This window comes from Cibotium barometz, chromosome 31 (genome assembly GCF_041138505.1).
Source record: "Cibotium barometz isolate CiBa-2024 chromosome 31, ASM4113850v1, whole genome shotgun sequence".
Classification (NCBI taxonomy): domain Eukaryota; kingdom Viridiplantae; phylum Streptophyta; class Polypodiopsida; order Cyatheales; family Cibotiaceae; genus Cibotium; species Cibotium barometz.
In genome coordinates, this window is record NC_141076.1 from 31814526 (window position 1) to 31886614 (window position 72089).

A 72089-nucleotide genomic window follows, 5' to 3' on the forward strand; every position below is an offset into this window, starting at 1 on the left:
TCTTGCTGAGATTCACTCTTATCTTGGTATTCAAGTTCAAGGCTATCGCCAGAAAGATATCTTATTTCGTTGTCAATCAAAATTCATTGACGATATTATTGAAAGTATACATCTACGACTCATGACGAAGCATTAGCCCCACATAAACCTTATGCTAATCTCATTGGCTGTTTACAATTTTTTGGCTTAAACACGAGACTAAATATTCTCTTTGGGACTGATTTCATACCATTACGGACGCTTGTAGCTTTGGACACCATTGCTTGATATCTTGAATCCTTGATGTAAGATAATGGTGATAGCTCTTGTTAACCCTAGGAATGGGCTAACACCCCCCCTTCCTAATGGAGATCGCGTCCTCGTCATGATCGCATTGAAGACCTTTGTGTGAGGAGAATGGAGAAGCTTTGTCGATGGCTTTGATGTTGATTGATGCTCAATGATCTATGATCCTCCAGAAGGAATAAGAAAAGCTACTTAGTGAGTGAAAAGGTTAGTAGTTTATTAGGAACTCCTAACCGGGGGGACGAGGGGTGGAATTTTTTGCAAGTGATTACATTTTTATATTTGTGTGAGCATGCTTTTCTGAGATTTTTTGCTCTCTTTTTTTGACAATCGTAAACAAGGTTACATGTGATTTGTGTTAGTGGGAACGCTAAGAGATGTTAATAATGGAAGAGAAGAGAAAGAAAGATCCAAAGGAACATAGACATAATCATCAGAACGAGATGATAATTCTCAATTCCTCATTTGATTCATTATCATTTGAAAAAATTGACCTTCGAAGATGTCCCTTTGTGTGGCAAGATTCTTATAAATGTTAGAGTAGAACTTGTTCCTGCATGTTTCTTCCCATGTGCTTTTTATGTTTTTATGTATATTTAAGTGCTCTTATGAAGAAAATATACATGAATTACAAGAATTGAGTCAAATAGACTCTTATTGAACTGCTATGTGTTGAAGTAGTCACTTGTTGACGAGGTTGAAAGAATTAAGTTGACTTGCGAGGCTAATATAAATATCTTCACTAAAAATTGAAGATTATTGATTTGTGAAGATGGTAGGGTTGTTTGGAGAGATCTGTAATTTGAAAAAAAAAATCAGGCGATGGGTTGTACCATTGCCCAAGCTTTCGCTCACCATCGCCCCCCATCCAGAGACGTACTTCTTAGCATTTAATATACTATCCCCATTAAACTCATTTTGTTCATTAATATATACACAATTAAAGCTTTAATTTTCTAACAAAAACTCATGTATACACTTCCATCTTATAATCATGGAACCATCTATGATCTTCGTGTTTCAACTTGGTTATCCTTAGCTTTTGCTCCTCTTTTTTATTCTTACGAGAGATTACGATTAATGAGGATTCGCTAGGCTATTTAAGTGGTGCAAAAGCAACCCATAATAAGTAAAAGTGACTTTTAGAATTATTGCATGGCCATTGCTTAGAATCCTATGTTCCATACTCACATGAAACACATTAATTAGTTAACCAAGCCCTAACGAGCTTGATTAATTAATTAAAACCTAAGCTAAGCCTAAGCTACCCAAACAACGAACGAGCAAGCACCGAGCGACAACCAATGAGAAGATCAAGTGGCATGATGCAAAACATCTACTCGGATACATGTATAAGTACATGGACAAGTCTGCATATTAGCGACCCATCCTAGCAATTAGCCATATGCTAACCATCCAAGAAACTTAATCACACCTTTAAAATAACCATGGTGCAAAATAAAGCATCTGATATAAATGAGTGGAGATCCCTGATGCCCCTTGAATATAAGTGATTCTTCACATTGCTGCATGTCTGCAGAAAATACTAATTCTCTAAGAAAACGCACATGCTGTTTTCAGTGTGTACAAGCACTTCGTTTGGTTTAGGACTTCTTGTTGTTAAACAGATAAACAATACACCCACAATAATTATGTACCATTGCATGTACTTCCCTGTCCAAGAAAATCTCAAACAGCAACTGTGTATGTCTAAGCTGCCTGCTCACTTTCAGGATAATTTAATGACTGGCTGTCGGTTACATGAGAATAAATTCCAGGAAGAATTGATCAATCAAACAGTCCCATCCTGATAATCTGGTAACAACACTTTTCCATGCATCCCATTGCTCTTGAGAAAAAACTTGGATGCTTTCTGGCTCCTCCTCAGCAACTCATTGTAAATGTAAATCCTCCAGAAGAATCCATTCTCTCCCTTATTGCACAGTATTGAGAGAGAGAGAGAGAGAGGGATCACCTCAGTATCCCGTGCCCTTTGTTTGTAGAAGCGCAGAGACAGTGGAAAGAACAGGATTCTCTGAGCAAGTCTTCGCTGGATGGCTACCAAGAGAACGCCCACTATTCCAAGGGGAACCGCTTCCAAGCAGTCTCTGGCCTATCCGCAGAATGGAAGGGTTGATCATGCGCAGCGGCATTTCATAGCTTGCCCGGTAATATCGAACCCCTCCCTGACATGGAAAAATTTAAGTCTAAGCAAACAGGACAGAATATTGATGCAGTTTACAAGAAAATTTCAAGCAAGCAGCCATATCATGTATTACCTCCTGACGGTCTGTTTCTGCATCCAGAATATCTGTGAAATGTTCATCGTTAGGACCTGCATCTTCCTTGTCTTCCGTATCTTCAGCCAGAGCTCCCTTGGACCCCTCTTCAATGACAGCTTTCACTGAGTCCAGCTTCAGTTCAGATACTGAGTTATCTTTGTTTTGCTCAGACATGGTTTCTTCTTTAACATCTTTCCTTTCCTGTGCAAGAGTATTGTCTTGTGTCTTCATAGCACCATCACTTCCAGCACCACCCCCGAATGCTGCATCCATGTCTCCTTCGTCAACCTTAACTTTCTTTAGATGCACATTATTTTCTTCACGTGCAAAAGCACTTGCTCTCTCCCGTGTACCTTCTTTTGCTTTTAAATTCTCTCTTCTTTCCTTGGTCACTTGACCAGATCTCACTCCGGATCCTGCCCCAGCAGCAGTTTTGGGCCCATCACTGTTTGCCTGTCCATGATGACAACGTCAGTCACAATGCAGTTATTTGAACGCTAAGCAAGCAAGTAACTGAAAGCTAAGCAAGCAAGTAAATACTGTAACACCTCTACATTTTGATTTCAACCTCCATTATACCTCTGTTTTTAATCTAACAAGTATCCTTTCTTGAGTGATAGGAGTGGCACCAGCAGCTTCAGCTGTAGGGTTTCCAAGTTTTCCCTCCCGAGCAAGTTTCCGCCGAACACCCGTGCACACTACACATGAACAGTCAGCCTTATGATGTCCCGTCCTGCAAAGTATGACAGCTGCTGTCATGATTCATGTCTTTGAGATAGCAGCAACATTTGGATTAAAAAATCAACGTATCCAAGAACAATCACTCCTTTTACAACTGACCCTGAAACACGGCGTGACTTTCCAGGTGTGGCATAAGAATCAGCATCTTTTTTACGTTGAGATTTATCAGCATTAGCATGCTTCACTGCTGAATTTCCTGGACCCCCTGATTTCTGTTCAGCTTCCTTTTCAGGCACTGCACAAACATGTAGATGTGTTAGCACATAAAAATCGATCAATTACATATATACAAAGTGACCTTTAGTAGGCAACAGCCTGATTCTGCACCTGACCTACTAGGCAACCCATAGGGGATAACACCAGGGCTCTCACTGTGCTTCACAGTGTCAACCTTCAACAAGTGGCTGATCTGTTCATGATATTCAACCAGGAAACAACCACAATGACCCAACCCAAGGAAGACGGTGACCTAGCTTCCCATGGCCCCCCCACAGCTCCTTACCCCATTATGGGAGGCAGCCAAAAGCTGCAAGACTTCCTCCGGTTGATCCATACTCTCAAGGAAAAGCAATAGATCTCTACCATAGAAGTTCTTGTCCTTCTCTTCTAAAGAACCCCTTGTAGCAGCAAATCCCACTTCAGTAACCTCCGTACTTCAGATGGGTATCCACAGCCTCTGAGGGCCTACAACTTAAACCACCAAGAAGTTTCCCATAGCCTTCCCCACAAACAAGAAAAGATAAGGTGGCAATGACCGCCCAACCACACGGAGGAGCAAACCATTTGGTCTCTGGCCCCTGGATCGCAAGTACCAAGCTGAGACACCGCCGATACAGCTCACCATTGCACCTTCCAACTTCTAAGAAAGCCCAATCCACCCTATCATAAGGCTTCTTGAAAATTAAGAAAAGTACAGCAAGCTCCTAACCCAGGCCTCTGTTACTGCTGTCACAGGCATTGATCACAATTCTCCTACCCGGCACAAAAATGAAAGTATGAGCTCAGAGAGGGAGGTGAAGGCTGCACCTCCTAGATTAGGGTTTGTTGCTAGACTATGGGGGGTAGAACTCCATTGTGGAGTCTGCAAAAAGAAGAGAGAAACAATGCTCAAGTGTTTGCACGACTCAATGAAGATTAGATTGCTTGATATGATTTGAAGTACACCAAGTACATGCTTTTATAGGTTGCAAACCTTATCTTTTGACTCAAACAAATCACACTCACATATGGGGACATGACACATGACACATGGCACACACTTATCTTCTCCAGATAAGAGGGTGTTCACACACATATCGGCACACTTACACATACATGGGGTGTTCACACCATAGTAACATAAAAACCCGTTTTGCCCTCTCGAAACGGCACGAAATGTTTCGAAACAAAACGAAACCTGCCCATCGAAACGGTGTTTCGCCCAAATGTAAAGTGAGGTTAAAAACAAGGGCAGAAGGTTTTTTTTTGCAAATGCAATTTTTACCATCGTTTCCGTTCTTGTTTGCTGCCTATTTGCCACTTCACGCATTCGACGCTTCTTCTCGGCCGCAACCTGTTGCTCCACCTCTTCTCCTCGTCCACTCCTCCTTTTCACTCCTTCACTTCTCCTCCATGCGTCCTCTTCCTCTTCCCTTTTCCTCTTTCTCTCTTCTCCTCGACGGTCCACCCCTCCTCTTTCCTCCTCTTTCTCTCCTTTTCTTGTCTTCCAAGTTTCTCTCCTTTTCTTCTCACCTCCCTCTTCCCTTCCAACTTGTTTCTTTCCTCCTCTCTTCCTCTCCTTTTCTTGCCCAAATTTTGAAAAAACCAAAAAACCTACTCCCAAAATCATGAATTTCATACCCACTAGTCCCAAAAAATGTATCTTCATCTTTTTGTTGGCTACGTTATAAATTTGGTATGTGTATATAAGAAGTGTCATTTCGAAACCTTTGCATTTCGTCCAAAACAGACGAAACGAAACGAAACGAAACCTTCGAAACGACGAAACGTTTCATGTTACTATGGTTCACACCTATACAAACACATAGATGGTTACACACATACCGACAAGTAACACGAGACTCCGAAATACCCAACAGCAGGGTCGAAGTCGTTGTCCCAAAATTTTCCAGTCTATTACTGTAGTCTCAAGCATTGATCACAATTCTCCTATCCGGCATAAAATGAAAGTATGCGCTCAGAGAGGAAGGGTGAAAGTCACCTTCCCAGAATTTTCCAATGTCAAAATGTCTTGCCAACACCCCCTTTCTTTAAATCTCTACAGCATCTCTCCCATGTGCATGATCTTATTTAACCTCTCGGTGGTGCTAAGAACTATCTTCTGTGGGGCACATTCCGCAAGAAAGTGCTTTCACCAACGAAAGCGCGGTAGGGCATGTCACCATTTGGTCCCTTCACCAGTCTTGATCAGTGTTTCACACACTGAATAGAGCCAAGGTGAGAATGGGGATTTTCCACAGAAGGAAGCTGAAGCATTCTTTAGCAAGGTTTGGTCCGAAAGATGGCTACAGAGCATGAGCAACATGGGAAATAAGTCAATGTGTTCACACATCATTAATGAGGGGCTGGACATATTATTATTTTGGGCATGAACAGGTGGACAAAAGGAGGCACCTAGAGTAAACTTGGGCAACAAGCTCGGAAAAGCATAAAAGTTGACATTTTGGGCCAACCCAGCTAATTTTGGCAAAAAGGAAAAGCACAAGCCAAAAAGGGCACCTGGTCAACTTTATAAAAAGCTGGAAGGGGCTTCTCTTTGGATCTGCCCACATCCCCTAGTCGGAAGTAGCTTTTTCTCTCTCCTTCAGTGCTGGCCATACAGCAAGCACAACTTGTTGTTCTGTCCGTTCAGCTCTATGAAAAGTCGCTGATGCTTTGTGGAGGATCTAGTGCAAGTCTGCACCACACTTTGGTTTCTTGTCAAAGCTTTTAGTTGAATAAAAAAGTTCCTATGGGGGGCCGGCCGTTCCAGCTTAGTGCGGTGTCATTTTTTATTGTGGTTTCTTCTGCTGTGTTTCAAAGCTCTGTTTGGTATTTGAAGAGTCTGTCTATCCTTCTGAGTCTGTTGGATCACTTACAATGGTATCAGAGCGCACCTTTTCTAGACTGTTTGGAAAAAGGCAAAGATTTTGGCAAAGACTCGGAAGATTTCTCCGGAATTTCTTATGGGCCGGAAGTGATGGGAGGCCAGCCAAGGCCAAGGTGGCATGGAGAGTGATTATTCAGCCTCGTCGCAGAGGGGGGCTAGGCCTCATTGACCCGGCTATTCAGAGCCGCGCCCTGCTAGGCAAGTTGATTGTTAGAGGCCTCCATCCCGGTAGTGAGCCCTGGAAGGATTTTTTGTTGGCCCGAATTTCAGCCTACACTCCGAGTCTTGGGGGCCCTTGGCCGCAGAGTACCCAATGGATCTTCACAGAGATGCGAGCCCATGGTTTTAGCTTGGCTTTTGAGGACAGATTTGCAGCCAGCTTACTTCGTGCTTGGGAGCACCTTAGGCCCGCCCTCAGACAGATAGCTCTAGTTGCATCAAAGGAGCGGCTACGGCAGCCTTTGGTCTGGAATCCCTTGCTCCATTTACCCAGTGGCCTCATGCTAGGGGCCCGACCGCACATTTCTTGGGGCACCTTGAGCATGGGACCAACCAGGTCTCTTGGAGATTGGATCACCCACACGCAGTTACCCCCTGAGGTGCAGGAGAGAGGCCTGACAGGGATCCGGGGCAGAGATAGGCTCAGCATTGACATCGACTCAGCTATCCCTCAAGAGCGGCTGACTCCCCCAAGCCCGACTCCCCCAGTGTGGCTAGGTGTGTTTACCCGGCACGATATCCTAGTGGCGGTCCATGGAGTAGATGAGGACAGTGGTCTACTCACTTTCTCTATTGGATCCCATTGCAGACTAGAGAGATCTGAGCTTTCCTTTGGAAGGTTTTAGCAACTGCACCTTGCAGAGGGTAAGGGTGATTGGTTTTCGGGCACGAGAATGGCATATTGATCCAGCACCGGCCAAGGTGGCCAGGGAGAGATTATGGCGGCTATGGATATGGGAGTGCCGCCCTCTCACGCGCCTGCAGTGGGATCCGGGAGAGTGGACTTAGCATGATCCAGCGGATCGGGAGGAGACTTTGGATGCCCCCTTCTTTGCATATACTCCACGGCTAGGCCGCAGGATCCATATGCCCGAGATAGATGGCACACTGGCAACAACAACACATTGGCACTCTCAAGGCCTCTCACAACGTTTCCTTTCAGATTTTTGGAAGAGATTGGGGAACAGCTTTCGGCACACAAGAGTTTAGCGGTCGGTACTTCGCTGGGAGTTGGTGGTCGACCAACAACATGCCCGCGGTGCAGCCACCCCCAAGAGACTCAAAGACATTGCCTTTGGGATTGCCTGAAGGCTCAGCACATTTGGCACAGGATTCCCGCATCTTTGCTATGGATAGGGCATCGACCCGGATCATCACATGGGGCACTGTCGCTTGGGCCACAGAGGCTAGAGTGGTCAGGGCTTATGAGGAGGATGGGGGAGGGCTAGGCCTTCAGATCTCTCACCATCGTATTGCAGCAGTACCAGTCACAAGCCCACGGCGACTGGCGACCAGGCTCATGCCAGAGATGGGAGACTTGCAATAGCATAGCAGTCTGGCATATTTGGCGTGCTAGATGCAACGAGGCCATCGAGGGTACCCACACTTTGCCGGCCGAGACCATTAGGAGCATATGGCTTGATATCATTCACACCCTCCACGGTCAGTGGGAGAAGTTACAGGGAGATTCAGACCGCATGCAGAAGCACCGAGAAGCTTTCTTGCGACTTTGGAGGCCTGGCCCTTTTCCTTACACAGAGGAGGAGACCCCATTTGGCACTACAGACCACCTGTGTGATTGTTCTCACCCCCTCCCCCTATATGAGATAGCCTTCTCCCTCACAAAGCAGCCAGCTTGAGGAGAAACGTCTCTTCCCCTCATGATCATTTCACTCCCGCCCTTAAATGAGGTGAGTTTGTATGTAGCCCGTGGTGGTTGTATCTAGCCCTTTGTGACTGTTTTTCTTTAACTAAAAAAAAGACTTGGAATATTTCTACACTATGGACAGAACAGCTTTGTTGGGATACGACATCAAAACACTGTTCGAGCACATGGCTACAGGGTTCCAGAAGACCCTAGATGCTCAAAAGGAGTTTGCTGCTGGACAAGCTTTTGGGCCACACGGGAGTTCTTGTTGAGCAAATACCAACGCTACCCGTATGTGGAAAGATTATTATCTCGGAAGGTAGCTTGTGATTGATCGATTATGGATATTTTCGGAGATATAGCACAGATATACGCCGAAAATCCCGTAGACTTAGCTTTCAGGTATCTCTGGGAGAATAGTGAATTCCTCCTCTCGAGCAATACAGGAAACACACACCTGAGGATTTGGATGAGCATTCATGCTATGTGAAGAAGAGGCCCCGCTTGCCTTCTGTGACATTTCCTGAAGAACAACTAAAGACTAAAGATCCTCACCCAGCTCCTCCTCCTCCTCCTCCTCCTCCTCGGTTTGAGGGAAGGATAGCACTTGGTAGGAAACCCCGAGCTAGTGTGAAACAACATGCGTGGCAGCCTACGTGTACAGGTTGTGGAGCAGTAGGTCATATGATAGTTTTCTTCCCTCAACCAAAGATCACACACTATGACGATGTCGAGGCTTCGCCTAAATTATAGATTAGCAGATTTCAGCCTCACATCAAGGCGTAAATTTTTGTATAAAGGATGCTATTTTTTGCATACACTTCAATGGTGTATTTTTGCCAGTATCCTTTTTCTCAACTAAGTATTTTTTGGCTTTGTATATGCAATTCTTTCGAGATATATATATATATATATATATATATATATATATATATATATATATATATATATATATATATATATATTCAATTTTCGGTTGAATATATGTTTTTACTTTTCCATGTTTGTGCAAGAAGAATCATCTCTCTATTGCAAGATAGATACTTTGAGCAATTCAAATATATCTCTCTTTTCTTGGCTGCAAAGCCGCTAAACTAATTTATGTATTCTACGTGATACGGAGTCATTGATTTATCTCCAATGAGATTTCTTTGGCGCTTTTGTCATTATGAATGTGTATACACATGACAGTGACTTCTCGAATCAAGTTTCTCGCTCCCTGTTCTATGGGATGCACTAGATATTTTATGAATCGAGGATTTTTCTATGGATTTCAATTATCGGCCAAAATGCCTATAAAACTATCTATCACAGACATGCTTATGGAGAACCACGATCTCTGTGCCTCTGAATCATTCTTATCTTATGTTATATTGCACTCATGGACGAGTTGGTGACTCTAGTGAGTGAGAATTTGAACTCATGGAAGAGTTGGTGAATCTGTCCAGTGAGTAGTGACTCTTATGAGTCAAAAGAGTTGGTGACTCTGTTTAGTCAGAGGAATTGGTGACTTTGATTACTAACTATATAAATTCATGGAAGAGTTGGTGACTCTGTCCAGTGAGTACTTCATGAATTCATGGAAGAGTTGGTGACTCTGTCCAATGAGTATTTCATGAACTCATGGAAGGGTTGGTGACCCTAGTGAGTAAAGTCTTGAGGAAAGTGATTTAGTTATGAAAACCCAAGAGGACCTTGAACCAAAACCCAAGTAAGTGAGAGTCTCAGATACTGTACACCTAGTACCTTGACGCCTACTACTAAGATTTGCAAACCTGTAGATGTGCCGAGTTTCATCATGGAAGAGACTAAGGCCTCCACCTCTCATAGTTTGATCCCTAATTGGTTCAAGGGACAATTACCATACAAAAACCCTGAGCCCATCTCGAAAATGGATTTTCCAGTCTCACCAGCACCTACTTCTTCTCGAAAGGAGGTCATGAATGCACCACTAAATATTCCCAAATTATTAGAGGTCATGGCCTGCAAACCAATACAACTATAGCCACCTGATTGAGTGGAGATCCTGAATTGTTTGAAGTGATGAGAGCTCTCCTGAATGGGGAACTCAATGTCAGATTACCAATATTTCTTTTGCAAGTACTTAAAGCTACTTATGGATTTATGAATATTTGGGACACAGTTGGCTCTTGTGCGTGTGTCAAGTTATTATCAGAGTTCTTGACTCAGGCTATGGCTAAAGTATGTTTCTTGATCCAGTTGGCTCTTGTGCCTGTATCTAACTTTGGTTACATTGGATCTGGACTTATGGCTTTAATGCCCGAATTATGAAACATTACACATTGGCAATGGATCTGCTATACTTGAAGAATATTTCAGTGGTATCAGGCTTATACTATAACTATTTGGCCTTCCTAGCTCTATTTCACATGATGAAACCCATGCCCGGATACCACACAGATGGAAGAAGACATGGGGACAAGGCCCATAAGGTTTGACTAAGAAAAAGCACAATTCTTAGTCAAAAAACAAGAAAAAGTGAAAAATCAAACAAGGTTGACCATGAGCCAAGGGCACCATTGGAAAGAGGAGACTGAGCCGGACCAAAAAGCTAAAAGGCGCTTTCTCAAAAAGCAGCTCTAAGGCCTTAAAGCCAAAAAAGCAAAGCACCAAAAGTAGAGTAATATTTTACCAGGCTTAGTTCGTACGAAAGGTACGATACGGTACGGTACGATAAAATACGGTACTAATTGGTACCTAAAATTTTTTGAGGTACGGTACGATATTAGTACGTTTTTAAAAAAAAATACTTCCTAAACTTAAAAATTGTAGATAAGAAGCTACAAAATAGTAGAACCATGAACATAATGTCATCATGCCATTAGAGTACAAAATTGGTACAAAAGGATAGGCCAAAAACTCATGGCATGGACGACCACCAACATGCGTACATACATGATACTACATACTACAATACATCATCAATGGGCTAGAAGGAGATAGATGCCCAATGCCTAGAGAGCTATAACATATCAAAAGTCTACATCATCACCAACATCTGCATGATCATCAACATGATCACTACTTCTAGAGTGTCCGGGAGACGAAAAGGAGGTTTGTCCTCTCTGATCAACATAGCAGCCCAACTCCTCTAGAAAGGCATTGTGCTCATCAACTGGCACAGCTCGAAGCATATATGCATCCCGATCTTGTCGAAGCTCCCTATCAGTGCAAACTACTGGAGACTTGTAGGCTGGATGTACCAATGCTGCAAACCCGTGGATTGGTTTGTGCATCCACCTCCATCTCTTCTGTGCAATCTCCATGATTTGTGCTCGCTCGTCAAATGTAATGTCTGTGCAAGCCTCCAACTCCACAAGGGCAGCTCTAAAGAAGTGGACAAGAAGGCCCATGGTGGACCCCTCGCAATCTGTCATCTGCAAGAGCCTATAGAATGGAGTCATAGCAATGACAATTGCTCGGACTCTAGTCCAAAATCTCTCCTCTAGGCAAAAGCGTTGCATGGCTTTGGCCTCTTCAGTGACGTGCTCATCCCATTCGTTCCACATGGTGGAAACAACTGTCTAGCGAAGGGCGGGCCTCACATCGTATAGACGCTCCAAAACCAGCCACATGTAGGCAAAGCGGGTGGCCGATGGCTTCTTCAAGTCAAGCCTGCTATGCTCACGAAACATAGCAAGCACCTTCACCTTTAGCATGAAGAAGTTGACAATAGATGTAGCTTGTTGCACAATCCTCTTCACCCACCCGAGCTTCGCCACATCCTCCATGAGTAAGTCAACGCAATGACTCGCACATGGAGTCCACACAATGGTGGGGAATTCCGCCTCAAGCAAGCGGCCCATGCGTCGACAATTTGATGCATTGTCGGTGATGACTTGCACCACGTTTTGAGTCCCAACCTACATGGTAGATAAATCATATGAGTTGAGGGCTTTCCACAAATGACAAAATCAGCCACACTTAAGTAAAATAATGCTTACCTCTATGATCGCTTGCCTAATATGGCGGTAGATGAAACTCCCGGTAGTCTTTCTCCCCCTTCTTCCGGAGTCAACCGCACGCAACAAGTAGTATGTGCCAAGCGGGCAAGACACAAGGATGTTGATAATGCCACGCTTCCTTTGATCACTCCATCCATCTGTGAGAATAGAACATCCATACTTCGTCCATGAGGCTCGAATCGGGTCAAGGGCTCGATCAATTCTTTCCTTCTCTTCATCAATCTTCCTCGTGCGCATAGCCATGTAAGAGACCCCCGTCCACCCCTCACATGGGCTCACATTCGCAATCGCCGTCACCATCTTCTTCCATTGCTCCTTTTGGAGTACATAAGGCAAGATTGCATTCAATAATGGTGCGAGCAATCTCTATCTCCCAAGGCGTTGCCGCTCCTTAAGGAATGCAACCGAACCTCTCACACTACCCGTGACTTGGTGGAGAGAGGGTTGCACCCCTTCACGCTCCACCACCCTTTGCCTTTTGCCCGATGCGGAGGCGGACCGTGAATCCGTGGAAGTGGCAGTGGAGGATACACCAATGAAAGAGCCGGTGGCCACTTCATCATGTGCCAATGGTGGTGCTAGTGGTGGTGCCGGTGCGTGTGTTGATGATGCTTCTCTACTTGAATTTGAGCCGCCGCTCATCTTCCACGAAATGTCATCGGCAATGCTTTGCGGAATCTCCTTGCATGGGGCAACTTGTCCCCCAATCTTTGAAAGGTGCTAGAGAAGCCTTGTTGCACCACTAGTGTATGACTTGCCGCAATATCAGCATGTCCAATGATGGGAGTTGGACTTCTTGGTGTCCTTCTCCACATTGAGGCAATGCAAATCAAAAGCCTCATGCTTCTCCCGAGGCATGATGGATAAGAGAAGGGCTAAAGCGTGGAGTAGAGGAGAGAGCGTAGAGAAGATGAAGTATGGGAAGAGCTTGGAGGAAGAGAACTTGGAGTAGAGGCTCAAGTGGGATGGAAGGAGCTTGGAGGAGGGTGGAGGAGAGGCTTGGTCCTTGAGGCTTGGAGTAGATGGAGGGTGGTGGAGGAGAGGCTTGGAGTAGATGGAGGAGAGGCTTGGTCCTTGAGGCTTTTATAGAAGGACTCAGGAGAGGTGCCCATTTTGAAAGGAAAACAGCCCAAAAAACGGGCAGAAAACGGTCAGAAAAAACGGGCAAAAAAACGGCTATTTCCAACGGGCAGAAACAGGGCAAAATCATACCCGGCCGTACAAATACGTGTGGTACCGTACGGAACGAATCGTACGTACGATCTGATCCTTACGACGTACGAAACTAAGCCTGTATTTTACTAATAAAAGTAAAAAGAACAAAAGCAAAGGAAAAAAGGAAAAAGGCAAAGCAAAAGCATGAAGCCTTTTTGGCAAAAAGCAGGGTCTCTTACACGTATAAAAAGGGTTGAACCTCTCTTGTCATCATCATCTTTATTGAAGGGTGTGTGGAGCTCAACATCCTCACCGATCAAGGCATGGTAACTATAAGAGAAGCAAGGTGCGCATCATCGTCTTCATCAACGAATGCTTGCAGTTTTTCGTTACTACCCGTCTATTGTACAACACTCATGTCAGGTTCAGCTAGCCCTGTCGTCTTCCACCAATGCTGCCTATACTTGCGCCAGCCTGTGTGGCTACCTACTTCAGCCAGCGTTGATTTCTGGACTGCCTAGCTGCGCTCATCAGCACCACCCAATTGGCGCTGCCTCCTGAACCACTACCACCGCCGCCTGAACCTGGCCAGTACTGCCACCTTACGTCGTTGTAGGGCTGCACTTGCTGCGCAGCCACCTGCACCACCTGAACCCTCATTGCCGACTTCTGTTTTGTATTGCTGCCTGGTTGCGACTACCAGTGCTGCCCCATGACTGGCTGTGCCATCTGAATTGCCAGCTACCCCCACTAGAACCTTGTCGCCTGCCTATTTTGTTTGCTGCCACCTTCTGCGTAGAGCCACCAACACCACCCCTCTATGCTGCTACTGCCACTGACATCATCAAACTCCTCCCAAAACCATACACCTATTGTGGGCCAAACTGAATTGTTGTCTATTGTGGCCAATTGTTGCCCAAACTGTACCATTCATCTACGGTACTGTTTCACGGAACTTCGATCATACTCATTTGTGAGGCCTCTTTTGTGGGTTGTCTTCTACTACAGGATTGGGCTTCAAACCCACGGTTGAGTATCATATACTTCACCATCTACACACATCTCCTATGAACCTCATGTACGAAGTTTGAAACTTGGACTTGAAGTTTGGACATGAAGCATGGAACTTGAACATGGAACTTGGATATGTAGCTTGGACATGAAGTTTGGGCATGAATCATGGAACTTGAACATGGAACTTAGACTTGGACTTGGATCTGGCCTTGGACTTGGACTTGGACTTGGACTTGGACTTGGGTCTAGATTTGGACTTGGACTTGGACTTGGATTTGGATTCATTGGACTTGGATTCATTGGATTTGGATATTAGATTTGGTACTAGCCCAGTGAGAGATACTTGTGGGTCATCCCCATGGTGTGCTCGGCATGCGACATCGACATCGACATCGACATCGACATTGACATCAACTTGGATATCCTACATCGACATATCTGTTTGTTTTGTATTCATTGATTGAATTGATCATGGCCAATGTGCTCGTGGATTGTTCTTAAATAAATTCCTGAAAGGGAGCGGGGCCTGGTCCCCCGCTCAGCGTGGTGTACTGTGCAAGATCCCCATTCCCTTTTCTCTCTCCCCTCTCTCTCTTTATATCTTTATCTCTTGGACACGTGGTTGAGTCTGTCACTGCGCGCCTCACTAGGCTTTCATATACAGTTGCGGACAACTGTTTTATAAGATGGAGGGGATGCCACCATTTGGTCCCTTCATCAGTCTTGATCAGTGTTTCACACACTGAACATAGCCAAGGTGAGAACGAGGATTTTCCACAGAAGAAAGCTAAAGCATTCACTAGCAAGGCTTGGCCTGAAAGATGGCTACAGAGCATGAGCATTATTCATCAAAAAGACTCGTAATGTTTTGTGAGTGTGTTCACACATCATTAATGACGAGCTGGACATATTATTATTTTGGTCATGAACATGTGGACAGAAGGAGGTGCCTAGGGTAAACTTGGGCTACAATCTCGGAAAAGCATAAAAGTTGATATTTTGGGCCAACCCAACTACTTTTGGCTAGAAAGGAAAAGCAGAAGCCAAAAAGGGACTTTATAAAAAGCTAGAAGGGGAAGCACTTCTCTTTGGATCATCATCAAGCGCCCACATCCCCTGGTCGGCAGCAGCTTTTTCTCTCTCTCCTTCAGTGCTGACCATACAGCAGGCACAGCTCGTGGTTCTGGCCGTACAGCTGACTGCTGGTGTTCCTTTGCACTGACCGTACACAGCAGGCAGTCGGCCAGTTTTTAGTTCTTCTGTGCGGTGGTCATAGACAGGCCGTACAGCACCTTCTCTCATCTCTGTTCAGTTGCTGGTCGCCAGCCGTGTACAGCTTCTCCTAACCAGCTCCATCTTCTGGCCGGCTGCTGGCCGTACAAACAACAGTACTCGCTTTCAGCAGCTCAGCATCCATACAGTCGTCTAGTGCCCACACGTGTGGTTTCAGCCAGTGCTCTTCTCTCTCACAGATTTTGCCATATAGCGATTGAAGGATGACTTTTGGGACTGTTTGTGACAGCCTTGGGCTGGTTTGAGGCCTGTCTTCTGCAAGGAGGGACAAGCTAAAATATTATATACGCTATGTGAAAAGTTGTTGATGCTTTGTGGAAAATACGGTGCAAGTCTGCACCCGCACTCTAGTATCCTGTAAAACCTTCTAGTTGAATAAAGAAGTTCCTACGGGGGGCCGGCTGTTCTGGCTCAGTGCGGTGTCGTTATTTTATTGTGGTTTCTTCCGTTGTGTTTCAAAGCTCTGTCTGGTATTTGAAGACTGTCTCTATCCTTCTGAGTCTACTGGATCGGTTACAGGGCAAGCCCCTCCGCCAGCTCTCATGTCTTCAGAAGAGAGCCTCCCGTGAATAGACTAGGAGGACCTCCGCATTCAAATGATATCACCTACCAAATTCTCTCTTGCACCTTCGCTTATATCATACACGAAAGTGCCATCTAATGTAAGAGATGGACTACACTAGCAAAAGGTCAAGGCATCACAATACAGAAAGAGTGCTATCTAATATACTGAGAATATGAAAGACAAAGACACCCAATGCAAGTGAATCTCAACAATGATAATCTGTGTATTCCTTTCATCCTTGATGAGACCTAGATTATGACCTCTACTATGACCAAGCTCAACTCTGGGTTAAGGGTTAGCTGAAGCCCTTAACAAACAGATAGGACAGTCAACTGGGCATAAACCCTAAAAATAGCCAAGTAAAACTGGCCCACGTGCTGAGTGTGATATGCATATACATAACACTTCTAAATGGAAACACACTCCTGGAAGTTTTGACTAGTGGACCAAGATGCCAAAGCTTTGGGGTCCCTTTGTTTGTGCTGCCTCTATGGGTGGGAATGACACCACCTATGTTCAAATTAGAGACCTGGCATTGGACGTGAGTGCATGCAAGTACTACAGAAGGTTGTGGTGAGTATCCCCAGGTTGAGCAATGTAAGGCAAGTAAAAGAGTTAAAAACACTAACTTGATATATCCAACAAAAGACCACAAGGGTGATTAGCAGCAAATTGTCAGCTGGCTATGAATTGGGGATCATACTCACAAACTGCCCATAAAACTCCAAATATATTTTACCTTTCAGTAAGCCAGCCTGCACTGGATGTTCTTTAGAGATGTCCTGCTGCTCCAACTTCTTCTTCTTGTGTGCCTTGTATACAGATATGATTTTGGGCCCTTCGCGATTTAAAAAGTATGTATCAAGGTTATCATTTAGAATATTTGAAGCCGCTTCCTGCTCTCTATGCAATCCAGTTGCAAGCTCGCCAGGTCGCACCTTTGTAGCCTTACTTTCAATCACGCCCTGTTCAATAGAGCCTACACAGATTCAAACAAAAACAAAAGAACACCATGCTTTAGCATTTGACCTTACTCTCTGAATCCTTTCAGAAGATAAGGAAAACATAGATTATCAACTATGCCATAAAATAACGACATACAAACTGAGAAGTTTTGATGTTTTGGGAATATCCAAAAAACTTGCATAATTCATATGGTTCTAGAGCTATCTTTAAGGTAGAGCCGTTACAAGGACAAATGAAGGACTTTTAGGGGTATCTAAAGAGAGCCTATGAGGAACATTTGTAGAAAGAAGTGGTGTCTCATTTCAGCCAAAGAGAAATTAATACAAACACCAATAGCCATATGGCCGACACAAAATAATACGACATCATACATGTTTGATCATAAATCATGAAAGGTACAAGGCTAATCGCTAGTAGTTACAAGCTAAATACGTGACTAGTCAGTGGTCGTTATTGAAATAAATACTGACATGCAAACTACTAACTAGTAAGAGCGACCGGTCTTTGCAAGGCCTCTAGCTGATAAATCAAGTCTCATGAGTCACCACTTACTCATCATCATCCAAGCCTGAAGATGAGGATGATGAGTAGCCTCCATCTCTGAGGAGATTCCCATCAAAATCATATAACGGCTCCATGGTCACCATGAAACTCGTTTCGGTGGCTTTGAAACTCATTTCATGTTTCGGTGTTGAAACGTTTCATGTGCACATTGAAACCATATCGTTTCATGTAGGGAAAAAGGCTGTGATTTTGTGTGCTTTTTAGCTTTTATAATTCTCTCTCTTTCCTTCTTTCATCCTATTTGTTCTTTTCTCTTCTCTTTTGTATGTCTTCTTTGTTTATTAGTGAAGTTTTCGTCCGAGTTGTGGCCAATTGATATTGTGCTAATTCATTCTATCTTTAGCGGTGCATTTGCCCTATCAACTACTTATTTGATGTACTAATTCTTTCTATTTGCTACTTCCCTTAGTGCTAGGCTTCATTATGGCTAAGTCTGCCCTGCATCTCCGAAGGTTTGACAGAAACTCAGTACGAAGAGCTTTGTGTGAATATATGCTCATGTGTGTGTGTGTGTGTGTGTGTGTGTGTGTGTGTCGAGTGTGTGTGTGTGTGTGTGTGTGTGTGTGTGTGTGTGTGTGTGTCGAGTGCGTGTGAGAGCATATCTTGATACAGAGTTCTACACCCACTATTGGGCACTGATGATGTTAGTGGGGATGTCGTAGTATCTAGTCCATACTATGCGTAATGGAGTTGATAGTTATATAGTCTTGTGGGTTGACTACCATGAGTATATAACATGCACGTTCCTAAAAGGTGAATTTGGGCATGTCTTGGATTCATCTAGGTATATAATATCAGCATATAACTATTGGCCAATACCTTCACATTTTATGTATATGATCATTTCGGTCCAACGTTTCATGGTCCACCCACCCGGTGTTGAAACGTTTTGTTCCAAAATAAATCATTTCAGCATCGTTTCGTTTCGATAGTGAAACGTTTCACAGTGACCTTGAGCGGCTCCCGCTCCACCATATCATAGTACATCAGTACCCGATATCTCCTCAACAATGGTAGGGGGTCCAAGTCTCTTCTCTAGAAGAGTCTTACATTTGGTGCTCTGGATCGCCTCTACCGTGGTCGCTTTGGCGGCTTTCCCTCTCGAATGTGCACTGCGAGTAAACACCTTGGTGCCTTAAGAGATGAAAGGACGACTCTATTGAGCTGAAGAAGTGAGGAAAATGGTTGTGAGAGCTAAAGACTAAGCTCGAGTGACTTGTCTATCAATGCTCTCTATGAAGCTGTATGTATATCTCCTCCTGCTCATCACATACTATGTCACTCTCCTCGCCATGCTATTGATTGTGACGCTCGAGCTCCTCGACATCAACCTACATACCATGTATTCACTAGTAGTTATTAGTGACTAGTCACTTTAAACTTTTTTTTAAGTACGGATACATAATGCATGGTACCGGCATGGTACATATTGAAAGTACCGAACGGATAAGTACGAGTACGGAATGCAACTATGAACACATTTCAAAAATGTTTCATACGTTATTTTACTTTTGTTTTTTGTTTTTTGTTTTGAGAGTTTCAAAAATGTTTCATGCTTAAATTTATTATTTTTTCTTTTTTAAATTTATTTGTTCTTTTTTCTGAGAGAGGCAAGAGGGGTGGGTCGCGCGCACACAAGGGAGGAAAAATACCTCGCGTAGACCCTCTCACGTTTTTTTTTTTTTTTTGGGGGGGGGGGGGGGGGGGGGAGAGGGCGTGCATAGTTGGCCTAGAAACATCCCGAAAGCATTGAAAGCCCTGTAAATGTATAGAACATGCAAAATCTTTAATTCCTGGTTTCGATTCCCATTGAAGTTTTCGTTACAAATAGAGAGTCTAGAGCCCAAACTTCACAACACATTTCCTCTAAGGTGGGTTTTATTGAGAACAGCATTTGCAAAGGACGGCATGTACACAAAACAAGAAGCAAGGTACATTTTGTTTGTTTTTCTTGTATTGGGCAGGTCATTATTTTTTAGCAACCAAATTTTTAGAAACAAAATTGCAGCTTGTGAATGCAATTAACCAAAAATGCCTACTTTTTGAAAATCTATATATAGAACCCCTCTCCCCATTCTAAAGAAGCAGACCAAGGGAGAGAAGACTAGGCCTTGAAATGCACCCAAGCACGAGCCACTGGCGCAAATCAGTGTATTGCATCAAATTTTTTGTGCTCTATTCTCAGACATGTTCTTTGAGACCAGTAAGCAGTTTAATTCTCCTCAGACTCGGCAGATTATTTGCATATATCTAAGCTTTACGCAATTCAGCAACATGTGCAAGAGCTCGGCCGAGAGGAGTGGCATTAGACAGAGCCACCGAGCTATGCAAAGCCCGACACCCCCGACATAGCGGCCACCACCCACGCTCACGTCACTTGAGGAGGATCAGAGCCATCATTTCCCACCACCGCAGCACTTTCTCCTGCCCTGCCAACCTCACTACATTGGGTATCGTGTTGCAACACCCTATGCGAGATATTCTTGGTTGATGCGAGAGCTTGAGGCTCTTTGTTTTTTTCATGGATATTTTCTTTTAGTTTTACTTTTAATACCATGGTGATGTATTCCATGGACATGATGTAACATTTTGGTCTCATATATCATTTTGGCCTTTGGAAGACATTAATACAACTTTCTTCTCTCTCTCTCTCTCTCTCTCTCTCTCTCTCTCTCTCTCTCTCTCTCTCTCTATATATATATATATATATATATATATATATATATATATATATATATATCATTTTGGTCTCCTTAAGCTGAGGAATGGTCAACCATGCAAACGGAGATCTTTCTGCTTAAGGAGAAGGTGCAAGGGATTAAAGAATGGGAAGATGGAGAGATCAGCTTTGACATCGAAGAAATCAAGGACACGCTCAAGAAGGGGTTTGCTACAGTGGTGAAGGAGGAGGTGAAGGTGGAGACTGTTAGCAGTCATCTCTTGTCTGTACACTATGTCAGGGCCTCTGTTGTGGGTGTGCCCGCCCGCATTTGGTGTCTTCCCATTTTTCCTCACTCTCCGTATTTTTTACCATTTATTTGGAGCTGTGTATGGGCTGTCGGCTGCCCCCAGGTGCTGGCCAACTTTGTCTGTGCTGCCCAAATGATCAGGTGATGCACGACTGTATTTTTTGTGCTGGCCGACTGGGTATATGCTGGTCGTGGGCTGCTGTCGGCTGACTCTCGGTTGGCCCCCACACTCCAATATTGTATTTTTCTGGGATTTATTGGTGTATATAGAAGAGTTACACAAGCTTCTCTCTCTCTTTCATCTGTGTATTGCTCTCTACAACAGTTGTCTTCATTTTTGTTGTGCATTCTGACATGGTATCAGAGCCCCAGGTGGCTTGAAGCTTGGAGACAGTGGGACGTCGAGGGTTTGCTGATTGAGGTGCTGATTGGAGACTGTTTTGGGCTGTACAGGACTTGGAGATCGGATAGAAGGCGGCCATCACCGTTGGACAGCCACCTTGCATTCTATTTGCAGCCTCTTCTTCTTCTTTTTTCCCACCCACCCTCCCTTCACAAGACCTTGTGAACCCTTGAGATGGCAGATTTGCTTGAGATGGTTGAGAAGCACGTGAAGATCCTGACACTCCCCACGTTCCCGGTGGACTACCAGTTGGACGGGAACAACTACGGCATATGGGAGGTAATGATGGAATCTGTTTTGGAGTCCTATGACTTGGTTGATTTCATTGTTGTTGGGGTTCCACGGCCGGAGTTGGTGTTACGACCCTGTGTTTTTTCTCTGAACAGTATGCAGGTGGGCACGGGCACAGGATGGATGGACAGTGTGAATGGCATCCGTTTGGATTTGAGAAGGAAACCCATGTGTGGACAGCCCCAAGTGTGAAGGGGACAAAAGGATTTTAAAGTTTATAAGGTTTCATAACCTTTGATGATTTAAAAACAATATTATTTTGGGAAGATGCGTTTTGCTATTAGTTTTTGCTTTTTGGAGAAAAGCAAGGCTGAATCGCATCCTTATCGTTTAAAAGGATTTGGTAGAGTCGACGTGAGGGGTGTGGCACATCTCCTTGTAAGGTTGGTCGCCAGAGAGCACAGGCGCAGACTGAAGGTTTCTGTTCTCTCTCTCGCTCTCCCTCTTCCTTAAGTGAAAGGCTACGCAGATGTCAACAGGGCTGCACCACACATACAGCTTCTCTCTCGGCACTGCCACCTAGGCTAGACTGCGCTCGCTTTCTCTTCTTTTCTTTCTCGTGGAAGGAGGCGCAGGGTTGCATAGAGGGTGGCGCACAGAGCTGCAGGCAGCGTTTTGCTCTCTCTCTCCTCCTCACTTGGCACACAGGCAGGCTGGCCTACAAGTGCACAGACGACTGCAGCACGAGCCTTTATGGAGACGAAAACCTGTTCGTCTGGAGTGCTTCAGTGTTTGAACAGAAGACACTACATGGGAAGGCCACGAGGAGGCTGTGACGAAGGAGATTGTGGCTGAGAGCAAGAAAGCTGCATCAGGAATGTGAGGGAGAATTAGGGTTAGGTCATGTGGGAGACATACACAGAGAAGCAAGGGAGAGAGAGAGAGAGAGTTGTGGGGATAAGTCAACTCATGAGGCATGAGTGTGTGACTCCCCTATCACACATGTATATTGCACTAGTACACATAGTGCACTTAGTACATTAAAGGTACTAAGTGTACTATGTACTATAACTTATGGGCTTGTACACACTATAAGGGTGGGCATAGTGCCTTTACCCCAACAACCTCCCACTTAAAGGCAAAGTGCCCTTAAGTAAAGGAAAAGAAAAAATCAGCATGTACATGATAATATACAAGGCCATATCAAGGCTGAAAATGGCCTCATCCAATGCCCATCAAGTGTCTGCAATGAGCAAACCGCTCCGGAGGCAAACTCTTCGTCAACAGATCAGCTGGGTTGTCATCCGTGTGAATCTTAACAAGCTGAATTTGCTTGTTCTCTATCACCTCTCTGATGAAGTGATACTTCACATCCACATGCTTCGTCTTTGCATGAAAGACAGGGTTCTTTGCCAACTGGATGGCACTCTGACTGTCACAATGCAACAATGGAATATCCCCTGTATAACCCAAATCAACCACTAACCGAGATAGCCATAATGCCTCCTTGCAAGCCTCTGTGGCTGCAATATACTCGGCCTCTGTAGTAGATAAGGCAGTGCACTTCTGCATCCTGGATATCCATGACACAGCACCTCCTGTGAATGTAAACACATAACCGGTAGTAGACTTCCGGTTATCTGGATGACCGGCATAATCCGAATCCGTGTAACCATGCACTAATGCATCCTGTTTGCCAAAGCAAATGCACATATCCTGTGTGCCCTTCAGGTATCTCATGACACCTTTCACTGCTTCCCAATGCTTCTTGCCAGGGTTGGCCATGTATCTAGAAACCACTCCCACTGCAAATGCAATGTCCGGCCTAGTAGCAACCATGGCATACATGAGACTGCCACAAGCTGAAGCATACGGAATCTTGGCCATATCAGCCCTGTCTCTATCTGATTGTGGGCTGTCCATAGCACTGAGTTTCACATATGGAGGCAAAGGAGTACTAGTCTTCTTCCCCCCGTCCATATTGAACCTCTGCAAGACTTTGCCAATGTATTCCTTCTGAGACAAATACAACACATGCTGATTTCTGTCCCGAAGTATCCGCATACCCAAGATGTGATTTGCATCACCCAAATCCTTCATATCAAAGGTTTCATGCAGCCTCTTTTTCAATGCATCCATCTCTTTACGAGATTTCCCGGCAATCAACATATCATCAACATACAAGATGAGGATCAATAGACTGCCATCCAAAGCTTTCTTGACTTCATGGCACGCTCCCATAAAGCCTTGTCTGCCCTCTGTAAAGCCTCTTTATAACATGAGGGCTCCCCACAGTCAGTGAGCATCAAGTAGTCAACCCCTGGAACAAACCTGTCAGGGACTCTGGAGGGTCTAGTGGACCTCCGTACCCAATGACCATCATTTGCAGGTTGCTGTCCAGCCTGCATATCACCCATTGGTGGCTCCTGTTCCATGCCATAAGGCTGAAATATCATGCCCGGTATCTCCTCCAACTGTGGTATATCCATAGGGATATCTTCTGCCATCTCTGGCTGTCCATTTGGACCATTTTCAGCACCATTTAAGGGCTGGTTTTCCTGCTGTAATGGCTGATTTACAGCCCTTTGTTGTTGTCCATGATGTCCATCATCATCAAAGATGACTCTGCCAGGCTCCTGTTGCCTTGCAGGCTCCTTATACATGCATGTTTCATCAAAAATGACATCATTGCTGCGTATGATCTTTCTATTCATGGGATCCCAAAGTCTATACCCCATTTCACCTCTGTCACCATATCCTAGGAATATGCATTTGTGAGACTTAGGATCAAGTTTGGTGCGCATTTCCCTGCGTATGTGCACGTACGCAACGCATCCAAACACTCTCAAGTGCTTGTATGACGGAGGCTTCCCTGTCCATACTTCTTCTGGCACTTTCCCACCAAGCCTCGTGTTAGGTGACCTGTTTATAAGGTGAACGGCTGTCATAACAGCTTCAGCCCAAAAACCATGAGGTAATGCAGCATGTGACAACATAGAACGGACCTTCTCCTGAATGGTCCTGTTCATCCTCTCTGCTGTCCCGTTTTGTGGAGGATCATAAGGAGTAGAGAGCTCCCTCTTGATGCCTTTAGCATCACAAAAGTCCTGAAACTGTTTGGACATATACTCTCCACCATTGTCGGAACGCAAAGCCTTCAGTGTTTTGCCAGTTTGATTCTCAACAAGAGCAACAAACTTCTCAAACACTGAGAATGTATCACTCTTCAAACGAAGAGGATAGACCCACACCTTGCGTGTGGCATCATCAATAAAAGACACAAAATATTTTGCCCCTCCCAAAGAAAGCTGAGGCATCTCACATACATCTGTATGCACAAGCTCTAACTGAGCATCTTTCTGTCCAAGAGCTTTCTTGTGGGGGCACTGTAGTTGCCTACCATATATACAATGCTCACAAAACTGAAAACTTGAAAACTTTAGAGAAGGCAAGTAACCCAAACGAGACAATTGCTCCATTCCCTTGACACTCATGTGTCCCAACCGGCTATGCCACATAGAAATTTCCGGCAGCTCGGTTGCATTTACATTAGCATGGTGACAAACACCTGCATGCATGAAGTAAAGAGTGTCCACCTTAGAGCCTCTGGCAACAACCAGTGAGCCCTTACTAATTTTCCACTTTCCACTACCAAATGTGGTAACATAATCAGCATCATCAAGCTGTCCAGTAGAAAGCAGATTCTTCTTGATCTCAGGCACATGCCTGACATCATGGAGCATAAGCTGTGAGCCATCTGAAAATACAAGCCTTACATCACCTCTGCCAAGAATCTTGCATGCATGGTTATCACCCAAATAAACCACTCCTTCATTGTCAGCAGTGTACCTGACAAACAAGTCTCTGCAACCTGTGACATGAAAGGAGGCACCTGAATCAATGATCCATGAGTGCATACCATGACCACCTGTAAGAAGTGAATGGGCATCAAGTGAAGACGTAAAGAGGACCTCATCCTCACTGCCACCTGCATGTGACACATTGATTTCTTCAATCTTGACTCCACTTTTGCCCTTTGGCTTTACACCTTTGGCTTCATCCTTGTCTTTGTCTTTGCCTTTTCCCTTTTCTTTTTGATCATTTTTCCATTTGTAGCATTGCTTTTTAATGTGTCCCTTTTTGCCACAATAATGGCATTCCAAATCCTTTTTGGAGCGAGACTTGCTCCTTCCCCTTTCTTGGCTTTTTCCCCTTTGCTGGGATCTCCCACGTGCATTCATTGCATTGGACTTTCCAACAGAGTTGTTTTTCTTGTTCATCTCTTCTTGAAGAAGAGCACCCTCAACATCTGCATATGACAGCATAGCATTCGAATTGCTAGTGGCTGTCCTAAATGTGTCCCAACTCTCTGGCAAAGTGCATAACAAAAAAGTGACTTTGAACTCATCGTCCATTGCCAACTTTTGATTAATGACCTGGCTGACTATACCATTAAACTCATTTAGATGGGCTGTCATAGACGCCCCTTCCTTCATCTGAAGACCTATGAGTTTCTTCAACCAATACACTTTGCTTGAGGCACTTTGTTGGGCATACAAGTCCTGCAATCTCTGCCACATTCCCCAAGCTGTCTTCTCTTCACGAATGCTGAAAAGTAATGAGTCTAACACAGACAACATGATAGTAGATCTTGCCAGCTCATCCATATCTTCCCACTCTTCAGCAGTAAGAGAAGCGGGCATTACACCCCTTTCTTTGATAGGCTTGTGCTGCTTTTTCTGGAGCAACACATTGTAGCACTGGGTTTGCCAAATATCATAATTATGCGAGCCTTCAAGCTTCTTGATGTGAAGCAATGAAGAGCTCTCACCTGTGGTTGCCATAGCAAAATGCAACCTATAAATGCCTGACTCCCTGCAAAATGTGCAAACACTGCACCAAAAGCACACAAAGTGCTCACAGTTTTTCTCCCAAGCTTTATCTCCCACTGCGGAAGCAAGAATGCAACTTTTCTCCCACTTTATGTGATGAAAACACCAAAATCTGGTTGCTGCAGATTTTGGACAGCACCTCAAATGTGCTCTTTTGCCCTTCCAAAGTACTGTACAGCAGTACCAAGTGCTCACCAATGATGTACCAAACCTGTCCCGGCAAGTACAGCAGCTGAAATTGAACCTTTTGGTCACTCAAAACAGTGTACAGCCATGCCAAAACATGCACAAAGCTGTGCCAAATCTGTACCAGCAGGTACAATAGCAATAAATGCTCTCCTGGCTGTCCAAATGAGTGAAAATCAGACTTTTACAGTCCCGAACACTGCATACAACAGTCCCGAACAGAAATTGGGCAAAAGCCCCTTGACTGCAAGCTGATTTTTGAGGATTCAAGGCATAAATGTCTTGCCTGCTGCTTTGCCAAGCTCAACAAGCATACAAACTTGAAAAGCCCCTTGATTTGAGATCAATTTCTGATCATACATGGTACATTGACGCACATGAAGGCATCCAGAGTGTTCACGATGCTTCCCCCTGGCCACATATACATCCAAATAATGAAAGCCCCTTGATTTACAGGCACATTGAGTGCTTGTAAGGCATCAACACATTATCCACAGCATCAAATGCGATTGCCTGCATGCAAATCAACCAAATCGGCACAAAAGCCCCTTGATTTGCACTGCAATTTGCTGCAATTTGCTGCAATTTTGCCCAAATGTGCGATTTTTCACATCATACAGCATGTATGAGTGCTTAATTGCACAATTACATCAAAGGCCCCAAATTTCGACATCCAATTTCCTGCAAATTGATCCTGATTGTGACCAATTTCCTGCAAATTGATCCTGATTGTGACCAATGTCACCCAATTTTGCCAATTTTGCTCAAAATTGAGCAATTCGACACCTGTATCTGCTCAATTGTTGATTGTACTTGCTCAATTGCAAATTCCAAAAAAAAATTGAGGAAAATACCTTGTAATTTTCTGATTTTTTCTCTGATTTGCAGGCGGGTTTTGTTGTTGCAGGAAAAGGGGGCTTGATGATGAAGCTGCTGTAGCTGATGTACGGTTGGCTGCCTGCTATGAAGCTCTCATCTTCAGCATTACTGTGCTGCGTGTATACAACTCTGAGAAACTCGTAGCGATTATGAAGTGCTCGGAACTCCTTTTCTCCACCTTTTTCCACAGCCAAGGCATCCTTGTCGACTTGGGTTTTCACGGAACACGCGTAAGGCTTCTGGTCTACGAAGTCTACCCAGAAGCGTGCAGTATGGGTCCTTTGGAAGGAAGCTCTTCGCGTTGGGTTCGCGCAGGCCTCAAGAGGGCAGTCGCAGGCACAAGGTGCAAGATGCCTGTTCCGCCTGGCTGCTGCAGGCGTAAAGCCACGAGGTGTGCGTCGCCTGTGTATTCGCTCGCTTTGCTGCCTTCGTACACGCCCAGCACTCAGCCTACACAGGCTTTCGCTCGGTGACCAGCGGTCGACTAAAGCCTTCGCCGCCTGATTGGCTGCGCCTCCTTCAATGGCCAACGCTCGCTTTGCTGCCTTCGTTCACGCCCAGCCTGCGACCTTCCACGCTTACGGCTGCTGCCTTCGCCACTCGCCTAGGTGGCCAGCCGACTCCTTCACGTGTTCACGTAGAACTCCTCCACCTGCGCCTTGCGCAGCAGGCCGCCCGTGCTGCCCCCGAAGATTGGTGACGGCGTGTCTGGCTTCAGCTGCGGAGGTGTGAAACCCGCCTGGGCCTAATCTGCTGAAGCTTGCGTGGAAGGAGCAGTGCCTGGCCAGACCTCGTGGCTGTTGGGCAGCCCACGCTACTGGCTGGGGCTGGCTGGGCAGCCCACGCTGGTTGGCTGGGCAGAGAAAGGCGACCAAAAAAAAAGAACAAGGCAACCCTCAGATCAGAATTCAGCACGACCAGTACGACTGCTCCAGGGCTCTGATACCAGTTGTGAGGGAGAATTAGGGTTAGGTCATGTGGGAGACATACACAGAGAAGCAAGGGAGAGAGAGAGAGAGAGTTGTGGGGATAAGTCAACTCATGAGGCATGAGTGTGTGACTCCCCTATCACACATGTATATTGCACTAGTACACAGTGTGCACTTAGTACATTAAAGGTACTAAGTGTACTATGTACTATAACTTATGGGCTTGTACACACTATAAGGGTGGGCATAGTGCCTTTACCCCAACAAGGAAAGCTCTGGTGACATGAAACTTGGAAAGAAGAGTTTTTGGGATTGTTTCAGAGGCATAAACCGCTATGGCAAGAGTGGGAGCATGAGGCTATGATTCCCAAACATGAACGTCTGAACTCCTGGAAGGAAAAAGCTGCAGATCAGTTTGTATCTTGGGCTGCTTTCTCTGTCTTTGGTCACGATGTTTTGGGTGGATTAGAAGTGCTTTCTAGTGCCGGCCATGTGTGCCTTTGGAAAGCCAGATTGAGTTGAAAGCTTGGATCATGGGACACATCTAAGGTAGACTTGCAAGTGAGCAAGGGCGCCATGAGAGGTGCCGGCTAGCGAGTCTTGAGCCTTGAGTGTGTACGAGGCCCTCGAGCACTTAGCTTGAAGGCTTTTGAAGACAGCTAGCGAGTCTTGAGCCTTGAGTGTGTAGTACGAGGCCCTCGAGCACTTAGCTTGAAGGCTTGGAAAGTGAAAAGGAAGTACACGAGGCAGTGCAAGATTGTGTGTCTTTGCATGTATGAGGTCACAGGTGAAGAGCAAAAGCTAAAGATGAAGCTCAGGAGAAAAGGCACCAAGGACAGGAGGTAGTTGGCCAGGAACAAGAAGCATTTGAAGTGTTATGGTGCAAAACTTGGGTTGAAGGCTATGGCTTTCAACACTTTGTCACCAGTGGTATCTTCATGGAGGCTTCATGGGGTTCGGAAGGCAGCTTCTTTCTATGTTTAGCAGTGGTGATCTACTATGCTTCATTAGGGACTTGTGCTTACCACTTGGGTGGAGTGCAAGGAGGTTTTGGGTGCCTGAGGATGTAGCAGATGAGGCTCAGACGAAAGTGGAGGAACTTGATGAGGTTCTTATTCCCAAGCAGATACTGGCACACGTGACACAAGGAAAGAAAGGTACAAGGTAAAGTTTCCCATCACTATCTTGTGAAGTTCACCGATGGATGCGAAGTGGATGGAGGAGGGTGAAGCAGATTCACCTCAAGTATTGCACCTTTATCTTGATGCCTTTGAGTTGCGGCCAACTCTTGTTATGGCTCATTCAGGTTCAGCAGAGCATGGGTCTAGAGCATTGCCTGATGCTCAAGAGGGGGGTAGCACCTCCACTCCCTTGTTATAGACAGGCTCAATTTTCATCTAGACGTCGCTTGGTGACATCTTTGTATTCACCAGAAGGTACTAAGGCTGACAGTGCATCTACTTATGGGACTTCTATGATATTGTGTACTAGTCACATGAGATGGTAAAGTTGGGTATGGTTCACAGTCGGCTGCACCATGAACTATAACTGCAACTATGGATAACACTGTATACATCTATGGGTAACAGAGATGGTTTTTGCCTTTGGAACTAAGGTATGACTGAGGAAGATTGGAATGTTGATCTTTGTCATATGGTTCTGGCTGTTCTTGACAACAAGATTGGTCAATTGGATATTGAGATGATGCTATTTGTGGAGTTGCTTTCATATGCTCATGTTGTACCATCAGTCGTGGGTCCTGCGGGATGTCCATGGGCGTAATACTTGCGAGAAGTCCTTAGACTATTATTTTGGAGTAGGTAGAGCATCTTGAGGAGCATATTGTTTGCGAATGCATATATGTGTCATGCATATGTTTGTCATATGTAGAATGATGCATGGTTTTGTTTTTGGCTAACACAGGTTACGTGTTTCCACTTGGTTTTAGACTTTTGCTGTAGGTTCTAAAGGAACAAGCAAGAGTTGTTTGTCACTTTCACGTGACGGTGTGGCAATATTGTCCAGGATGACTGTTTCATCACCCAGATGCACTTGAGGGCCATTGCTTCTGTCATATGGGGAGTCTTTGCTCATAAAATGCCTTACTATGCCATTGAGTGCAATCGAAGACGCTTGCCATTTCTCAAGAGGGGGGGTATGTTACGACCCTATGTTTTTCTCTGGACAGTATGCAAGTGGGCATGGGCACAAGATGGACAGTGTGAATGGCATCCATTTGGATTTGAGAAGGAAACCCATGTGTGGACAGTCCCAAGTGTGAAGGGCACAAAAGGATTTTAAAGTTTATAAGGTTGCATAACCTTTGTGATGATTTAAAAACAATATTATTTTGGGAAGATGCGTTTTGCTATTAGTTTTTGCTTTTTGGAGAAAAGCAGGGCTGAATCACATCCTTATCGTTTAAAAGGAGGTGGTAGAGTCGACGTGAGGGGTGTGGCGCATCTCCTTGGAAGGTTGGTCACCAGAGAGCACAGGCGCAGACTGAAGGTTTCTGTTCTCTCTCTCGCTCTCCCTCTTCCTTAAGTGAAAGGCTGCGCAGATGTAAACAGGGCTGCACCACATACACTCTTGGCACTGCCACGTGGGCTGGACTGCGCTCGCTTTCTCTTCTTTTCTTTCTCGTGGAAGGAGGCACAGGGTTGCAGGCTGCTATAGAGGGTGGCGCACAGAGCTGCAGGCAGCGTTTTGCTCTCTCTCCTCCTCGCTTGGCACACAGGCAGGCTGGCCTACAGGCGCACAGAGGACTGCAGTGCGAGCCTTTATGGAGACGAAAACCTGTTTGTCTAGAGTGCTTCAGTGTTTGGTTCAGAAAACACTACATGGGAAGGCCACGATGGAGGCTGTGACGAATGAGATTGTGGCTGAGAGCAAGAAAGCTGCATCAGGAAAGCTGAAACTCGCGGCGGGTGCCCGGGGGACTAGGGCCTTTGACACACTTGTTGATACCATCAATGCATATTAAAACATTTAAACATGGCCACAACCTTAACACATATCCATCATCACTTTGCATAAAACATAAAGTTGGACAAAACATCCACAAATGCTGAAAATGGAGCTTGCACGTGTGACACCGCATAAAGGCCGGAATGGGCCGACCCCCCCCTTGGAGTATTTTATTACCCAAGGAGAATAATATCATGTACAAGCTTTGAGGGCCTTACTCTCCCCACGGGAGATGCCGGATTATCCCTATACAAATGCCATAACACAGCCCAACACAAGGCTACCAAGCCGGAACATGTTGGGTTTTATGCTGTGTATGCACCCAGAGGAGTGCTAGTGATCATCAGTAGATTACTGGGGCACTTTTTACTTCATTTAGTGGAGGTTTTTTCCCCCAGTTTTAGCTTAGTTTCACTTATAATAGTTTATAAGTGATTTGGTCCACCTGGCACACTTTATGGCCGGACCATGTGAACACACCTTTTAGGTCACTTCTTTATGTGGCTATTGTACTTCATTTTATGAACTCAATACAAGAGAAGTTGTGTTCCTCTCTCTGCCTCTTACGTTTCTTGCTGAAGTACCTTCCAAACCCTAACCCTAACAGCTGAGCTCCTTCATTTGGTATCAGAGCTCCCAGGTTGGCCTGCCCTGCCCGTACTGCTCCACGCACCCTGCCCGTACTGTTCCACGCCATTAGTGTCTGTACAGTTAGTCGCCTTCAGCTGCAGCCACGTACAGATAGTCGCCTTCAGCCGTACACTCCCGTACAGGCGCTTGTCTTGTTCCGTACTCTGTTCCGTACATTAGTCGACCAGCTACTGTTCCGTACACAGCACCGTGCAGGTTCGCTATCAGCTATCGTCTTCAGCTATTCGTACAAACAGGCGCCTGCTTTGCTCCGTACACAGTTGCCTAGTACCCCCGTACAGTACCTGAAAGCGACCTACACATGCCGTGAGCTGCTTGCCCAGCTCCGTACAGTACCCGCTGCCAACCTGTCGACTGCTGTTCCCGTACAGTACCTGCTGCGTGTACCTGCACTGTACAGTCGCCATACAGTCGATCTGTTTCCGTACAGCCGTTCCGTACAGCCTGCAGACCTGTACCTGCACTGTACCGTACACTTGTACTATACAGCCAACAGCCACCTGTACCTGCAAAATCACATTTGTGGTAAGCTTTACAAGTTCTGATATTTTGGCATTTTCTATGTGAAAGTTTTTGGCAGATACAGGCAGATTTTCTTGCAAAGAAATCTCTACAGGTTTTTTGCAAGGTTGTGGGTGCAGTAACTTTGGGCATTTTTGGGCATTTTGGCACTGTGTAAGCCATTTTTGCTGCTCTACTCAGTCAGTGGTGCATTGTGTTGCACATTTAGAGGATTGAGAGTGCAGGCATATTTGAGTTAGCTGTATTCAGTGGAGTACAGTTGCTTTCAGGGTTGTTGCTATTGGGTTTTTTGATACACAGGTACAACATTGTGCATTGGCATAATGGCAAATCAACAGCAGAGTGATGTATTCACGTATTTGTCTAAGGAAGACAAGTTGGACGGCATGAACTACTCCTTGTGGAGTTTTATGCTGAGAAATGTGCTCGTGGCAAAAGATCTTTGGGATTTTGTTAGTGGTGATGAACCACGTCCAGGTCCATTGGCTCTAGAGACTCCTCCCCAAGGGGATGCTTGTGGACGAGGACAACAGGTACAGGCACCAGGTCAGCCATTGCCTGTTCAAAGAACAAATGCTCAGACGACATGGGATGCCAGAGATGCACAAGCCTTGTCACTTATTGCATTGTCAGTACAGAGGTCTATTATACCTCATATTTGTTCAGCTGGCTCTTCACGGAATGCATGGGTGACTTTGGAGCAGATGTATGCTGCTCGTAATGAGGCTCGGATCTCGTTTTTGAAAAGAGAGCTGGAAAATCAGAAAATGCATGAAGGAGATGATATGTCTAGCCACTTGAACAAGCTGCAGGATTTGAGAGAGCAACTCATCAATGTGGATGAGATTATTCCTGAGACACAGCTTGTGTCCACCATTTTGAACTCTTTGCCAAGATCTTACTTGGCTTTTCATACCTCTTTGAACCTCAGCATGAGGAATGCTGTTGAACCCCTTAAGTATCAGGAACTTGTTGCTCTCTTGCTACAAGAAGAGCAAATCAGGAAGAACATGAATATGAACACAAGTGCTGAACAAGCATTTACAACAGGTCAAAAAGGGAAAGGCAAATCTCAGCCAAAGAGTTCAAATCAGAATTCAGGTGATGGTGGTTCATCTCAGGATACCAAGAAAGGTGATGGACAGCCCAAGAAGAAGGGCAAATGCCATTACTGTAAGAAGCCAGGTCACTACATCACAGAGTGTAGGAAAAGGATTGCCAAAGAGAAGGCAAAGGAATCTGGGATGTCTGTAAATGATGCCTCTAAAGCTCCTCCGAAGACTGCTTCTTTTGTTGAGGACAGGGACTACTGTTTCTACACATGCAGCTATGATGCCTCTTGGTCTTCACAGGCACTCAGTGTGACAGAGCATGCATGTACTTGGTATTTTGATAGTGGTGCTTCAAAGCATATTACATCTCGCAGGGATTTGTTTTGTCATGTAGGCCCTGCCCCTGTTGGCAAAACCGTTCAGTGTGCCAATAATGCTTCATATCCAGTTCGTGGCATTGGGGAGATTCAGCTCACAGCCATTGATGGCTCTATTCTTCGCCTTACAGATGCCTTATATGTACCAGGGATAAAGAAGAATTTGTTGTCCATTTCTTCTTTAGCACAGTGTGGTATGCAAGTCCACTTTGATGATGACAAATGCATGGTCAGAGACAAAGCTAATGCTTTGACCTTGATGCTTATGGTACATTATGTCATGGACTTTATCAGTTGGATGCATTTCAGCCAGTGGATCAGTTTGCTTATAATGCATTCACTCTTACTCCAGCTATGGTTGATGCGGAGTTATGGCATGCTCGCATGGGGCATGTAAATTTTGGTAGTCTTATGCTTATGCAGCGTGTCACGATTGTGACTTAGTTCATTATACAGTCTCCTTATGATTACAGATACTGAAGTGACATGATTACAGAGGACCCCTACACTTGGATGGTCACGACTATTCACTCTAGAGACATGCCTCTTCATCAAGAGCCACAATCCTTCGACGACTGGTCACACCCCTTTGCTCTAGGGTTGCAACTCTTCACCCAATGGTTGCAGCTATTCGTCCAAAGGATGTGTCTCTTCGCCTAGAGTCATGACTATTGGTCATGGGATGTGTCTTTTCATTCGTGTCTCTTGAACTCCTATATAAGGAGCCTATTGTATCACAATTTCAATCAATCAATCAAACATCTGTGTTCAAGTCTACTTTCAGTTTCAGTCTTAATACACAGATAGTGGATGAAATACTAAGTAATAACAGTAATCCTCACAGTGGTATCAGAGCAAAATTTTTTCCCGGGCCTACGGTTGTGAGCCTCTCACCCTCTCCGCTCTACTCCCCTACCCGGCGTTGTATGGAAGCAGAAGAAAGATGGAACCTGCATCTACGAGTATGAGGTAACCTAAACCTTCTTTCTCAATTCACATATAGAAGACAGATGCACAGATGTGTGTGTGGCGTACCCGGTGAGTATGTAGCGATCTCCTGCTGGTAGCCCTTCGTGAACCTCTTCATCGGGTTGTGCCCTTTCATGTATGGGTTGTGCCCTTTCGTGTATGGGTTCGCATCCCTTCACACGCACGGTGGCACCAAGAGATGGCACCTCTTCGCACGACTCCTGGAGAGTAGGGCGCCAACTCGCCTTCAAGCGCATGGATCGCCCCGCCACCCACCAGCTCAAGTTGTGAGCCGCCTTAATCTATTCAGCGACTGCTGGTGGCATCTTCAGTCGGCGATTCAGCACTGTTCGAAGAGGCACCCCAGTCGGCGATGTGATCCCAGCCTTCGAAACGGCGCATCTTTCCAGTCGGCGAAGCGTCAACTTTTTAAAAAAAAACGTAACGCTTCAGATTAATAAAAAAGCCTTATGATTTAAGGCTTATACACTTAAGCCTTTTTTTTTAATCCACGTGGCTTTCACCAGCCACGTGAGCAGTCGGGCGCCAGCACCCAACGGCCGCCAGCGCAAGGACACCTGCTGCCGCCGACCAGCGCAAGGACACCCACCAGCCGACCAACGCATTTTAAAACAATAATAAAAAAATATAAAAGAGCAAATGGGGCCAGCGCAACGGATTCATCCGCCGGCCAGCCCATTCGCTTCTCTTGCACGTTGTTCCATACACGGTGCGCTCCTCTCCCACGCTGCCACGCCAGGGACTCCTCTCCACTCTGGCACACACTCCCCTTCTCAACCAGGTGTCCAATGGAACCCAACAGCAATCAGCCCGTGCCTTACATCTCGTACATAGACGAGGTCCCGGAGGCCATATTGCCCGAAAACTCTCGCGAGACACCCACACCGGAGCCCGCCCCATTACCCGAACCTGTTGCAGAACCTGTTCCGGCTCCAGTTCATGTACCAGGTCCCCTGGACTTTTTATTATACATCAGTCTCACCGCCACGCCACTCAGTTCCAGGCGTGGGTGATCTGGCATATTTACTTGACATGTCCAGCACACCATCTTGCTCATTACGAGTTTATTTTGGGACGGTACCCACATCTGGCGTATTTCCTGGACGAGTGCCGTGTGGATGCAGTGAACCGGATCATCTCGCTCCAGCCCTTGGTTCGAGTATACAGCGAGCTCATTGTGCCCGATTACACTCCCTTAACCCCTGCAGAGACACCTCCTCTCGACGAGGTGGAAGACTTTGAGCCTTCGGAGTTAGGCTCCGATTTCTTAGCAGAATTGGGAGACGATTCACTGTCACTCTCTCCTCCAGCAGTACCACATATTTCACCAGCTTCTCCGCGCTACTCCCTCTAGCAGATCCAACATGGCATCTATCTCAGAGGCAGAGGGCCAGCAACAGGACGAGCAAATGCAGGCCATTACATTATTACGCGAACAGATGGAGATACTTCAGCAGACTTTTTCGACAAGTCTCTCTACCATCAGACGACTCGACCAGTTGCAGCGGCCCCATCCAGTGCGCACATCAGCCAGTGATCCACAACCCTCTTCTTCAGAGACTTCGGTAGCAGAAAATGAAGATGAACCAGATCCAACTGCCGAGGTAAACAATGCAAAACTCCAACTTCTTAATAAAATATTAACTGCTGCACAAAAAAAGAAACTCGATGTCAAACTGCCTGCCCCTTATAATGGTCGCCGCGACAAGCGCGTGCTTGACCACTGGATATTCAAAATGGAGGTATATTTGACCAATACCGATTTGGTCGAAAGCAAGAAGGTTGCTTTAGCCAGTTCCCTACTCAAGGATAGGGCACTTCTATGGTGGCAACGACGTGTTGCAGATGGTAAACACACTCCTACTTGGGATAAATTCCGGCGCGCCCTCCGCAAGGCCTTTGAACCTGCCAGTGCGGACTACCATGCCCGGTCTGCTCTCCGCTGCCTGAGGCAAACAGGATCCTCAGCCGCATATATCACAGAGTTCCAACGTTTAACTCTGGAAATTGAGAGCCTCAGCCCCGCTGACAAGCTACACAGCTTCATCGATGGGCTTGAACCCAACTTACAGGAAGATGTGCAGAAGTTTAACCCTCTCACCATTGATGCTGCTATTGCCTACGTAGAGCACCTTGGAGATTTACGACGACAACCCAGGACATCCTTCTTTGGCAATCCGTCCTCAAACGGTGCTCGTTTCTCCCAGCCCAATCGCAGAGGAAATTTATCTCAACCTGCGTCTCAATATTCCCAATCCTCTGGTCAGCAATCTACTCGGCAACAGTCCTTTCGGCCTAGATTTTCAGGTCAGGCAGCAGCCTCACAAACAAGATCCTCTTCCAACAACAACAATCGGAATCGAGGACGCAACTGGCAAGATCGCCGACCCAACAATCGCCGCAATTTTCGCCGCGATACCTCAGCAGGTCAGCAAGCCTCTACATCGGCACCTTCAACCTCTCAGGCCAACCCTTCAGGTCTTTGCACAATTTGTCATGGACCACACAGGTGGTATGAGTGCCCAAAGCGTAATTCTCGCCAGAATTCCAACATGGAATGTTTCCCAGAAGGTGAACATGGACATCATCATCCTTCTGCGCCAGAAAAAGGCAAGCAGGTGGTTCATGCAGTGCGAGTTTCTAAAGTTGTCAGTGCTTTCATGCTGAATGCCCACAACCATACTTCAGTGCCTGTTAACCTTTCCAATCAAGTTTTGAGCTTATTGGGATTTATTGGCCAGCATCCTATCAATGTTCTTGTTGATAGTGGATGCTCGACTAATTTTGTGGGAACTACTCTCGTCAGCAAGTTGCGATTACCTACTCAGCAGAGTGCGGAAGTTTTCCAAGTGGAACTTGCAGATGGTTCTTTCTTGCATTGCAGCAAACGGATTCAGCAGTTGCATTTTCAGATTCAGGACTATCAGGATCAGCTGAACTTCTCTATTATGCCTTTGTCACACTATGACATGATCCTTGGACAGTCTTGGTTATATGAGTATGATCCTTTGATCAGCTTTCGAGATCATTCCATTCGACTTTATCATAATCATCGAGAAATGGAATTACGAGGTCTGTTTAATTCTAAGCCGATTACTGTGGTTTCTGCTATGCAAGTCAAACGCTTAGTGCGTAAACGCGACAGCACTTCTGCCTTAGTTATGTTGCGAGAAGCAGAAGATAATACAGTTGACCAATCGGAATCCTCGCCATCAGATATTTCTTATTTACAACAGCCCTTCTTTCAACCTTATAAGGATTTATTTCCTGACGAGCTACCAACGACATTGCCTCCTCGACGTTCTGTAGATCATATGATTGATCTAATTCCTGGACAACCACCGCCAGTTCGAGCTCCTTATCGAGTTTCTTATTCAGAATCTCAAGAAATTCAGAGACAATTGGTAGAGTTGTTAGATAAAGGTCATATACGTCCAAGCAAAAGTCCTTTTGGTGCTCCAGTTTTATTGGTCAAGAAGAAGGATGGATCTATGCGACTTTGCATTGATTATCGTGCCCTTAATAAGCAAACAATCAAGAATAAGTTTCCCTTGCCTCGCATCGATGAGCTCTTTGATCAGTTGCTTGGTGCAAAGGTATTTTCGAAGATTGATCTGAAGTCAGGCTATCATCAAATCAGGATTCGAATTGGAGATGAATATAAGACAGCTTTCAGAACAAAGTATGGACATTATGAATTTTTGGTCATTCCTTTTGGGTTAACCAATGCCCCAGCTACTTTCATGACTTTGATGAATGACATCTTTGGTCCTTACTTGGATAAGTTTGTCATCGTTTATCTGGATGACATTTTGGTCTTCAGTAAGACTTTAGCAGATCACAAGCAGCATTTGCAGATTGTCTTCGACGTACTCCGTACGAATGTCTTGTACATCAACAAGAAGAAGAGTCCGTTTTTCAAAGATCATGTAGAATATCTTGGACACATCATCTCTGGACAGGGTATTGCAGTTGATCCTAAGAAGATAAAGGTCATTGTTGATTGACCTTTGCCACTTACAATTTCAGATGTGCGATCTTTCTTGGGATTAGCAAACTTTTACCACACCAAGGTTCACAAGTTCTCAGATATTGCTGCTCCTTTGACGGCCCTTACAAAGTTAGATAAATTGCAATGGTCACTTGAAGCTGAAAAGTCCTTTAATGATCTTAAGCATGCGTTGACAACTACGCCTGTTTTGGCTATTGCGGATCCAACTCAGCCGTTTGACGTCATGACCGATGCTTCGGATAGAGCATCCGGAGGCGTTTTTATGCAGAATGATCGTGTTATTGCTTTTGATAGTCATAAATTTTCGGCTATTCAAATGCGATATCCCGTTTATGACAAGGAATTTTTGGCAATTGTACATGCTTATAGAACGTGGAAGCATTATCTTCTTGGAGCAGATTCAGTGGTTAAGACAGATCATCAGTCTTTGACCTATATCTTTACTCAGCCAGTGATGAATCCTCGTCAAGAACGATGGGTTGAATTTTTGGCGAATTTTCACATGGCGATACTCTATGTTCCTGGATTACAGAATGTGGTGGCAGATGCTTTGAGCCGCATGCCTCGAGCTACGAACTTTGCTATCTCAAATGTGCAGATGGAGATTCCAGCATGTTTTAAGCATGAGTATTTGACAGATAGAGACTTTGGAGATGTCTTTCGAGCTCTCAAATCTCTTCATCCTACTGTTGCAGAAATGAATATGTTTACCGCATATACAATTACAGATGATTTACTTTATTACTTAGATCGCATTTATGTTCCTCACAATGCATCTTTGCGGAAACTCCTTATTCAAGAGCATCATGAAGTACCCTTTGCAGCTCATCCTGGAATTAACAAGACATATCGTCTGTTATCAGCAACATACTTTTGGCCTCAGATGCAACAGGATGTTATTAAGTTTGTTAAAGCTTGTCACTCTTGTCAAATTATGAAAGCTTCACGACAACTTCCTCAAGGATTGCTTCAGCCTTTGCCAATTCCTCAGGAAAGATGGGAAAGCATAAGCATGGATTTCATCACTACTTTGCCGCGTTCGCAGAAAGGCAATGCTCAAATTTTAGTAGTGGTTGATCGGTTTTCCAAAATGGCACATTTTATTCCTTGCAAGAAGACAGTTTCTGCTCCAGATCTTGCAGCGTTGTTCGTACAGCATATTTTCAGAATCCATGGATTGCCAAGATCTATTGTTTCTGAAAGAGATCCGAAGTTTACTGGACATTTCTGGACTTCCTTATTCAAATCTCTTGGTACGAATCTCTTGTTCAGTTCTGCTTATCATCCTCAGACAGATGGACAGACAGAAAGAGTAAATCAAATGCTTAGGCATTATATTCAGACAAGATTAGCTTCTTGGGAAGAATATTTGCCTCTTGTGGAGTTTGCTTACAATAATTCTCCACATTCAGTCACTGGAATGACTCCTTTTCAAGCAGCATATGGTCGCACTCCGCTTGTGCCCACAAACTTTGTTCTTCAACACAAGGTGGCATTAGCAGATCAGTTGATTCAAGAAATGCAAGATATTCTTGTACAAGTTCGAGACAGACTGATTCATGTTCAGCAGAAGTATCATAAGTATGCGAATAAGCACAGAAGGCATACTGAGTTTCAAGAAGGTGACTTGGTTTTGCTTTATGTTGCACCGCATCGATATAAGACAGTAAAGTCAGTCTTTCCGAAGTTGCGACCGCGTTTCTATGGTCCATTTAAAGTTATAAAGAAGATTTCAGTTGTCAGTTACAAGTTGGATCTTCCACCATCTTGGGGAAAAATTCATCCAACATTTCACATCTCTTGGCTCAAGGAATACATACAAGGAAATTCATCTATTCTGGATTTATCTTCTTATGTTCCTGAGATTGAAGATGATCATATTATTCTTGTTCCTGAGAAGATTCTTGACGTTCGTCAGAAAGAAACAAGAAAGAAGCTTACTACAGAATTTCTTGTTAAGTGGATGGACTTGGATGAGTCAGATTCTACTTGGCAGACAGATGAAGAAATGCAACAATATCCTCAACTCCTCCAAGAATTCTTTGACAGACGATCGACTCTCATTTAATCACATGGGTTTTATTTTAAATGGGAGGGAATGTCACGATTGTGACTTAGTTCATTATACAGTCTCCTTATGATTACAGATACTGAAGTGACATGATTACAGAGGACCCCTACACTTGGATGGTCACGACTATTCACTCTAGAGACATGCCTCTTCATCAAGAGCCACAATCCTTCGACGACTGGTCACACCCCTTCGCTCTAGGGTTGCAACTCTTCACCCAATGGTTGCAGCTATTCGTCCAAAGGATGTGTCTCTTCGCCTAGAGTCATGACTATTGGTCATGGGATGTGTCTTTTCATTCGTGTCTCTTGAACTCCTATATAAGGAGCCTATTGTATCACAATTTCAATCAATCAATCAAACATCTGTGTTCAAGTCTACTTTCAGTTTCAGTCTTAATACACAGATAGTGGATGAAATACTAAGTAATAACAGTAATCCTCACACAGCGACATAACATGTTGACAGACCTACCTCTTATGGAGAAGCCTCCAGATCACATATGTGAAGGATGTATTTTGGGAAAAATGCATCGGTTTTTCTTCCCACGTGATCAGGCTCTATGAGCAACTGCAAAGTTGCAGCATATACACAGTGATCTTTGTGGTCCCATGCAGACAAAGTCATTAGGAGGTTACTTTTATTTTGCTACATTTATTGATGACTTCTCTCGTATATGTTGGGTCTATCCGTTGACACAGAAATCACAGGTATATGATGCATTTTTGACCTTTGTAGCACTTGCTAAAACAGAGTCAGGATGCAAGGTTAAGACTCTTCGTTCTGACCGAGGGGGGGAATATGTGTCACACATGTTGAATTCCTTTCTTGTGAGTAGAGGTATCAAACATCAGTATACTACTCCTTATACTCCACATCAGAATGGGGTTGCAGAAAGGAAGAATCGGTCACTCATGGAGATGGCCAGATGTATGTTAAAGACAAAGAAGCTACCACATATCTTTTGGGTGAAGCTGTAATGTGTGCTTGTCATATTTTGAATCGATGTCCCACAAAGACATTGGTTTCCATTACTCCTTTTGAGGCTTGGCATGGCCGCAAGCCTTCGGTATCACATTTTCGTACTTTTGGGTGTCTTGCATATGCACACATACCCAAAGAGTTGAGGAGGAAGTTGGATGATAAAGCCACAAAATGCATTTTTGTTGGGTATAGCCGTGAGAGCAAGGGCTACCGGTTATATGACCCACTATCCAAGAAGATATTCACTAGTCGGGATGTGATTTTTGATGAAAAATCAGAAATATCCATGGCTAGTTATGATGCAAATCAGGCTGAAAATGATGTGTTTGAAGGTCTACTACCTATGGAGTTTCATTCCACAGTTGGTGATCCAACCCATGAGGGTGCAGGACAGCCAGCCAATCATGAAGGTGGTGCAGAAATTCAGCAGCAAATTCAGCCAGAAGTTGAACCAAATATGGGGCAGCAGGCTCCACACGTCAGACACATACCTAGATGGTATTTGAGGACATTACAGGACAGCCATCTAGAGGGTCCTCTTGCTGGTCGTACTCGTAGGGAGACACGAACCAATGAGCATGCACACATCATGGATTTGAATATGGTTATGGCAGCCAGTTTACAGGATGATGATGAACCTGATTCATTTGTGGATGCACGAGACAATGTGCATTGGAACAAAGCCATGCAGGATGAGCTTGATTCTATTAAAAAGAATCAAACATGGGATTTTGTTGATTTGCCCAAAGGCAAGAAAGCTATTGGTACTGAGTGGGTCTATAAGTTGAAAAGACATGCAGATGGATCCATTGACAGGTACAAAGCCCGTCTAGTTGCAAAGGGCTATGCACAGAATAAGGGCATTGATTATGAGGAGACATTTGCTCCTACATCCCGTATGTCGACACTTAGGTGTGTCATTGCATTGGCTGCACATCGTGGTTGGGTTGTTCACCAGTTGGACATCAAGACTTTCCTACATGGGGACCTCGAGGAGGAAGTTTATGTATATCAGCCCATAGGTTTTGCAGGGAAAGTATGCAGGCTGAAGAAGGCCTTGTATGGTTTGAAACAAGCTCCACGAGCTTGGTATGCAAAAATAGATGCTTTCCTGCTCACTCAAGGCTTTGTGAACAGTCCATCAGAAGCCACTTTGTATGTAAAGAAAGAAGAGAAAGATCTGCTGGTCATCAGTCTTTATGTAGATGATCTTTTGCTCATGGGATCAAATGATGACAAAATTGCAGCTTTGAAAGAGATACTGCAACAGACATTTGACATGTCTGATTTGGGGCTCGTACACTACTATTTGGGCATACAGTTTGTGCAGGATAACAGAGGCATTGGGTTGTTGCAATCTCGGTATGTTGCTAAACTTCTGGAGAAGTTTAAATTTCAGGATTGCAAGCCTATTAGCACTCCTATGGAGCCTAGAATGAAACTGTCACTACACGATGACAATATTTTATTTGATGCCACTACATATGCTCAGGCTGTTGGGTGCCTTATTTACTTGTGTACTACACGGCCAGATATTCAGTATGTCGTATCTCAGTTGAGCAGATTCATGCACAGCCCGCGATTGTCACATTGGCAAGCTGTGAAGCGTGTATTTCGGTATTTGCACGGTACCTTGTCTCTTGGATTGCTATATCCTACGGGGGGTGACATGCAGTTATATGCTTACAGCGATTCAGATTGGGCTGGTGATTTTGATACCAGACATTCCACTAGTGGGAATTGTTTCTTTCTTGGCTCTTCATGTATTTCTTGGCTAAGCAAGAAACAGACCACAGTGGCCACTTTGTCTTGTGAGGCAGAGTACAGAGCAGCCTACACTACTACCGTTGAGTGTGTCTGGCTGCGTCGTCTCATGACTGATATGAATATTTCAGTGGAGGAGCCTACACCTCTCTATACTGATAGTCAGATGTTAGAAAAAGTGATCTATGTCATATCATAGACAAGGTCAAAGGGATGTGGATGAATGTGGTGAAGGCTAGGAGTTATCCCACATGCAAAGGCAAAGCCCATATGGTACTTGGACCTATATAAAGGGTCATTTCAATGTAATGTAATACAACAACTCATTCTCAAGTACACAATCTCTTAGTCAAGTAAGTGCATCTTGTGTTGCTTTGTATTGCTTTTTGTCATTTGTTTATAATCATGTTTAGCATTATGTTTGAGCCTCCATAGGCTAGCCTAGCCCTAGATCCATGATTTCCAACATGGTATCAGAGCCTGGCAGGCTATGGCTTAGCTTAGTTTAGTTGTTTTGCATTTCTCTTCAATATGGTGCCCGCAAAAGGAAGTGCCATTGAGAAGAAGGAATAACAAAATTATTGCATTAGTCTTTGCATCATTAGGGTTTCCTTAGGTGTTGTCCATTGCATTCATTTCAAAGAAGTAGAGAGAGCTTTTGCTCTTGTTCCCGCATTGCACATCAAAAGCCAGCTCACTGTCATTAGAAAGAAGCGGTGTTCTCCATAGCTCACAGCAGAGAGAGAAGAAGAGTGCTAGCAGTGGTGGGACTTGACACTGTCAACAGGTCAGCAAGAAAGAAAGAAGACCAGCTAGGCAACGCATCAACACAGTAGCTTACACGACAGCAGCAGGCTGCAAGCATTCCATCGCCAACACGTAGAGACAAAGAGAGAGAGGCTAGAGGGACCTCCCTCCTCAGCAATAGTCAACAGCCACCCCGTTGCTTGTCAGTGCTATCCAGCAGTAAGTAGCACAAACCTTTCGCAAGCAAGAAGCTGACGGCAGCGAGGCGAGTGATGATCAGCAAGCAAACACATCTACAGCTTTGTGACGAAGATCCAACTCAGCATTCATCAGCACATCAGAGATAGCTCTGAACAGAAACGACAGCATGGAGCCCCTGACAAACCAGATCCGAAATCAGAGCAGCGAAAACGGGCGGTGCCGGTGGAATAAATCTGGCCGTTTTTTTTTCATTTGAAATAAAGGATTTTTATTCTTTATTATTTTGAGACTAAGGTTTGAAAAACCTTTAAGTAATATAAGAGGTTGTTCATATGGTACTTAAGAAAGGGTGTATCTTTTACCTTTTTTGGAAAATTCTCTGTACTATGTGGATGCCACAAATGGAATGCCCACATGCATTATGAAGATGCCTCAAGGATGGGAATGCACGTACGTCCAGTCTATGTGCAATGTCAGGACGAAGAAGATACTATGCAGAATGAAGATGCAAATGAAGATGCAGACAGAGATGCAAAATGGATGGAGACAAAAACGAAGATGTCAATGAAGATGAACAAGATGCTGTCTATGTTGATTATTATGTCATGGCTCACATGTCATAATGACGAATGAATTATGCCCTCTCTTACCCAAATGTATGGACACCTCTAACCACCGATGATGTAGGTTATGTGTTATTTTATGATGCCCACAATATCTCTCAGTAGGCCATGTAGCCCTCAAGGGGGGATTGATGGGGAGTTGGGTCTCCATGACCAACAAATGATGATGATGCCCATGGATATGATGATGATGCTATGATGATGATGGGGTATGGGAGAGGAATGTTTTCATGTAGGAATGTTTTCATGTCATGCTATTTTCTTTTCGCAATGTAGAAGCCATGCTCCCTATGAGCGATGCTAATTTCTTTTATGTACTGTAGAGCTATACTCCTTATGAGTTAAGCTTTTTCTTTCATGTAATGTTAGAAGCAAGGAAGGGCATTATGATATGCCATGATCAAGGAAGGGTGTTAGAAAAAGTGATCTATGTCATATCATAGACAAGGTCAAAGGGATGTGGATGAATGTGGTGAAGGCTAGGAGTTATCCCACATGCAAAGGCAAAGCCCATATGGTACTTGGACCTATATAAAGGGTCATTTCAATGTAATGTAATACAACAACTCATTCTCAAGTACACAATCTCTTGGTCAAGTAAGTGCATCTTGTGTTGCTTTGTATTGCTTTTTGTCATTTGTTTATAATCATGTTTAGCATTATGTTTGAGCCTCCATAGGCTAGCCTAGCCCTAGATCCATGATTTCCAACAAGAGTGCCATTGCCGTGGCCAAGAATCCTGTGTTTCATGCTCGCACGAAACACATTGAGATTCACTATCATTTTGTTCGGGAGAGACTCCAGGCAAGTGATATCAGTCTGATCTACTGCCCTACAGATCAGAATGTGGCAGACATCTTCACCAAGGCATTACCACGTCCGAAATTCGAAGCATTCCGCACTGCTTTGAATTTGTTTCCTTTTGGTGGATGATGTACAGTGATCACATATCACTCCAGGGGGATTTGTTGGGTTTTATGCTGTGTATGCACCCAGAGGAGTGCTAGTGATCATCAGTAGATTACTGGGGCACTTTTTACTTCAGTTAGTGGAGGTTTTTTCCCCCAGTTTTAGCTTAGTTTCACTTATAATACTTTCTAAGTGATTTGGTCCACCTGGCACACTTTATGGCCGGACCATGTGAACACCCCTTTTAGGTCACTTCTTTATGTGGCTATTGTACTTCATTTTATGAACTCAATACAAGAGAAGTTGTGTTCCTCTCTCTACCTCTTACGTTTCTTGCTGAAGTACCTTCCAAACCCTAACCCTAAGAGCTGAGCTCCTTCAGAACATAGGCTGTAGAAATGCCGAGCCAACAATATAATCCATATACCTCCGTATGGGTACTGATTCTTCCCCAAAAACCACGGGTCTTCATGCAATAGAGCTGGTACAACAAGTACAACTCTCCATTCAGCCGGTACAACAAGTACAATGGCTGGTACAACAAGTACAATGGCTGGTACAACAAGTACAATGGCTAGTACAGTAGGTACATTGGTTGGTACCGTTGGTATGGTGACTGGTACAACAGATACAACAAGTACAAATGTTGGTACAATAAGTACAATGACTAGTACAACAAGTACAGTGGCTGGTACAGCAGGTACGGTGGCTGGTACAACAGGTATAGTGGCTAGTACAGTAGGTACAACAAGTACAAATGCTGGTGCAACAAGTACAATGGCTAGAAATCATAATAAATTATTAAATACCCTTGCCTTCAGTATTTCTTCGCAATGGAAGCCTCCAAAACAGTCCCCAACAGCTGGTATTCTTCATGGGCAGCCTTCAAGAGAGAGAGAGAAAGAGAGTAGCCATCATTAGGGCAGCCTGTATCGGTGGTAGAGGCTAGTGTGCAGCAAGAGAGCCTCCATTAATGAAGAGAGAGGGCTCCAATTTATAGATTTGGGCCTCCCATGAGCTAAAATGGCAAGAGAAGGCTACAATGACAAATGGAGAGCCACACAATAGCTGAAGTGACAAGTGTGAGGCCACTTATCTCACTTTGATCCATTTTTTTAACAAGTGTCAGGCCACTTGTCTCACTTTGGTCCACTTTCTTGCAACATGTCCCAATCTAAGAGATGGGTCCTTCCATAAACTTTATCTCTAAAAATATCCCAACTGGTAGACATTCTGTTATAGGCACTTTGCCAACTCTTGGTATCTGCTCAATTCCAGATGTAATGAAGCGAACAGAATTTCCATCGGAGTCGGGCCAAAAATAGCAACTCTCCTAAATTTTAGGAGTGTGGTCCTTTGTATTCTAGGATAATCCCCCATTCCCAAAGCTTGTACTTTCCAAATATTCAGACATCCTGGAGTCCACCAGACCCCTTTCAGACTGGGAAATGTCTAGGCTGGTGACATCCTCCCCAGCTTCTTAAAAGTTGTCCGCAACTTGAAGCTTCAAGCCATATATTCAAGATATAATCATGTCCCATCGATTGGGCGAGACGAGACAGTCTCAAAAATCCAATATAACTGAAGAATCCATGTCCCAAAGAAATGGGCGAGACTAAATAAGTCTCCATAATACCAATATCAAAATCATGTCCCAAGATAAATGGGCGAGACAAAAAACAGTCCCATAAGTCCAGATATTATAATCATGTCCCAAGTAAATGGGCGAGACAAATCAGTCCCATAAGTCCACATATCATAATCCATGTCCCAAGATAAATGGGCGAGACAAATCAGTCCCATAAGTCCAAATATCATAATCCATGTCCCAAGTAAATGGGCGAGACAAAACAGACCCATAAGTCCAGATATCATAATCCATGTTCCAAGTAAATGGGCGAGACAAAATAAGTCTCCTGCCAACAAGACATCGGTCCACATGACCCTTGGCATAGACATAAGTCCCGTCATGTCCACTTTACCACTTGCACTCCGTGTTGGTACTCTGATCACACACCTTGGATGAGAGGTGGGCTCAAGTAACAAGATAAAACAATCACTCGCAGGCATAGATAACCTGGTGTTCCATAAGCATTTCTGCTACACATAGTTTATAGGCATTTCGGCCACCAATAGTTTGTAGGCATTTCGGCCACCAACTCACACTACCCTCTCAAGTGCCCATGTTCCCTTCCATCTGCTCTCTATTGTTCCACCCACACATGGTAGAAACAATTTCAAGAGAGCACGTAGGACAAGAGAACACTACACAGGGTATGTTGTGCTTGTCACTACCCTTTGAAGTGCCCATGTTCCCTTCCATCTGCTCTCTATTGTTCTACCCACACATGGTAGAAACAATCTTCAAGAGAGCACGTAGAACAAGAGAACACTACACAGGGTATGTGAACCATGAGTTTCATAAGTCCAATGCATCCCAAATAAAGGGAGCCAAAAAGAATTCATCCCATTAAAGGGAGCCATAAACAATGTTTCCCTGAAACCATCTCAAGGCAAACAACAACACCTTTCTCCTTGCATAGCTATACAAGGATTAGTGAACATCAAAAACACTTCATAGTAAATAGCAAAAGCACCAACTTTGCAAACTCAAAGTATACTTAGCTTTTCTTTGCCAGGTTGGTCATGAAGCCAAAAGAAATATCTCGTCACCATATCCTTCAGATATCCTGAGATATATCTCCATATAGCTTGCCTGTAAGCTTGATAATATAATCCACAATATTCATATGGAAAAAGTGCTAAACGTGTGCACATAAAGCCAACTCCATACTTCCAAGATAAATTTTGTAAATTCATAAATCCTTAGACCAAGCTGTCTATAAATTTTATGAATTCATACTTCCAAGATAAATTTTGTAAATTCATAAATCCTTAGACCAAGCTGTCTATTGCTCATGCCCTTGCTTCATAGGGTCTGAAGTGGCTGGCCATGCTTAATAGCAATGATGGTAAGTGTGGTCCTCACTTGAGATCTTTTCTCTTCCTTATTGATAGAAGGAAGCCTCCGCTTCCAAGGAAGTCTATGCTCTGATACCAATGAAACTCGCGGCGGGTGCTTGGGGGACTAGGGCCTTTGACACACTTGTTGATACCATCAATGCATATTAAAACATTTAAACATGGCCACAGCCTTAACACATATCCATCATCACTTTGCATAAAACATAAAGCTGGACAAAACATCCACAAATGCTGAAAATGGAGCTTGCACGTGTGACACCGCATAGAGGCCGGAATGGGCCGACCCCCCCCTTGGAGTATTTTATTACCCAAGGAGAATAATATCATGTACAAGCTTTGAGGGCCTTACTCTCCCCACGGGAGATGCCGGATTATCCCTATACAAATGCCATAACACAGCCCAACACAAGGCTACCAAGCCGGAACATAGGCTGTAGAAATGCCGAGCCAACAATATAATCCATATACCTCCGTGTGGGTACTGATTCTTCCCCAAAAACCACGGGTCTTCATGCAATAGAGCTGGTACAGCAAGTACAACTCTCCATTCAGCCGGTACAGTAGGTACAATGGCTGGTACAGTAGGTACGATGGTACAGCATGTACAGTGGCTGGTACAGCAGGTATAACAAGTACAGTTGCTGGTACAGCAGGTACGATGACTAGTACAACAGGTACGATGGCTGGTACAGCAAGTGCGATGGCTGGTACAGCCGGTACTATGGCTGGTACAACAGATACAGCAAGTACAAATGCTGGTGCAACAAGTACAATGGCTAGAAATCATAATAAATGATTAAATACCCTTACCTTCAGTATTTCTTCGCGATGGAAGCTTGCAAAACAGTCCCCAACAGCTGGTATTCTTCATGGGCAGCCTTCAAGAGAGAGAGAAAGAGAGTAGCCATCATTAGGGCAGCCTGTAACGGTGGTAGAGGCTAGTGTGCAGCAAGAGAGCCTCCATTAATGAAGAGAGAGGGCTCCAATTTATAGATTTGGGCCTCCCATGAGCTAAAATGGCAAGAGAAGGCTACAATGACAAGTGGAGAGCCACACAATAGCTGAAGTGAAAAGTGTGAGGGCACTTGTCTCACTTTGATCCATTTTTTTAACAAGTGTCAGGCCACTTGTCTCACTTTGGTCCACTTTCTTGCCACATGTCCCAATCTAAGAGATGGGTCCTTCCATAAACTTTAAAAATATCCCAACTGGTAGACATTCTGTTATAGGCACTTTGCCAGTGCGGTTTGCGAATTTGGCCCCTTGCAGGTCTGCTGCTGACGATTTTGCAAGGCAACATAGTGGCTTCCAATGGAGCCACCGATAAAAACAAAAGCGAGAGGTCCGCCTCCAATAAAGGGCAGTTGAGGGTGGCCTTGAAGATGCAGCGGCTGCCATGGAGTCCTCCAGTTGCGGATGAAGAGCAAACATTGACCAGTGATGAGCAGCCAAGGAACAAAGAACGCGGAGCAGAGGAAAGAGGGGAGCAGCAGTGCAAGAAGGCAAAGCCAAAAACGGTGAGGAAGGTAAAAAATCAGGGAGGAAGAGAAAAATCCAGGCAAGGTGGGGTGGGGTGGGGGGGACGCAGAGAGTAGACAACGGGGATGGGGGCGAGGGAGGAAAACTGACAGGAGGCAGCAGGGAAATGGGGGAGAGAGGGGGACAATTGGCTGGGGAGCGATTGGGGGGGGGGCCACATGCGGAGAAGGGAGTGTGTACAGGCTCAAGAGGCTGCAGGGAGCTTCTGCTCGTTGCACTTTTGCAGAGGTGAAGTCTTTCTTAACGTTGGAGCCTTGGGTGACTTTAAAAAGGTACTCCACAAGCATGCTTTGATACCTCATCTCTCAAAATCCCAGATACTAACAAGGTTATTGATCCTTTTTGCACATTCTATATCAAACCTCGAAGATTCAGTTTTACATGAAGGTCAAAGTGCATTTTAATGCACTCTCATTTCCTAGTGTCAGCTTCTGAAAAACTCATTGCAAGGATGCAACTATGTACTTGTCTTCTTTATAATTTTTAAAAAAAAAACCCTCCCCTTCTTAAAAAGGAGGATTTAAGGACTGTGGCAAAATGGCACACATAAGAAAATTACTGGCATTTCATGTTTCTAAAATAAAGAATAACTATTTGAGAAAAGACATACCACTACGTTTCGCGGTTGAATTTGCAGGGCTATCTGCATCCTTGGCAATTTTGGTCACCTTCTTGTTCCTTCCTATATCAACGTCTTCATCCATATCCTTTTGCTTGATGCTTGGCCCCCCAAATTCTGACTGTAAAGAATCAGGACTTCTACCTTGAAACTTGAATGTAGCTGTTAAAGCATTAAAAACTCATTCAAGAAGTCTTCTCACAGTTCTTCCTTACAGACTTGAATGTAGTGGTTAGATGCATAGAAATTCATTCATTCTCATAACCGCAAACCATAAGACACATAAATTACTTTGTGAACACTGACAGTGTGAACTTGTGTATCCATGGTGCTCAACCTGGATACCGTCCCTCCCTTCCACAACTTTCTAGGGAGCACATACAAGGGTATCTTTGTGTTGAGTACTCTCCCCATTGAGCCTTAAATTATTTGATTTGTATTGCTTCTGTTGGTGTGTGTTAAAGCTATTGCTTTATCTAAGCTATTTATCATTTATAATTATTTATATGAACCTGGTTGTGGGTGATAGCAATGTAACTATCCAGTCTACTTAATTATCTAAAATCTGGAATTGACGACATCCTCTTGGCCATAGAAGTAAAGGCAGAAAACAAAAACACTGAGTTCAATCAAGAAAAATTTTCAGCCCATAAAGCAAAAGGGTGACATATGCTTCCAGATTCAGGCAGCAGGATGTCTTTATTTTGGGCCCCAACCACCAGGACTGGTTGAGCATTTTGGGCAGTGGGACACTGGTACCCACGGCCAATCAACAGCTTGCAAAAGGCCAACATGACATGCTCTGATGGTGGTCGGCATGCCCTGCACTGCGGTAATTTTATGCTCAAACATCAGAATTGGAAAACAATAACACCTGCTTGGTTTCTGCCACTGTTTCAATGACATGCCAAAACATCACAGGGCTAAAAAGCCCATCCACACTATGAGGATTAAAGCCACAGTACAGAAAACACATTTCAAACAAACATGCAGCCACCAAATCAAATCAAAGTGGAAAACATAAAAATAACCAGATATCAAACAGAAGAGAAAAAAACCTGGAGACTTTTCAGTATATAAGCCGGCAGCAGTCCAGTACTTCATGAAATTTTTCTTTACTCTTGCCAAAAGTTCCAAAATAGGGTCTCCTTTCTGATTGTAGATGCGGCAATTGGTCCACACAAACTGGATGTCTTCATACACATCCCGGGAGCCTCTGTACTTTCCACCTCTCTCCAGGTTTTTGCATACTGTGCCCAGATCCATGGGCTTCTTAACAATGTCGAAGTAATCCTGATGGTTACAAATTCAAGTTTAAACCATGCATGACAAAGGCTGCATACACTCCAAGCTCCTTAGTGTCAAGCCAAAAAAGTGATTATATCATGATTATGAGACAAATTAGCTCACACCATGTCCCCAATGTCAAGCACTACCTATCTTTCACCTTGTATCCCCTCTTTGCCTCACCAATATTTTCCACTTCTATAGGGCCACACACACACACACACATATATATGCATATGTATAGCCACACACACACACACACATATATGTATGTATATGTGTATGTGTATGTGTACATACATACATATACATACACACACACACACACACACACACATATATATACACATGTATACATACATACATGTACATATATAGATATATACATATACAATATATACATACATACATACATATATATATGTGTGTGTGTGTGTGTGTGTGTGTACACATATGTATACATACATACATACATGTATGTATGTATGTATATATGTATACATACATACATACATGTATGTATATGCACACACACACACACATATATATACATATATGTGTATGTATATATGTATACATACATATATTTGTGTATACATATATTTGTATGTATGTATGTATATACATATGTGTATATATATACATATATGTATGTATAGAGAAAGAAAGAGACACACACACATTATAGACACATATATATAATATATGTGTGTTAATATGTGTGTGTGTAAGTGTGTATGTGTAACTATACGTACATGTATATATATATACAAACATGCATGCATGCATGTACATGCATACACACGCACCATATATATATATATATATATGGTGTGTGTGTGTGTGTGTGTATGTATGTACGTATAGCATGTATGTATGTACGTACGAATATATATATATACACACATATACATATGTATATAATAGAATTTATATACATACATACATATATATTCATAATGCCCAGCTTACAAATTAAGAAAAATCAGACTGATCAGCCTCCTAGGTGTTTACGGATCTAAATTCCCCTTTCCCTTTTCTGCATTCCCCTCTGGGGTGCTGGCATACCAGTTTATTTATGCATTGGACTAGACCTTGGGTTCAAATCCCCTTCCCTGCACTTCAAATGCCACATATGATCCTTAGACTTTGGTATTTCTGCATTGGGCATTGGGCTAGACCTTGGATTCAAATCACATCCCCTGCACTTCGCCATTATAAGGATCATGTGTGGTCATGAATTCCAAAGACTAAGGATCATGTGTTCATTGCACACTGCAGCACTCTCAAGTGTTTGCCACCTTACCGGGATTCCGAGGGCCACTGGATCCACAGGAATATTAAAAGGCTCTGCTGCTTCCATCTTCATGATTTTCCTCACAACCTACATCCACGCACACCAAAAAAGAATCCCCTTCAACAATACAGTTTAATATAACCCCGGAAAGAAACCCACATTACCAAGACCTTGAAACACAGTTGTTATAAGATTAGTCCACTGATGGTAAACCAGGAACAATGATGCTTTGATGTTTAACTCATGGTTGAGCAGTAAACTGCACCCTCAATTATGCATTGAATGATGGCCCCATGCAAGCAACTGTGCAATGAATGAGGGTATCATGGGGAGAGTAGCCTTAATGAGGATACCAGGCAAGCAAATTATGCAATGAATGAAGGTGGCATACAAGTAAAAGGGGAAGGGTGAGGCTACCATTAAGGCGGTCCTGAGTTCATCTGTCAGACGTTCCTGCTGTCGGTCCGAAGAAGTGTAGTCCCTTGCAACCACTTGGTGTTTGGAGCTAGTTGCTTCATAAGAAGGCCCTGTAGTCTTCTTCTTCAAAGAAGACTTCCCTTCTGCCATATCATTGCTCTGCGATGGATCCTCTCTGAACTTGGATGGTTTCACCTTCAATCGGACACTACCTCGTCGTGCACCATCCATGGCTGTGCTTTCAACAAACCCATGCCCAGCACCACCATGGCCATGATTATGGTTCTGTGCAGAATCCCCTACTTCTTCATCATCATCGTCAGAACGTTGGCTCGATGAGGTAGCCAGTGCAGAGTCGCTGAAACCCTCACTCTGTAACCCTAATGACTCTCTGTGCCTGTGTCTTCGTGCTCCCCTCGGGCCCCTCTTCCTTTTGTTCTGTGCCCTCACAAAGGGCATGAAATTGGCCCCGGCCGCTTCCTCCTCCTCCTCTTCGTCATCATCTTCATCCTCCTCCTCTGCAGCGCGGACTCTTTCGAATGGTTTGGAAATGAAGGCACCTTTCACCTTCACCTTTGTCATTCTTCACAGCTCTGCGATGCGCTCTGCGATCATGCCAGTTTTCAACCTCAGAAACAGGATTACACAGTGATCCTCAGAAACAGAAAAAACACCTGCTTCTGGTGGGGATGGGAAGACTCTGCGTCGATCAAGAAGCAAGATAACAAGTTTAGCACTGTGTACACTGCAATAATTTGAATGGGTATGTGCAATCGTTTAGCCTCTCCAAAGTCAAATATGCCCATGTATATATATATATATATATATATATATATATATATAAACAAGTTTAGAACTGTCAAATATGCCCATGTATATGTATATATATATATATAGATATATTATGTATATATAAATATACATAATATATATGTGTGTGCATATATATATATCTATGTACACACATATATATATATATATGTGTGTGAAGTTTCATTTTAAAAAAAAGTGTGTATGTATATATGTACATGTGTGTGTATATGTATATATGTATATATATATTTATATTTATATATTAACAAACACCACACACATACATATATATATTTATATATTAACAGAGACACACACACATACATGTATACATTTATATGTATATGTATGTGTACATGTTTATATGTGTGTGTGTGTGTGTGTGTGTGTGTGTGTTTATGTTTATATACATATACATACATATGTATGTATGTATATGTTTATGTTTATATACATACATATATACATACATGTGTGCATATATATGTGTATGTATAAATGTCCCTATACATGTACGTGTACATACATATACACACACCTATACATGTGTGTGTGTGTGTGTGTGTGTGTGTGTGTATATATATATACGTATATACAGTATGTGTGTACATGTTTATAATACATATATACATAATATATGTATGTATGTATGTGTACATACATACATATATATATTATGTGTACATACATACATATACATAATATATGTATGTATGTGTACATGTTTATATGCATACACACACACACATATATGCATATATGTTTATATACATGTATATGTATATGTACGTGTACATGTTTATATGCATACACACACACACACATATGCATATATGTTTATATACATGTATATGTATATACATATATATACATGTGTGTATACACACATGTACATGTATGTGTACCTATATATATACATGCACATATATATATACACAGTATGTGTGTATGTGTGTGTACATGTTTATAATACATACATACATAATATATATATGTATGTATGTGTATATGTTTATATGCATACACACACACACACATATACATATATGTTTATGTTTATGTTTATATACATATATACATACATACATATATATATATATATATATATATATATATGTATGTATGTATGTATATGTATATACATATATATAGATGTGTGTATATGTATATGTATGTGTATGTATAAATGTACGTATACATAATGTATGTATTTGTATACATGTACACACACATCTATATATGTGTGTATATGTATATATATACATATACACGTATATACATGTGTGTATATGTATATGAATGTATATATGTACATGTACATATACATGGTGCTTTATCAAAAAACTATACGTGTTATTGAAGCCACACTTCATTTTGAAGAAACGTGTCCAATTAAAGGCATCAATCCAAAATATCTACTAATACTAATAAGGAAATGAAGAGAAGTCTCATGGCACTATATGACATCTTTCCTTGTCTATGTTATTGGTCCATTTCTTGCATGCTTGGTGATATGTCAAGGCAAAGACGAGGAGGGGGGAAGTTTGGATGGGGGAGACCCTCCATCCATGAGGAATGGGTGAGGGGTATCTTTCTCTTTTTACAGGGGCTCAAAGGCAAAGACAGACAGGTTAAAATTTTGATGGACAAAGACGTCCATGAGGAATGAGCGATGGACATCTTCTCTTTTTGCAGGGAATCAACTACTTTTGCAAAACTCATGGGAAGTATGTGAATGCCTTAAAGGTCCAATAAAAAAGTTTCCACTGTGTCATATAAAACCCAAAGGAGGTTCATGTGGCATATATTCACCTTCTATCTAAAGTCACTAAATTTCATCAATCAATGTAGACTATCAAAGAGCTACAAGACACAACATCACCAACCCACTACATATTTTTCTCTCATTGGCAACATTTATACTACTATTATATGTTTATAGTGTGTTACTAGCTATAATGTCAACTAGCCTAAAGCAACCTTTTTACACTACTATTAAATGTTTATAGTGTGCTGCTAGCTATAATGTCAACTAGCCTAAACTAATCTTTTTATGGATGAGCAAAAAAATACCAATTGTTTATAGCTAAGCATATTGTTGCAATCTTTTTATGGATGAGCAAAAAAATACCGATTGTTTATAGCCGAGAATATTGTCGCAATCCTTGCATAGATGATGTGAGAAGAGGCATGTGTTTTGTTTAGTAGCATGCCTTCGATGTTTCACGGCTTGTCTTAGGCGATGCAATTTGAAGCTTATCATTTTTACTTGCCTAATTTGAATGCAAGCAAAGAGGGATGGTGGTGGGTACAACTCTCACCATCGTTGAAGTTTACACTGGTTAGTATTCTTATGGAGCCACATGCTCTCAATTTTGTTTACTAGCTAGAAAAAACTTCAACTTCTCAAATTCCACCTTTGCACATCATGCTTACACCATACATAGAGTGATTTTGTAAATTTTATCAAAGAGCCTCTAGCTCCCTCAATAAAGAGCTTGTGCTAGATGGCAAGCCCATGATAAACTTCAAATCTTGTGTAGGGATGTAACGAGGTCCATGTCCACGTAGCTAGCTTCCTTTAGTTCAAAAGTTTGGTGCAAAGCGCCAAGAAAAACTATTAAAAATCTAATCTTATGGTGTTAAAAAAATTTAGAATCCATATTTGCAATACTAGTGCTCCCCTGCTCATATTAATCCATCCATAACACTCACCTACCACCATTCAAGAAGAGTAACTTAGTAAAGATGTACATAAAGGGTGCAAGGGTCTAGAAGGAGATGACACAAAGCCACCCTCAGGGGCCACAACTGAAGAGCAACCTATAGACACCAAAACTTTCCAAGGAACACAATGACATAGCAAGAGGGCCAGTATAAGGAGACAGAGTTCCCAAACCTCCATGACCATGCTTTTGAGGAAACACCATAGCCAAAACAGAGGGTAGCAAGCAACATGAAGAAGGACAACACCATGGGTGCATGACCCTCTACCTGAATAGTTCGACCCGATGGATTTATTCTTTGAGGTAGAGGAGAGAATACAAGAAGAGACATCGAGAGATTTTTTCATGATTATGATGATGTTATCGACGACAAAATGGCCTATAAAATGGTCACGAAGGTTCCTTGCATGGAACCAATACATGGAGTGCATAGGCTAGAGGTCTCGCTTATGCAACCATACCTTAAACATCCTTTTAAATAATGGATATAGAATATGTTAGTTTAATAGCATGAGGCCACTGATAGAGCTTTCAATAGCGTGGAGATGAAGAACTAGCCAAAGTGGCGGCTCAGATGGGGGTGTAGGGCACATTTTTATTGTTGCCTAAAATATCTGTGGTGGTTAGCCACTCAAAGACCTAAACTAGCTAGAATCTCTGTGTTGTGCATACATTAGAGTAATCAAAGCCCTTAAATATTGCACTTGCCTACATTCAAAATCCTAAAATTATTTACATTCACATGCATGATGAGGGTATTTAAAAAACCCTAAAATCTAGCATTCTTTGCTTTTTTATAAAGGATGCCATATGAAACCCTAGAATGGCTACACTTTTGATGTAATGATAAGGGGATGAGTAGTTTACGGATGACAAGGGCATCATAGTTCCCTCCTAGAAAATGGGTTACACTTGCATGTTGCCATGATGAGGTGGCCTATATGGGCAAATAAGATATAGTAGCAAAAGCTACCAGACCCATCATCACGATCCCCATCATCATCATCTTTGCATATTGGAGAGAAGGTGCCAATGCAATGTCTGAGGGGACAAGCCGAGGGGATAACACCATTTGTTGGGTACCAATGTATGTGTAGTTTTGTCAGAGTGCCACCCCTCAATACAGTTGATGTTTTTAGAGAAGCATAGATGATGCCGAGGGGACATCACCATTACTGTCGATGTATGCACAATTGTGTCAGTGCCACCCCTCACTATAGTTGATGTATCCAAAAGACCCCCCACATCCACAACCTTCAATTGGAACTTCTAACCTACTTGGAAATGGCCAAAAACCCCACAGATGAAGTAGTAGGAAACCTTCTCAGACAAATTTATGACTGTCTTGTCATTTTGTTGTTGGTCAAAAGAGGGCTTGCTATGTTTTAGTCCATGTAGCTTGGGTGGCTGACTTGTAGAACTGAATGAAGATCCTTGGCATAGATCAAAAAGAGGGAGTCTCTAACATGGAAGGAGCCAACTGCTTGTAGTCTTAAGGGAGGGAATGGTCTAGCTAGAAGAGTCGTGCATAGTAGAAAAATAACAAGAGTTGGGTACGAATGACAACAACAAGAGAGTAGCATAGAGAAAGCTTGAGATGGCCATAGCCTTTAGCTTTGAAGGTCACAAAATATAATAGTAGGAGAGTAGCATAGAGAAAGCTTGAGATGGCCATAGCCTTTAGCTCTAAAGGTTATGAAATACAAAGACAAAGTGAACAAAAGGGGGGGTGCATGGGAAACATGGGCCAAGGGTGGGTTGGGGGGTAGGCACTTAGGTATAGGGGGCACATGGGAGGGCATGTAGTGGAGATTAGTGATGGCAGACACACATGGATAGGGGGCACATAGTGCAGGGATAGGGGTGAAAATATTTAAGGAAGAGAGAGCTTGAGCTCTCTCTTGAAGGAAGAGAGAGCTTGAGCTCTCTCTCTCTTGAAGGAAGAGAGAGAGAGCTTGAGCTCTTGCAAGCACCACATACACACTCATATAACAATGGATAAGACACACTCAAAGATGGAAAGCTAAAATTTTCTTCTCCTTGTTGCTCAAAATAGAGGTCTACAAAAGATAAGTAAAAAATAACATAAGTACTAGAGTACTATGTACAAGCGGTCCATAATGTGAACACGTAAGTAGGTGAGCTAGTGAGATAAGTATGCCATAACTCAATTGTATTAGGTAGGTGTAGTCCAGTTGTAGAATCACTGGTTGGCGACTAGATCTGTCACATCGGCTCTATAAAGCACGCGAGTCATGTAAATATGGAACGGTCATCCAAGCACGTCGTGAGTGTCAGCTGATGTTGAACTTGGCATCTCAACACTCCTCCTCAAGCTCAACTCCATCTTTAAGACTCTAAGCATATAGTGCTGAATTTGCAAAGCTTCTTTGCTCCTAAGGCCTTGGTGAAAATGTCAGTGACTTGCTCCTCTATGCTGATGTACACAAGATCAACATCTCCTGCCAAGACCTTTTCTCTAATGAAGTGATAATGAACCTCTACGTGTGTGGTCCGTGCATGAAACACTACATGTATGCTACTAAGGTTGTCGCAATAATAGATGACAACCTACCTGTCCACATGCAACCCCAAATCTCCCAGTAGCTTACATAACCAAGCTACCTCACATGCTGCCATCACAACACTCTTGTAATTTGTCTCTATACTTGACAAGGCAACTATCTAACTGCTTCTTGCTTCTCCATGTAACAGCACCACTCCCAAAGGAAAACATAAACCCGCTAGTAGATTTTCTGTCCAAGATGCTACCATCCCAATCTACATCAATGTATCCATACACCTGCAAATGTATACCAGCCTCATAGAAGAGACGATAATCCATTGTGGACATTACGTAGCGCAGTGTGCGCTATGTGATGTCCACATAGTGCACCTCACACTATCCAAATGTGGCTTCCGAAGAACCTATATAAATTGGCTCTCCAACCCAATTACATAATTCATGTCTAGCCTCATCATATAAATCAACCTGTTCACTATCTTCCTATACATAGTGTCATTCTCTAAAATCTCACCTGCATTTGCACTTAGCTTGCCATTATGATCCAATGGTATAGAAATGGGCTTACAGCCAGCCATACCATATTTGGACAACATGTCCAATGCATACCATCTCTGTGATAGCCATATGCCATCAAGTGTCCTAATGACCTCAATGCCAAGAAAGTATCTCAACGCACCCAAATCCTTCATGTCAAACTTCTTCTTGAGGAGACCCTTTATATTCTCAACTTTCTCTTCACCCCCAACAATCAAGTCATGGTGATGATCACGATTCCCTTATCACTCTGTGAATGATTATCCTCTGCCATATGAAAGCTAATGGTGATACTCTGCAACGTTATCATACCATGCCCTGTGAATGATTAGCCTCTGCCATATGAAAGCTAATGGTGGTGATACTCTGCAACGTTATCATACCATGCTCTTGGTGCTTGCTTCAAGCCATACAAGGCTTTACGTAGCCTGCACACATAATTTGGGTGACTCAAATCCTCATAGCCAAAGGGGTTGTTCCGAATAGACTTCTTTTCACCATGCAAGAATGCATTCTTTATATCCATCTAATGCAAAAATCAACCTTTTGATGTAGCCATCTACCACACTACAATAATAGCTCTCACGGTTTCCATTTTGTCTCCTCACAATCAATGCCATAGGTTTGTGCATAACCTTTGGCAAAACCAATCTCGGCTTGTACTAGTTGTGCTTCACTTTGTAGACCCCCTTACGTTCAATAGCCTTTTTACCCTCAGGCAAAGGCACCAATTTCCATGTCTTATTTTCATCCAATGCAGCTATTTCTTTATCCATGACTTTCTCCCAATGTACATGCCTAATAGCATCCTCAAAACATGTGGGCTTAGCCTCATACATAACCTTTTGCCATGTATGCATAATGGTGAGCTATATAAGGTCCGTCATACATCAATCTCTGAATAGGGTTTTTCACCCTACCCGACCTACGTGGGCCTAGATTTGTCCTTGGTGTGGTTGCCTTAGCCTTCCTTGCACTAGGTGTCTTAATAGTTGGAATCCTAAAATCCTCATCAAGGCTCTGCTCTAAGCCACTAGACTCTCCATCAACATATGAATGCCCTGCTGAAATGTCTGGCATACTAAGAGACACATCAACCTTCTCTTTACCTTTTGGTGATGCACTTGTTTTTATAGGATTGGTTTTTTGATGCAACCTTCCACTCCATGGTCTATCAATAGACCCAACATTGCTAGAGGACTCTCACTAATGAAGTAATGGCCAACCATGGTTGTGAAAGGGCAGATTTCTTTGGTTTCATGGCAAATGAGGGTCCGGCTAATTGGAATGTAGTTCGACATATGTTCAATGGTGGAAAAAATAATGTCTTGACAGATAGGGAGAGGTCTTGCATATTTCATTGGGAGTAGAGCATGGTTTCCCACATAACAAACTATGTGTGTGTTATGTCTCAAGAAGAGCACAAAGCAATGTGCGAGAAGTGGTGCATGGCTCCTACCAGCTGCATCAGTGGAGGCTTGATTGATACGTCAATGGTGGCGCAATGATCACATGGGAGGGATTACTTCAAGTAATGATGGTCCAAATACCCCAAGAACAAACCTAGCAGAAAGCAAGCATAGAAGTTGGCTGGCATTGTGAGATCCCCCTGTTCCCACCGAGCAACGGATTCGGGTACTAGCAGCGGAAGTAGCACTTCTCGCGCGGGATAGGGGTCCCACTTTCGGGGCCTCACCCACGGATATCCGGATAAGAGACTAATCCGTCGGTTGTTCCAAAACCGAACCCGGAAAAACTTCCTTTACCGGAAAGCACGGGCGATTCCACCAGGATAATTTTTTACTCTAACGTAGTCAAGATCATTTCTGATCGAGCTGATCCAATTACATCTATAAGATACTTGGTCAGATCAAGGAAGAAACTTGCAGTTGGATCATTGGGATCAACGCTTTTTTCCCCATTCAAGAGGCACAGCCGTTGATTCCTATCCATAGAACAGTTACTATCCGAGATTTATTTTATCTATCGTAAAAAACAAAAGTTTGAGTCTCGATGTACGGATCCATCAGTCCAGCCTAACCCCATCCGATCCCATGGGTTAGCCAACCGCCCAACCACTGTAGTGATGGGATCCAATTAATAATTTGGTTAGGTTTTGTCCCGGGTACCAAGGAAAAGAGTTCCAAGGCCCCCTAGCCGGATGTTCATGCAAAATAAAACTAGTCACACCACTCACACACCCAATATGAAATTGCCTTTTCACAGATTCAACCAGTTTAAAACAATCCTTTAATAAAACCATAGTATCACTGATCACCATCTTCCAATTTATCCAGTTGATTCTTAATTTTTCCATCATTCCTTCATCAGAGTATCTATGGCATCATTGGCAACTAGGACGCTCACCACCTGTCCACTCAGGGGCCGTTTCCTAATCCCTAGCCCATAATACTCGGCAATATAATCACTTATCAAGATGGACTCTCATTGAAGATCAGCAAGATCAACCAACAGATCCATATAAAGAGCCATGGAATCATCCATTGAAGACCAGCAAGGTCAATCAACCAGATCCATGCCCGATTTCAGAAAACAACTCCAACTCTGTTCCAATATCTTTCTCGACGCACGCGTGGGTATCCTAGGCGACCCAGAGCCCGAGCACCGTATGATCAGCACCCTCTAGGATCCTTTGCAGGTGACCTAGCGCTTCACTCATAGGCCGCTTCCTTGGCCCCTCATCCACCGTACCGGAAGCTCACCATTTTAATCGCACCGAGGCTGGTCAAGACCTCGGCCGACCTTGCTACGCGAGACGTCCTTCATTGACTCTCCGTCAGCAGTTGCAACTTTTTCAGTTAGGTCTCCACGACCTTAATCACAAGATGGTCACAATGCTTTCCCAGCAATCTTGACATAAAACAGTCATTTACAAACAGCATTTACAAACAGTCACAAAATACAGTTTCTATATTAACTCTCATTTTTCCACATTATCCCTCATCAATCCACATTGCTTATTCCACATTCCAGTTATATGTGTACTCATCCCATCACATCATTTTTCATCTCATCACTTCAGATTCCTTCACATCACATATCATATATTCACATCCATACATATATCTACATCCACATCCACATTCACATCCATACATCCACATCTACATCCATACATCTATTTTCACATCCACATCTACATGCACATTCATGCATCCACATCCACACATCCACAAACAGTCACAAAATACAGTTTCTATATTAACTCTCATTTTTCCACATTATCCCTCATCAATCCACATTGCTTATTCCACATTCCAGTTATATGTGTACTCATCCCATCACATCATTTTCCATCTCATCACTTCAGATTCCTTCACATCACATATCATATATTCACATCCATACATATATCTACATCCACATCCACATTCACATCCATACATCCACATCTACATCCATACATCTATTTTCACATCCACATCTACATGCACATTCATGCATCCACATCCATACATCCACATCTACATGCACATTCACATCCATACATCCACATCTATATGCGTACATTCACATCTACATGCATACATCCACATCTCTATGCATACATCCACATCCACATTCACATTCACCTCCATACATCTACATCTACATGCATACATCCACCTCCACATTCACATCCACATCTATACATCTACATCTACATGCATACATCCACCTCTACATCCACATCTACATCTATACACCTACATCTACATGCATACATCCACATCTCCATTCACATCTACATCTTTACATCTACATCTACATGCATCCATCCACCTCCACATCCACATCTACATCTATACATCTACATCTACATGTATATATCCACATCTCCATTCACATCTACATCTATACATCTACTTCTACATGCATCCATCCACCTCCACATCCACATCTACATCTATACACCTACATCTACATGCATCCATCCACCTCCACATCCACATCTACATCTATACATCTACATCTACATGTATACATCCACATCTCCATTCACATCTACATCTATACATCTACTTCTACATGCATCCATCCACATCTTCATTTACATCCTCATTTACACATCTATTTCTACATGCATACATCCACATCTCCATGCATACATCCACCTTCACATTCACACTCACATCCATACCTCTACATCTACATGCAAACATCCATATCTCCATGCATAATAATATTCTTTTAATTAATCTAGGATGATAGTTCCTAGAATATGGTAGGAAGTCCTCTTTTTATGCTTTGAATGAAATTATTTTATGCGTAATTTCTATAAAAATTTTGCCATAGCTCCGCTACTATGACTAATAAATCTCAATTTTTTTCTAAGGGATAAGGCTCATTATTAAAGAAATAATTAGAATGGTCTCTAATTGGATCATCAATCCATAATGGTCTCTAATTGGATCATTAAGAAAATAATTAGAATGGTCTCTAATTGGATCATCAATCCATAATGGTCTCTAATTGGATCATTAAGAAAATAATTAGAATGGTCTCTAATTGGATCATCAATCCATAATGGATTGAATCATCAATATACATAAACTAAAAGCATAGAAAAAAGCCATTAATTTGGCCTCAAGCATAGCTTAATCTTGGATTAAGGAAAAAGCCTTATGAAAAGCTTCATTTGGATTGAAGAGGGTCATGAGTATGACCATTTCTTAAGTGAGAAAGAGAGAAAAACCATTAGAATTAAATATAAATAGAATTTTATGTAATTCTTTACTTTCATTAATTAATTAACTTCAATAGCATTTCAAAAACCATACCAATTAAGCTTCTCAAGCTTGAGAGGGGTTGAGAAGAGAGAATCGTTGAGAAATTATAGAAAAGATCATAATTCACTATTCTTATCTTATAATTTGCTTGATTCTTTGTTCACGGTAGAGGCCCCCAACCAATCAATTGGTTTAGTATGTTGATGGAGCCACCAATGGGGATTGAAGAAAGAGAGAAGTATCAGAAACTAGTGAATTATTAAAGAATTCACAGTTCTTGGCTTAGGTGGAGAAGAGTAACAATACATAAGACACTATATTTTTTTCAACAAGGGAAGGCTTCTATTTATAGGAAAAATTGAGCTCTTAACCAAACAAACTGATTCTAGAATTTTCTAAGTCAGTTTGGTTGAATTTGGACTAGATTTGGACCTAGTTTGGTTACTTTTTGATTCGATTTGGTTCCATTTTGATTTGGTTTGGTTCAAGAGAGATGAGAGATAAAAATATCACATTATTTTTGAGTTTAAAACTCATTCAAGCATGTGAAATATGCACCTCCTTTAAAGAATTCCCCTTCCTTACATATGTGTCAAAATTTTATTGCTCATAGTTTTTTTTCTAATAAACCTTGTACATTTTCAACTCTTCATCTTATGTGAAATATGTACCTTCTTTAAAGAACTCCCTTTCCTTACATATGTGTCAAAATTTTATTGCTCATAGTTTTTTTACTAATAAACCTTGTACATTTTCAACTCTTCATCTTATGTGAAATATGCACCTTCTTTAAAGAACTCCCCTTTCTTACATATGTGTCAAAATTTTATTGCTCATAGTTTTTTACTATTAGACCTTGTACATTTTCAACTCTTCATCTTATGTGAGCATTTACTCATTTTTGGATATCTTCTTTTACAAATTGGATTTATCTCCTCCCTACACATGGATTGATGCTATTGGCCCATAGGAACCTTAATTGGACCATAATCCAAAAATTTCTGAAAATATAGACCCTTAGACTAAGGTTCTTTATACCTGTTCCCAATTAATTCCAATTGCACATTGGAAAATTCTTTCTGAATTTCTGTTTCAGGGGGATTCATTTTAATAAGGTGAGATATTTTTCTATCCAAAAATATTCCAAATTTGAATATTCTCTCTCTAGAATATTTTCTCTCTCTAGGTTAAAACAGTGACAAACAAGATCTCTTATATTTCAGAAAAGGAATTGATTACAGAGGAATATGCTAGACATCAAAAAGGGGTTGGGGGAGGAATCTTACATTCTACCCCACTTAAAAAAATACGAGATGTCCTCATCTCGCAAACTGGGATAATTTTGCAAGATGGACGAATATGAGACTTAGAGACAAATTTTTAATCAAGATTAACCACCAAGAAAAGTCTTAAAGAAAGCAAGATAAGAACAAGATTTAAACTTTATTCATTCTCGGAACTTATACAGTAAAGATAAAAGAACTCTTTACACTTCCATAAGCCCGTCCATCATATGGTCACAAAAGCAGCACTCACAAGCTGCACAAGTATAGGGTAACTCATCTATGGGAATGATTCTACTGGTTATTGCCGCACCTATCTCAGTGGTATGAGGTGATCTAACAAAAGGACCTCTGAGAGGCAAGCCAAAAACGGGATAAAGGCATATCTTCTCATGAGGAAGAAAACACGCCAGTAAGAAGACCCGCTCAGAAAACCCAAGATGCCTTGATCTCATGACGCAGTAGTATCGGGGACCCAAACCCAAAGCTTCAATAACCATGGCCAAGCAGACATTGTTACGAAAGTGCTGTTGTCCCAGGGTGTTACCCTTGTTATGTTTTGATAGGTCCGCCATTTGGTCTGAGCTACAGAAGTTCCTAGGTGAGGAAAAAGTGAGCGCTCATACTGTTCTATAAAGTCTTTCTTCACAGACTCTCTTGCGTCTTGAAGGTGAGAAATCATCAGGGATAAAACTAATTCTTGTTGCCAAGCCATGAAGGAGATTAAGAAAGAAAGGAGATTGATGGGAGTAAGATTACTGTGAGCGACAAGTAAAAGTTACAACTTATATAAAGGAAGGAGCTAGCGTAACCTAGAAGCCAACGGTAACTTGCCACTGAAGTTTTACCGTCTTTCCATGATTTGTGTTTGACACATTTTTCTATAGAAGGCATTAAGAATTTTGAGATGAGGAGATAAAAGAAGCTTGTAGGCTAAGTCACCTACTTTCATTGAATTCAGATATAAGGGTCACAATATCTGGGGGATAACTTCTTATACTCCCCAAGAGATAAAGAACTTCTTTTGGGCCGTACTCGAATGAAAACCAAAACCTTGGTATCCAAAACACCGATTCTCACTTCTGAACTCATTGTTCTAAATCCTTAAAACAAGTGGGACTCCTGAGAAGTATTCTAGGGAAAGGGTCTTCCTTTTTTAAACAGAAACTTTCTTTTATTTTAGAGAGGGAATAATTATAAGATCAGAAAGGGAGATTCTTACTCCTGTATACCTCGAAGGTTGGGGAGGAATCTTACATTCTACCCACTTAAAAAGTGCGAGATGTCCTCATCTCGCAAGGTAGAGGATAGCTCTTTTTCTTAAGATCCAATTTTATTCTGGGGTTCCTTATATTCTGGTCAACCCAACAGAACACTGGGATAAATATCCCTTATATAACAATTCATTCAGATCATATCATTCATATCTTTAACATGATAATGGTCCATTAGACCAAAAAGTTTCCTTCAGAACATTCCTCCACGGAAATTTCAGTCAAGCAAGTTCTCAATTTGACATCCCTTAACTTGATCTACCGGTCAAGTATTAACAGTAGCAATCTGACAGCACAACCCACTAATCTCATAGTGATTTGCTGAATTCATTATCATCATTCTAGTTATGAATATCATCACAGGGACTCGTCCCATTCCCCCTCATTGTGGTTTCATTATATTTCAACTAATTTTTAAAAATCATCATTTTTCGATCAGAATTTTCAATTAGAATCCAAATCAATTCATCAATTCTCAAACAGAATTAAAAATCATATCAATCACATACGAAATCATCATCTGGATAGCATTAACGCTTATAATTTCAAGTCTTAGATTTACTCGTATATACTGTCAGTAAAGAGCTGCAGTATACTCTCGGTATATACGGGTAGTCATGGCCCTTGGAATTATAAGGTAAATACTATCATGTCTAGGCCTCAAGCAAGTCAGGGATTCTATATAATTGCGGTACTTCCATCTGAAGACCCAATTACCAAATTACGAATTTCAGCTTGAATATCAAATTGTATGAATTATCTCACACAATTATAACCTTTTTGTGTTTCTTGATAAATTTTTGATATATTTGTCTTCTCAGTTGATCTTTATTAACCAAATGCTCTGATACCAACTGTGAGATCCCCCTGTTCCCACCGAGCAACGGATTCGGATACTAGCAGCGGAAGTAGCACTTCTCGTGCGGGACAGGGGTCCCACTTTCGAGGCCTCACCCACGGATATCCGGATAAGAGACTAATCCGTCGGTTGTTCCAAAATCGAACCCGGAAAAACTTCCTTTACCGGAAAGCACGGGCGATTCCACCAGGATAATTTTTTACTCTAACGTAGTCAAGATCATTTCTGATCGAGCTGATCCAATTACATCTATAAGATACTTGGTCAGATCAAGGAAGAAACTTGCAGATCAAGGAAGAAACTTGCAGTTGGATCATTGGGATCAACGCTTTTTTCCCCATTCAAGAGGCACAGCCGTTGATTCCTATCCATAGAACAGTTACTATCCGGGATTTATTTTATCTATCGTAAAAAACAAAAGTTTGAGTCTCGATTTACGGATCCATCAGTCCAGCCTAACCCCATCCGATCCCATGGGTTAGCCAACCGCCCAACCACTGTAGTGATGGGATCCAATTAATAATTTGGTTAGGTTTTGTCCCGGGTACCAAGGAAAAGAGTTCCAAGGCTCCCTAGCCGGATGTTCATGCAAAATAAAACTAGTCACACCACTCACACACCCAATATGAAATTGCCTTTTCACAGATTCAACCAGTTTAAAACAATCCTTTAATAAAACCATAGTATCACTGATCACCATCTTCCAATTTATCCAGTTGATTCTTAATTTTTCCATCATTCCTTCATCAGAGTATCTATGGCATCATTGGCAACTAGGACGCTCACCACCTGTCCACTCAGGGGCCGTTTCCTAATCCCTAGCCCATAATACTCGGCAATATAATCACTTATCAAGATGGACTCTCGTTGAAGATCAGCAAGATCAACCAACAGATCCATATAAAGAGCCATGGACTCATCCATTGAAGACCAACAAGGTCAATCAACCAGATCCATGCCCGATTTCAGAAAACAACTCCAACTCTGTTCCAATATCTTTCTCGACGCACGCGTGGGTATCCTAGGCGACCCAGAGCCCGAGCACCGTATGATCAGCACCCTCTAGGATCCTTTGCAGGTGACCTAGCGCTTCACTCATAGGCCGCTTCCTTGGCCCCTCATCCACCGTACCGGAAGCTCACCATTTTAATCGCACCGAGGCTGGTCAAGACCTCGGCCGACCTTGCTACGCGGAACGTCCTTCATTGACTCTCCGTCAGCAGTTGCAACTTTTTCAGTTAGGTCTCCACGACCTTAATCACAAGATGGTCACAATGCTTTCCCAGCAATCTTGACATAAAACAATCATTTACAAACAGCATTTACAAACAGTCACAAAATACAGTTTCTATATTAACTCTCATTTTTCCACATTATCCCTCATCAATCCACATTGCTTATTCCACATTCCAGTTATATGTGTACTCATCCCATCACATCATTTTCCATCTCATCACTTCAGATTCCTTCACATCACATATCATATATTCACATCCATACATATATCTACATCCACATCCACATTCACATCCATACATCCACATCTACATCCATACATCTATTTTCACATCCACATCTACATGCACATTCATGCATCCACATCCACACATCCACAAACAGTCACAAAATACAGTTTCTATATTAACTCTCATTTTTCCACATTATCCCTCATCAATCCACATTGCTTATTCCACATTCCAGTTATATGTGTACTCATCCCATCACATCATTTTTCATCTCATCACTTCAGATTCCTTCACATCACATATCATATATTCACATCCATACATATATCTACATCCACATCCACATTCACATCCATACATCCACATCTACATCCATACATCTATTTTCACATCCACATCTACATGCACATTCATGCATCCACATCCATACATCCACATCTACATGCACATTCACATCCATACATCCACATCTATATGCGTACATTCACATCTACATGCATACATCCACATCTCTATGCATACATCCACATCCACATTCACATTCACCTCCATACATCTACATCTACATGCATACATCCACCTCCACATTCACATCCACATCTATACATCTACATCTACATGCATACATCCACCTCTACATCCACATCTACATCTATACACCTACATCTACATGCATACATCCACATCTCCATTCACATCTACATCTTTACATCTACATCTACATGCATCCATCCACCTCCACATCCACATCTACATCTATACATCTACATCTACATGTATATATCCACATCTCCATTCACATCTACATCTATACATCTACTTCTACATGCATCCATCCACCTCCACATCCACATCTACATCTATACACCTACATCTACATGCATCCATCCACCTCCACCTCCACATCTACATCTATACATCTACATCTACATGTATACATCCACATCTCCATTCACATCTACATCTATACATCTACTTCTACATGCATCCATCCACATCTTCATTTACATCCTCATCTACACATCTATTTCTACATGCATACATCCACATCTCCATGCATACATCCACCTCCACATTCACACTCACATCCATACCTCTACATCTACATGCAAACATCCATATCTCCATGCATAATAATATTCTTTTAATTAATCTAGGATGATAGTTCCTAGAATATGGTAGGAAGTCCTCTTTTTATGCTTTGAATGAAATTATTTTATGCGTAATTTCTATAAAAATTTTGCCATAGCTCCGCTACTATGACTGATAAATCTCAATTTTTTTCTAAGGGATAAGGCTCATTATTAAAGAAATAATTAGAATGGTCTCTAATTGGATCATCAATCCATAATGGTCTCTAATTGGATCATTAAGAAAATAATTAGAATGGTCTCTAATTGGATCATCAATCCATAATGGTCTCTAATTGGATCATTAAGAAAATAATTAGAATGGTCTCTAATTGGATCATCAATCCATAATGGATTGAATCATCAATATACATAAACTAAAAGCATAGAAAAAAGCCATTAATTTGGCCTCAAGCATAGCTTAATCTTGGATTAAGG

The 72089-nt window shown here is 42.8% G+C and overlaps 1 protein-coding gene across 2 annotated transcripts; it reads right to left on the minus strand.

Moving 5' to 3' along the window:
- Window positions 1–1730: 1730 nt before the first annotated feature.
- LOC147620742 (DNA-binding bromodomain-containing protein) lies at window positions 1731–55103 on the minus strand. Of its 2 annotated transcripts, XM_086825008.1 has the most exons (10): window positions 54310–55099; window positions 53902–53979; window positions 52367–52601; window positions 51300–51470; window positions 17016–17255; window positions 3408–3543; window positions 3147–3300; window positions 2921–3020; window positions 2565–2830; window positions 1731–2471 (listed from the first exon to the last, which is right to left on the minus strand). In XM_086825008.1, the coding sequence occupies exons 1-10, from the start codon at window positions 54889–54891 to the stop codon at window positions 2262–2264; spliced, it is 2172 nt and encodes a 723-aa protein (XP_086681134.1). In that variant the 5' UTR covers window positions 54892–55099; the 3' UTR covers window positions 1731–2261. The 2 variants fall into 2 exon arrangements, with proteins under 2 accessions (XP_086681134.1, XP_086681133.1); XM_086825007.1 differs by having other exon boundaries at window positions 2565–3020; window positions 54310–55103.
- Window positions 55104–72089: the final 16986 nt, after the last annotated feature.

Coding starts and splice junctions, on each gene's coding strand:
- LOC147620742 (XM_086825007.1), bottom strand. CDS start 54,891: ATGACAAAGGTGAAGGTGAAAGGTGCCTTCATTTCCAAACCATTCGAA. Junction 52,602..53,901: donor CAGTGGCCCTCGGAATCCCG/GTAAGGTGGCAA, acceptor TGTAACCATCAG/GATTACTTCGACATTGTTAA. Junction 2,472..2,564: donor CAGAAACAGACCGTCAGGAG/GTAATACATGAT, acceptor TTTCCATGTCAG/GGAGGGGTTCGATATTACCG.